This window comes from Macaca mulatta, chromosome 20 (genome assembly GCF_049350105.2).
Source record: "Macaca mulatta isolate MMU2019108-1 chromosome 20, T2T-MMU8v2.0, whole genome shotgun sequence".
In the NCBI taxonomy this organism is placed as follows: domain Eukaryota; kingdom Metazoa; phylum Chordata; class Mammalia; order Primates; family Cercopithecidae; genus Macaca; species Macaca mulatta.
The window spans coordinates 36,222,469-36,294,557 of NC_133425.1; positions in this window are offsets into that span (position 1 = coordinate 36,222,469).

The following is a 72,089-nucleotide window of genomic DNA, read 5'->3' on the forward strand; positions in this document are numbered from 1 at the left end:
CTTTTTCACCATAGCCCTCTATGGGCTTACAAATATCACTTTGCCAAATCCACAAGAAGTGTATTAGCGAAAGGCTTCTTGAGGGGAAAGCTGTAACTCTGTGAGATGATTTCACAGAACACAAAGAAGTTTCTCAGAAAGCTTCTTTCTCTTTCTTATCTAAGGAAATTTCCTTTGGCCATATTGTCTCCACAGGGATCCGAAATATCTGTTCTCAGATTCCACAGAAATAAGGCTAGCAAAGAGATCCACGAAATACAGATGTAACTCTGTGAGATGAATTAACAGAACACTAAGCAGTTTCTCAGAAATCTTCTTTCCAGATTTCATCTGAGGATATTTCCTTTTTCACCATAGCCCTCTATGGGCTTCCATGTATCACTTTGCCAATCCCACAAGAACTGTCTTAGCGAAAGGCTTCTTGAGGGGAAAGCTGTAACTCTGTGAGATGATTTCACAGAACACAAAGAAGTTTCTCAGAAAGCTTCTTTCTCTTTGTTATCGGAAGATATTTCCTTTGGCCCTATAGGCTCCAAAGGGAACCGAAATATCTGTTCTCAGATTCCACAGAAATAAGGCTAGCAAAGAGATCCACGAAATACAGATGTAACTCTGTGAGATGAATTAAGAGAACACTAAGCAGTTTCTCAGAAAGCTTCTTTCCAGATTTCATCTGAGGATATTTCCTTTTTCACCATAGCCCTCTATGGGCTTCCAAATATCACTTTGCCAATTCCACAAGAACTGTCTTAGCGAAAGGCTTCTTGAGGGGAAAGCTGTAACTCTGTGAGATGATTTCACAGAACACAAAGAAGTTTCTCAGAAAGCTTCTTTCTCTTTGTTATCGGAGGATATTTCCTTTGGCCATATAGTCTCCACAGGGATCCGAAATATCTGTTCTCAGATTCCACAGAAATAAGGCTAGCAAAGAGATCCACGAAACACAGATGTAACTCTGTGAGATGAATTAACAGAACACTGAGCAGTTTCTCAGAAAGCATCTTTCCAGATTTCATCTGAGGATATTTCCTTTTTCAGCATAGCCCTCTATGGGCTTCCAAATATCACTTTGCCAATTCCACAAGAACTGTCTTAGCGAAAGGCTTCTTGAGGGGAAAGCTGTAACTCTGTGAGATGATTTCACAGAACACAAAGAAGTTTCTCAGAAATCTTCTTTCTCTTTGTTATCGGAGGATATTTCCTTTGGCCCTATAGTCTCCAAAGGGATCCGAAATATCTGTTCTCAGATTCCACAGAAATAAGGCTAGCAAAGAGATCCACGAAATACAGATGTAACTCTGTGAGATGAATTAACAGAACACTAAGCAGTTTCTCAGAAAGCTTCTTTCCAGATTTCATGTGAGGATATTTCCTTTTTCACCATAGCCTTCTATGGGCTTCCAAATATCACTTTGCCAAATCTACAAGAACTGTCTTAGTGAAAGGCTTCTTGAGGGGAAAGCTGTAACTCTGTGAGATGATTTCACAGAACACAAAGAAGTTTCTCAGAAAGCTTCTTTCTCTTTGTTATCGGAGTATATTTCCTTTGGCCATATAGTCAACACAGGGTTCCGAAATATCTGTTCCCAGATTCCACAGAAATAAGGCTAGCAAAGAGATCCACGAAATACAGATGTAACTCTGTGAGATGAATTAACAGAACACTAAGCAGTTTCTCAGAAAGCTTCTTTCCAGATTTCATCTGAGGATATTTCCTTTTTCAGCATAGCCCTCTATGGGCTTCCAAATATCACTTTGCCAATCCCACAAGAACTGTCTTAGCGAAAGGCTTCTTGAGGGGAAGCTGTAACTCTGTGAGATGATTTCACAGAACACAAAGAAGTTTCTCAGAAAGCTTCTTTCTCTTTGTTATCGGAAGATATTTCCTTTGGCCCTATAGTCTCCAAAGGGATCCGAAATATCTGTTCTCAGATTCCACAGAAATAAGGCTAGCAAAGAGATCCACGAAATACAGATGTAACTCTGTGAGATGAATTAACAGAACACTAAGCAGTTTCTCAGAAAGCTTCTTTCCAGATTTCATCTGAGGATATTTCCTTTTTCACCATAGCCCTCTATGGGTTTCCAAATATCACTTTGCCAAAACCACAAGAACTGTCTTAGCGAAAGGCTTCTTGAGGGGAAAGCTGTAACTCTGCGAGATGATTTCACAGAACACAAAGAAGTTTCTCAGAAAGCTTCTTTCTCTTTGTTATCGAAGGATATTTCCTTTGGCCATATAGTCTCCACAGGGATCCGAAATATCTGTTCTCAGATTCCACAGAAATAAGGCTAGCAAAGAGATCCACGAAATACAGATGTAACTCTGTGAGATGAATTAACAGAACACTAAGCAGTTTCTCAGAAAGCTTCTTTCCAGATTTCATCGGAGGATATTCCCTTTTTCACCTTAGCCCTCTATGGGCTTCCAAATATCACTTTGCCAATTCCACAAGAACTGTCTTAGCAAAAGGCTTCTTGAGGGGAAAGCTGTAACTCTGTGAGATGATTTCACAGAACACAAAGAAGTTTCTCAGAAAGCTTCTTTCTCTTTGTTATCGGAGTATATTTCCTTTGGCCATATAGTCTCCACAGGGATCCGAAATATCTGTTCTCAGATTCCACAGAAATAAGGCTAGCAAAGAGATCCACGAAATACAGATGTAACTCTGTGAGATGAATTAACAGAACACTTAGCAGTTTCTCGGAAAGCTTCTTTCCAGATTTCATCTGAGGATATTTCCTTTTTCACCATAGCCCTCTATGGGCTTCCAAATATCACTTTGCCAATTCCACAAGAACTGTCTTAGCGAAAGGCTTCTTGAGGGGAAAGCTGTAACTCTGTGAGATGATTTCACAGAACACAAAGAAGTTTCTCAGAAAGCTTCTTTCTCTTTGTTATCGTAGGATATTTCCTTTGGCCCTATAGTCTCCAAAGGGATCCGAAATATCTGTTCTCAGATTCCACAGAAATAAGGCTAGCAAAGAGATCCACGAAATACAGATGTAACTCTGTGAGATGAATTAACAGAACACTAAGCAGTTTCTCAGAAAGCTTCTTTCCAGATTTCATCTGAGGATATTTCCTTTTTCACCATAGCCCTCTATGGGCTTACAAATATCACTTTGCCAAATCCACAAGAAGTGTATTAGCGAAAGGCTTCTTGAGGGGAAAGCTGTAACTCTGTGAGATGATTTCACAGAACACAAAGAAGTTTCTCAGAAAGCTTCTTTCTCTTTCTTATCTAAGGAAATTTCCTTTGGCCATATTGTCTCCACAGGGATCCGAAATATCTGTTCTCAGATTCCACAGAAATAAGGCTAGCAAAGAGATCCACGAAATACAGATGTAACTCTGTGAGATGAATTAACAGAACACTAAGCAGTTTCTCAGAAATCTTCTTTCCAGATTTCATCTGAGGATATTTCCTTTTTCACCATAGCCCTCTATGGGCTTCCATGTATCACTTTGCCAATCCCACAAGAACTGTCTTAGCGAAAGGCTTCTTGAGGGGAAAGCTGTAACTCTGTGAGATGATTTCACAGAACACAAAGAAGTTTCTCAGAAAGCTTCTTTCTCTTTGTTATCGGAAGATATTTCCTTTGGCCCTATAGGCTCCAAAGGGAACCGAAATATCTGTTCTCAGATTCCACAGAAATAAGGCTAGCAAAGAGATCCACGAAATACAGATGTAACTCTGTGAGATGAATTAAGAGAACACTAAGCAGTTTCTCAGAAAGCTTCTTTCCAGATTTCATCTGAGGATATTTCCTTTTTCACCATAGCCCTCTATGGGCTTCCAAATATCACTTTGCCAATTCCACAAGAACTGTCTTAGCGAAAGGCTTCTTGAGGGGAAAGCTGTAACTCTGTGAGATGATTTCACAGAACACAAAGAAGTTTCTCAGAAAGCTTCTTTCTCTTTGTTATCGGAGGATATTTCCTTTGGCCATATAGTCTCCACAGGGATCCGAAATATCTGTTCTCAGATTCCACAGAAATAAGGCTAGCAAAGAGATCCACGAAACACAGATGTAACTCTGTGAGATGAATTAACAGAACACTGAGCAGTTTCTCAGAAAGCATCTTTCCAGATTTCATCTGAGGATATTTCCTTTTTCACCATAGCCCTCTATGGGCTTCCAAATATCACTTTGCCAATTCCACAAGAACTGTCTTAGCGAAAGGCTTCTTGAGGGGAAAGCTGTAACTCTGTGAGATGATATCACAGAACACAAAGAAGTTTCTCAGAAAGCTTCTTTCTCTTTGTTATCGGAGGATATTTCCTTTGGCCCTGTAGTCTCCAAAGGGAACAGAAATATCTGTTCTCAGATTCCACAGAAATAAGGCTAGCAAAGAGATCCACGAAATACAGATGTAACTCTGTGAGATGAATTAACAGAACACTAAGCAGTTTCTCAGAAAGCTTCTTTCCAGATTTCATCTGAGGATATTTCCTTTTTCACCTTAGCCCTCTATGGGCTTCCAAATATCACTTTGCCAAATCTACAAGAACTGTCTTAGTGAAAGGCTTCTTGAGGGGAAAGCTGTAACTCTGTGAGATGATTTCACAGAACACAAAGAAGTTTCTCAGAAAGCTTCTTTCTCTTTGTTTTCGGAGGATATTTCCTTTGGCCATATAGTCTCCACAGGGATCCGAAATATCTGTTCCCAGATTCCACAGAAATAAGGCTAGCAAAGAGATCCACGAAATACAGATGTAACTCTGTGAGATGAATTAACACAACACGTAGCAGTTTCTCACAAAGCTTCTTTCCAGATTTCATCTGAGGATATTTCCTTTTTCACCTTAGCACTCTATGGGCTTCCAAATATCACTTTGCCAATTCCACAAGAACTGTCTTAGCGAAAGGCTTCTTGAAGGGAAAGCTGTAACTCTGTGAGATGATTTCACAGAACACAAAGAAGTTTCTCAGAAAGCTTCTTTCTCTTTGTTATCGTAGGATATTTCCTTTGGCCCTATAGTCTCCAAAGGGATCCGAAATATCTGTTCTCAGATTCCACAGAAATAAGGCTAGGAAAGAGATCCACGAAATACAGATGTATCTCTGTGAGATGAATTAACAGAACACTAAGCAGTTTCTCAGAAAGCTTCTTTCCAGATTTCATCTGAGGATATTTCCTTTTTCACCATAGCCCTCTATGGGCTTACAAATATCACTTTGCCAAATCCACAAGAACTGTCTTAGCGAAAGGCTTCTTGAGGGGAAAGCTGTAACCCTGTGAGATGATTTCACAGAACACAAAGAAGTTTCTCAGAAAGCTTCTTTCTCTTTGTTATCGAAGGAAATTTCCTTTGGCCATATTGTCTCCACAGGGATCCGAAATATCTGTTCTCAGATTCCACAGAAATAAGGCTAGCAAAGAGATCCACGAAATACAGATGTAACTCTGTGAGATGAATTAACAGAACACTAAGCAGTTTCTCAGAAATCTTCTTTCCAGATTTCATCTGAGGATATTTCCTTTTTCACCATAGCCCTCTATGGGCTTCCATATATCACTTTGCCAATCCCACAAGAACTGTCTTAGCGAAAGGCTTCTTGAGGGGAAAGCTGTAACTCTGTGAGATGATTTCACAGAACACAAAGAAGTTTCTCAGAAAGCTTCTTTCTCTTTGTTATCGGAGGATATTTCCTTTGGCCCTATAGGCTCCAAAGGGAACCGAAATATCTGATCTCAGATTCCACAGAAATAAGGCTAGCAAAGAGATCCACGAAATACAGATGTAACTCTGTGAGATGAATTAACAGAACACTAAGCAGTTTCTCAGAAAGCTTCTTTCCAGATTTCATCTGAGGATATTTCCTTTTTCACCATAGCCCTCTATGGGCTTCCAAATATCACTTTGCCAATTCCACAAGAACTGTCTTAGCGAAAGGCTTCTTGAGGGGAAAGCTGTAACTCTGTGAGGTGATTTCACATAACACAAAGAAGTTTCTCAGAAAGCTTCTTTCTCTTTGTTATCGGAGGATATTTCCTTTGGCCATATAGTCTCCACAGGGATCCGAAATATCTGTTCTCAGATTCCACAGAAATAAGGCTAGCAAGAGATCCACGAAACACAGATGTAACTCTGTGAGATGAATTAACAGAACACTGAGCAGTTTCTCAGAAAGCTTCTTTCCAGATTTCATCTGAGGATATTTCCTTTTTCACCATAGCCCTCTATGGGCTTCCAAATATCACTTTGCCAATTCCACAAGAACTGTCTTAGCGAAAGTCTTCTTGAGGGGAAAGCTGTAACTCTGTGAGTTGATTTCACAGAACACAAAGAAGTTTCTCAGAAAGCTTCTTTCTCTTTGTTATCGGAGTATATTTCCTTTGGCCCTGTAGTCTCCAAAGGGAACAGAAATATCTGTTCTCAGATTCCACAGAAATAAGGCTAGCAAAGAGATCCACGAAATACAGATGTAACTCTGTGAGATGAATTAACAGAACAATAAGCAGTTTCTCAGAAAGCTTCTTTCCAGATTTCATCTGAGGATATTTCCTTTTTCACCATAGCCCTCTATGGGCTTCCAAATATCACTTTGCCAAAACTACAAGAACTGTCTTAGGGAAAGGCTTCTTGAGGGGAAAGCTGTAACTCCGTGAGATGATTTCACAGAACACAAAGAAGTTTCTCAGAAAGCTTCTTTCTCTTTGTTATCGGAGGATATTTCCCTTGGCCATATAGTCTCCACAGGGATCCGAAATATCTGTTCTCAGATTCCACAGAAATAAGGCTAGCAAAGAGATCCACGAAATACAGATGTAACTCCGTGAGATGAATTAACAGAACACTAAGCAGTTTCTCAGAAAGCTTCTTTCCAGATTTCATCTCAGGATATTTCCTTTTTCTCCATAGCCCTCTATGGGCTTCCAAATATCACTTTGCCAATTCCAAAAGAACTGTCTTAGCGAAAGGCTTCTTGAGGGGAAAGCTGTAACTCTGTGAGATGATTTCACAGAACACAAAGAAGTTTCTCAGAAAGCTTCTTTCTCTTTGTTATCGGAGGATATTTCCTTTGGCCCTGTAGTCTCCAAAGGGATCCGAAATATCTGTTCTCAGATTCCACAGAAATAAGGGTAGCAAAGAGATCCACGAAATACAGATGTAACTCTGTGAGATGAATTAACAGAACACTAAGCAGTTTCTCAGAAAGCTTCTTTCCAGATTTCATCTGAGGATATTTCCTTTTTCAACATAGCCCTCTATGGGCTTCCAAATATCACTTTGCCAATTCCACAAGAACTGTCTTAGCGAAAGGCTTCTTGAGGGGAAAGCTGTAACTCTGTGAGATGATTTCACAGAACACAAAGAAGTTTCTCAGAAAGCTTCTTTCTCTTTGTTATCGGAGGATATTTCCTTTGGCCCTATAGTCTCCAAAGGGAACCGAAATATCTGTTCTCAGATTCCACAGAAATAAGGCTAGCAAAGAGATCCACGAAATACAGATGTAAGTCTGTGAGATGAATTAACAGAACACTAAGCAGTTTCTCAGAAAGCTTCTTTCCAGATTTCATCTGAGGATATTTCCTTTTTCACCATAGCCCTCTATGGGCTTCCAAATATCACTTTGCCAAATCTACAAGAACTGTCTTAGCGAAAGGCTTCTTGAGGGGAAAGCTGTAACTCTGTGAGATGATTTCACAGAACACAAAGAAGTTTCTCAGAAAGCTTCTTTCTCTTTGTTATCGGAGCATATTTCCTTTGGCCCTATAGGCTCCAAAGGGAACCGAAATATCTGTTCTCAGATTCCACAGAAATAAGGCTAGCAAAGAGATCCACGAAATACAGATGTAACTCTGTGAGATGAATTAACAGAACACTAAGCAGTTTCTCAGAAAGCTTCTTTCCAGATTTCATCTGAGGATATTTCCTTTTTCACCATAGCCCTCTATGGGCTTCCAAATATCACTTTGCCAAATCTACAAGAACTGTCTTAGCGAAAGGCTTCTTGAGGGGAAAGCTGTAACTCTGTGAGATGATTTCACAGAACACAAAGAAGTTTCTCAGAAAGCTTCTTTCTCTTTGTTATCGAAGGATATTTCCTTTGGCCCTATAGGCTCCAAAGGGAACCGAAATATCTGTTCTCAGATTCCACAGAAATAAGGCTAGCAAAGAGATCCACGAAATACAGATGTAACTCTGTGAGATGAATTAACAGAACACTTAGCAGTTTCTCAGAAAGCTTCTTTCCAGATTTCATCTGAGGATATTTCCTTTTTCACCATAGCCCTCTATGGGCTTCCAAATATCACTTTGCCAAATCCACAAGAACTGTCTTAGCGAAAGGCTTCTTGAGGGGAAAGCTGTAACTCTGTGAGATGATTTCACAGAACACAAAGAAGTTTCTCAGAAAGCTTCTTTCTCTTTGTTATCGTAGGATATTTCCTTTGGCCCTATAGTCTCCAAAGGGATCCGAAATATCTGTTCTCAGATTCCACAGAAATAAGGCTAGCAAAGAGATCCACGAAATACAGATGTAACTCTGTGAGATGAATTAACAGAACACTAAGCAGTTTCTCAGAAAGCTTCTTTCCAGATTTCATCTGAGGATATTTCCTTTTTCACCATAGCCCTCTATGGTCTTCCAAATATCACTTTGCCAAATCCACAAGAACTGTCTTAGCGAAAGGCTTCTTGAGGGGAAAGCTGTAACTCTGTGAGATGATTTCACAGAACACAAAGAAGTTTCTCAGAAACCTTCTTTCTCTTTGTTATCGAAGGATATTTCCTTTGGCCATATTGTCTCCACAGGGATCCGAAATATCTGTTCTCAGATTCCACAGAAATAAGGCTAGCAAAGAGATCCACGACATACAGATGTAACTCTGTGAGATGAATTAACAGAACACTAAGCAGTTTCTCAGAAAGCTTCTTTCCAGATTTCATCTGAGGATATTTCCTTTTTCACCATAGCCCTCTATGGGCTTCCAAATATCACTTTGCCAATTCCACAAGAACTGTCTTAGCGAAAGGCTTCTTGAGGGGAAAGCTGTAACTCTGTGAGATGATTTCACAGAACACAAAGAAGTTTCTCAGAAAGCTTCTTTCTCTTTGTTATCGGAGGATATTTCCTTTGGCCCTGTAGTCTCCAAAGGGAACAGAAATATCTGTTCTCAGATTCCACAGAAATCAGGCTAGCAAAGAGATCCACGAAATACAGATGTAACTCTGTGAGATGAATTAACAGAACACTAAGCAGTTTCTCAGAAAGCTTCTTTCCAGATTTCATCTGAGGATATTTCCTTTTTCACCATAGCCCTCTATGGGCTTCCATATATCACTTTGCCAATCCCACAAGAACTGTCTTAGCGAAAGGCTTCTTGAGGGGAAAGCTGTAACTCTGTGAGATGATTTCACAGAACACAAAGAAGTTTCTCAGAAAGCTTCTTTCTCTTCGTTATCGGAGGATATTTCCTTTGGCCCTATAGGCTCCAAAGGGAACCGAAATATCTGTTCTCAGATTCCACAGAAATAAGGCTAGCAAAGAGATCCACGAAATACAGATGTAACTCTGTGAGATGAATTAACAGAACACTAAGCAGTTTCTCAGAAAGCTTCTTTCCAGATTTCATCTGAGGATATTTCCTTTTTCACCATAGCCCTCTATGGGCTTCCAAATATCACTTTGCCAATTCCACCAGAACTGTCTTAGCGAAAGGCTTCTTGAGGGGAAAGCTGTAACTCTGTGAGATGATTTCACAGAACACAAAGAAGTTTCTCAGAAAGCTTCTTTCTCTTTGTTATCGGAGGATATTTCCTTTGGCCATATAGTCTCCACAGGGATCCGAAATATCTGTTCTCAGATTCCACAGAAATAAGGCTAGCAAAGAGATCCACGAAACACAGATGTAACTCTGTGAGATGAATTAACAGAACACTAAGCAGTTTCTCAGAAAGCTTCTTTCCAGATTTCATCTGAGGATATTTCCTTTTTCACCATAGCCCTCTATGGGCTTCCAAATATCACTTTGCCAATTCCACAAGAACTGTCTTAGCGAAAGGCTTCTTGAGGGGAAAGCTGTAACTCTGTGAGATGATTTCACAGAACACAAAGAAGTTTCTCAGAAAGCTTCTTTCTCTTTGTTATCGGAGGATATTTCCTTTGGCCCTGTAGTCTCCAAAGGGAACAGAAATATCTGTTCTCAGATTCCACAGAAATCAGGCTAGCAAAGAGATCCACGAAATACAGATGTAACTCTGTGAGATGAATTAACAGAACACTAAGCAGTTTCTCAGAAAGCTTCTTTCCAGATTTCATCTGAGGATATTTCCGTTTTCTCCATAGCCCTCTATGGGCTTCCAAATATCACTTTGCCAATTCCACAAGAACTGTCTTAGCGAAAGGCTTCTTGAGGGGAAAGCTGTAACTCTGTGAGATGATTTCACAGACCACAAAGAAGTTTCTCAGAAAGCTTCTTTCTCTTTGTTATCGGAGGATATTTCCTTTGGCCCTGTAGTCTCCAAAGGGAACAGAAATATCTGTTCTCAGATTCCACAAAAATAAGGGTAGCAAAGAAATCCACGAAATACAGATGTAACTCTGTGAGATGAATTAACAGAACACTAAGCAGTTTCTCAGAAAGCTTCTTTCCAGATTTCATCTGAGGATATTTTCTTTTTCACCATAGCCCTCTATGGGCTTCCAAATATCACTTTGCCAAATCCACAAGAACTGTCTTAGCGAAAGGCTTCTTGAGGGGAAAGCTGTAACTCTGTGAGATGATTTCACAGAACACAAAGAAGTTTCTCAGAAAGCTTCTTTCTCTTTGTTATCGGAGGATATTTCCTTTGGCCCTATAGTCTCCAAAGGGAACCGAAATATCTGTTCTCAGATTTCACAGAAATAAGGCTAGCAAAGAGATCCACGAAATACAGATGTAACTCTGTGAGATGAATTAACAGAACACTAAGCAGTTTCCCAGAAAGCTTCTTTCCAGATTTCATCTGAGGATATTTCCTTTTTCACCATAGCCCTCTATGGGCTTCCAAATATCACTTTGCCAAATCTACAAGAACTGTCTTAGCGAAAGGCTTCTTGAGGGGAAAGCTGTAACTCTGTGAGATGATCTCACAGAACACAAAGAAGTTTCTCAGAAAGCTTCTTTCTCTTTGTTATCGGAGGATATTTCCTTTGGCCCTATAGTCTCCAAAGGGATCCGAAATATCTGTTCTCAGATTCCACAGAAATAAGGCTAGCAAAGAGATCCACGAAATACAGATGTAACTCTGTGAGCTGAATTAACAGAACACTAAGCAGTTTCTCAGAAAGCTTCTTTCCAGATTTCATCTGAGGATATTTAATTTTTCACCATAGCCCTCTATGGGCTTCCAAATATCACTTTGCCAAATCTACAAGAACTGTCTTAGCGAAAGGCTTCTTGAGGGGAAAGCTGTAACTCTGTGAGATGATTTCACAGAACACAAAGAAGTTTCTCAGAAAGCTTCTTTCTCTTTGTTATCGGAGTATATTTCCTTTGGCCATATAGTCTCCACAGGGATCCGAAATATCTGTTCCCAGATTCCACAGAAATAAGGCTAGCAAAGAGATCCACGAAATACAGATGTAACTCTGTGAGATGAATTAACAGAACACTTAGCAGTTTCTCAGAAAGCTTCTTTCCAGATTTCATCTGAGGATATTTCCTTTTTCACCATAGCCCTCTATGGGCTTCCAAATATCACTTTGCCAATTCCACAAGAACTGTCTTAGCGAAAGGCTTCTTGAGGGGAAAGCTGTAACTCTGTGAGATGATTTCACAGAACACAAAGAAGTTTCTCAGAAAGCTTCTTTCTCTTTGTTATCGTAGGATATTTCCTTTGGCCCTATAGTCTCCAAAGGGATCCGAAATATCTGTTCTCAGATTCCACAGAAATAAGGCTAGCAAAGAGATCCACGAAATACAGATGTAACTCTGTGAGATGAATTAACAGAACACTAAGCAGTTTCTCAGAAAGCTTCTTTCCAGATTTCATCTGAGGATATTTCCTTTTTCACCATAGCCCTCTATGGGCTTACAAATATCACTTTGCCAAATCCACAAGAAGTGTCTTAGCGAAAGGCTTCTTGAGGGGAAAGCTGTAACTCTGTGAGATGATTTCACAGAACACAAAGAAGTTTCTCAGAAAGCTTCTTTCTCTTTCTTATCGAAGGAAATTTCCTTTGGCCATATTGTCTCCACAGGGATCCGAAATATCTGTTCTCAGATTCCACAGAAATAAGGCTAGCAAAGAGATCCACGAAATACAGATGTAACTCTGTGAGATGAATTAACAGAACACTAAGCAGTTTCTCAGAAATCTTCTTTCCAGATTTCATCTGAGGATATTTCCTTTTTCACCATAGCCCTCTATGGGCTTCCATATATCACTTTGCCAATCCCACAAGAACTGTCTTAGCGAAAGGCTTCTTGAGGGGAAAGCTGTAACTCTGTGAGATGATTTCACAGAACACAAAGAAGTTTCTCAGAAAGCTTCTTTCTCTTTGTTATCGGAGGATATTTCCTTTGGCCCTATAGGCTCCAAAGGGAACCGAAATATCTGTTCTCAGATTCCACAGAAATAAGGCTAGCAAAGAGATCCACGAAATACAGATGTAACTCTGTGAGATGAATTAACAGAACACTAAGCAGTTTCTCAGAAAGCTTCTTTCCAGATTTCATCTGAGGATATTTCCTATTTCACCATAGCCCTCTATGGGCTTCCAAATATCACTTTGCCAATTCCACAAGAACTGTCTTAGCGAAAGGCTTCTTGAGGGGAAAGCTGTAACTCTGTGAGATGATTTCACAGAACACAAAGAAGTTTCTCAGAAAGCTTCTTTCTCTTTGTTATCGGAGGATATTTCCTTTGGCCATATAGTCTCCACAGGGATCCGAAATATCTGTTCTCAGATTCCACAGAAATAAGGCTAGCAAAGAGATCCACGAAATACAGATGTAACACTGTGAGATGAATTAACAGAACACTGAGCAGTTTCTCAGAAAGCTTCTTTCCAGATTTCATCTGAGGATATTTCCTTTTTCACCATAGCCCTCTATGGGCTTCCAAATATCACTTTGCCAAATCTACAAGAACTGTCTTAGCGAAAGGCTTCTTGAGGGGAAAGCCTTAACTCTGTGAGATGATTTCACAGAACACAAAGAAGTTTCTCAGAAAGCTTCTTTCTCTTTGTTATCGGAGGATATTTCCTTTGGCCCTGTAGTCTCCAAAGGGAACAGAAATATCTGTTCTCAGATTCCACAGAAATAAGGCTAGCAAAGAGATCCACGAAATACAGATGTAACTCTGTGAGATGAATTAACAGAAAACTAAGCAGTTTCTCAGAAAGCTTCTTTCCAGATTTCATCTGAGGATATTTCCTTTTTCACCATAGCCCTCTATGGGCTTCCAAATATCACTTTGCCAAATCTACAAGAACTGTCTTAGTGAAAGGCTTCTTGAGGGGAAAGCTGTAACTCTGTGAGATGATTTCACAGAACACAAAGAAGTTTCTCAGAAAGCTTCTTTCTCTTTGTTATCGGAGGATATTTCCTTTGGCCCTATAGTCTCCACTGGTATCCGAAATATCTGTTCTCAGATTCCACAGAAATAAGGCTAGCAAAGAGATCCACGAAATACAGATGTAACTCTGTGAGATGAATTAACAGAACACTAAGCAGTTTCTCAGAAAGCTTCTTTCCAGATTTCATCTGAGGATATTTCCTTTTTCACCTTAGCCCTCTATGGGCTTCCAAATATCACTTTGCCAAATCTACAAGAACTGTCTTAGTGAAAGGCTTCTTGAGGGGAAAGCTGTAACTCTGTGAGATGATTTCACAGAACACAAAGAAGTTTCTCAGAAAGCTTCTTTCTCTTTGTTATCGGAGGATATTTCCTTTGGCCATATAGTCTCCACAGGGATCCGAAATATCTGTTCCCAGATTCCACAGAAATAAGGCTAGCAAAGAGATCCACGAAATACAGATGTAACTCTGTGAGATGAATTAACAGAACACTTAGCAGTTTCTCAGAAAGCTTCTTTCCAGATTTCATCTGAGGATATTTCCTTTTTCACCATAGCCCTCTATGGGCTTCCAAATATCACTTTGCCAATTCCACAAGAACTGTCTTAGCGAAAGGCTTCTTGAGGGGAAAGCTGTAACTCTGTGAGGTGATTTCACATAACACAAAGAAGTTTCTCAGAAAGCTTCTTTCTCTTTGTTATCGGAGGATATTTCCTTTGGCCATATAGTCTCCACAGGGATCCGAAATATCTGTTCTCAGATTCCACAGAAATAAGGCTAGCAAAGAGATCCACGAAACACAGATGTAACTCTGTGAGATGAATTAACAGAACACTGAGCAGTTTCTCAGAAAGCTTCTTTCCAGATTTCATCTGAGGATATTTCCTTTTTCACCATAGCCCTCTATGGGCTTCCAAATATCACTTTGCCAATTCCACAAGAACTGTCTTAGCGAAAGGCTTCTTGAGGGGAAAGCTGTAACTCTGTGAGATGATTTCACAGAACACAAAGAAGTTTCTCAGAAAGCTTCTTTCTCTTTGTTATCGGAGGATATTTACTTTGGCCCTATAGTCTCCAAAGGGATCCGAAATATCTGTTCTCAGATTCCACAGAAATAAGGCTAGCAAAGAGATCCACGAAATACAGATGTAACTCTGTGAGCTGAATTAACAGAACACTAAGCAGTTTCTCAGAAAGCTTCTTTCCAGATTTCATCTGAGGATATTTCCTTTTTCACCATAGCCCTCTATGGGCTTACAAATATCACTTTGCCAAATCTACAAGAACTGTCTTAGCGAAAGGCTTCTTGAGGGGAAAGCTGTAACTCTGTGAGATGATTTCACAGAACACAAAGAATTTTCTCAGAAAGCTTCTTTCTCTTTGTTTTCGGAGGATATTCCCTTTGGCCGTATAGTCTCCAAAGGGATCCGAAATATTTGTTCTCAGATTCCACAGAAATAAGGCTAGCAAAGAGATCCAGGAAATACAGATGTAACTCTGTGAGATGAATTAACAGAACACTAAGCAGTTTCTCAGAAAGCTTCTTTCCAGATTTCATCTGAGGATATTTCCTTTTTCACCATAGCCCTCTATGGGCTTCCAAATATCACTTTGCCAATTCCACAAGAACTGTCTTAGCGAAAGGCTTCTTGAGGGGAAAGCTGTAACTCTGTCAGATGATTTCACAGAACAGAAAGAAGTTTCTCAGAAAGCTTCTTTCTCTTTGTTATCGGAGGATATTTCCTTTGGCCCTATAGTCTCCAAAGGGATCCGAAATATCTGTTCTCAGATTCCACAGAAATAAGGCTAGCAAAGAGATCCACGAAATACAGATGTAACTCTGTGAGATGAATTAACAGAACACTAAGCAGTTTCTCAGAAAGCTTCTTTCCAGATTTCATCTGAGGATATTTCCTTTTTCACCATAGCCCTCTATGGGCTTCCAAATATCACTTTGCCAAATCTACAAGAACTGTCTTAGCGAAAGGCTTCTTGAGGGGAAAGCTGTAACTCTGTGAGATGATCTCACAGAACACAAAGAAGTTTCTCAGAAAGCTTCTTTCTCTTTGTTATCGGAGGATATTTCCTTTGGCCCTATAGTCTCCAAAGGGATCCGAAATATCTGTTCTCAGATTCCACAGAAATAAGGCTAGCAAAGAGATCCACGAAATACAGATGTAACTCTGTGAGATGAATTAACAGAACACTAAGCAGTTTCTCAGAAAGCTTCTTTCCAGATTTCATCTGAGGATATTTCCTTTTTCACCATAGCCCTCTATGGGCTTCCAAATATCACTTTGCCAAATCTCCAAGAACTGTCTTAGCGAAAGGCTTCTTGAGGGGAAAGCTGTAACTCTGTGAGATGATTTCACAGAACACAAAGAAGTTTCTCAGAAAGCTTCTTTCTCTTTGTTATCGGAGGATATTCCCTTTGTCCGTATAGTCTCCAAAGGGATCCGAAATATTTGTTCTCAGATTCCACAGAAATAAGGCTAGCAAAGAGATCCACGAAATACAGATGTAACTCTGTGAGATGAATTAACAGAACACTAAGCAGTTTCTCAGAAAGCTTCTTTCCAGATTTCATCTGAGGATATTTCCTTTTTCACCATAGCCCTCTATGGGCTTACAAATATCACATTGCCAATTCCACAAGAACTGTCTTAGCGAAAGGCTTCTTGAGGGGAAAGCTGTAACTCTGTGAGATGATTTCACAGAACAGAAAGAAGTTTCTCAGAAAGCTTCTTTCTCTTTGTTATCGGAGGATATTTCCTTTGGCACTATAGTCTCCAAAGGGATCCGAAATATCTGTTCTCAGATTCCACAGAAATAAGGCTAGCAAAGAGATCCACGAAATACAGATGTAACTCTGTGAGATGAATTAACAGAACACTAAGCAGTTTCTCAGAAAACTTCTTTCCAGATTTCATCTGAGGATATTTCCTTTTTCACCATAGCCCACTATGGGCTTCCAAATATCACTTTGCCAAATCTACAAGAACTGTCTTAGTGAAAGGCTTCTTGAGGGGAAAGCTGTAACTCTGTGAGATGATTTCACAGAACACAAAGAAGTTTCTCAGAAAGCTTCTTTCTCTTTGTTATCGGAGTATATTTCCTTTGACCATATAGTCTCCACAGGGATCCGAAATATCTGTTCCCAGATTCCACAGAAATAAGGCTAGCAAAGAGATCCACGAAATACAGATGTAACTCTTTGAGATGAATTAACAGAACACTAAGCAGTTTCTCAGAAAGCTTCTTTCCATATTTCATCTGAGGATATTTCCTTTTTCACCATAGCCCTCTAAGGGCTTCCAAATATCACTTTGCCAATTCCACCACAACTGTCTTAGCGAAAGGCTTCTTGAGGGGAACGCTGAAAATCTGTGAGATGATTTCACAGAACACAAAGAAGTTTCTCAGAAAGCTTCTTTCTCTTTGTTATCGGAGGATATTTCCTTTGGCCATATAGTCTCCACAGGGATGAGAAATATCTGTTCTCAGATTCCACAGAAATAAGGCTAGCAAAGAGATCCACGAAACACAGATGTAACTCTGTGAGATGAATTAACAGAACACTAAGCAGTTTCTCAGAAAGCTTCTTTCCAGATTTCATCTGAGGATATTTCCTTTTTCACCATAGCCCTCTATGGGCTTACAAATATCACATTGCCAATTCCACAAGAACTGTCTTAGCGAAAGGCTTCTTGAGGGGAAAGCTGTAACTCTGTGAGATGATTTCACAGAACAGAAAGAAGTTTCTCAGAAAGCTTCTTTCTCTTTGTTATCGGAGGATATTTCCTTTGGCCATATAGTCTCCACAGGGATGAGAAATATCTGTTCTCAGATTCCACAGAAATAAGGCTAGCAAAGAGATCCACGAAACACAGATGTAACTCTGTGAGATGAATTAACAGAACACTAAGCAGTTTCTCAGAAAGCTTCTTTCCAGATTTCATCTGAGGATATTTCCTTTTTCACCATAGCCCTCTATGGGCTTCCAAATATCACTTTGCCAATTCCACAAGAACTGTCTTAGCGAAATGCTTCTTGAGGGGAAAGCTGTAACTCTGTGAGATGATTTCACAGAACACAAAGAAGTTTCTCAGAAAGCTTCTTTCTCTTTGTTATCAGAGGATATTTCCTTTGGCCCTGTAGTCTCCAAAGGGAACAGAAATATCTGTTCTCAGATTCCACAAAAATAAGGGTAGCAAAGAAATCCACGAAATACAGATGTAACTCTGTGAGATGAATTAACAGAACACTAAGCAGTTTCTCAGAAAGCTTCTTTCCAGATTTCATCTGAGGATATTTCCTTTTTCACCATAGCCCTCTATGGGCTTCCAAATATCACTTTGCCAAGTCCACAAGAACTGTCTTAACGAAAGGCTTCTTGAGGGGAAAGCTGTAACTCTGTGAGATGATTTCACAGAACACAAAGAAGTTTCTCAGAAAGCTTCTTTCTCTTTGTTATCGGAGGATATTTCCTTTGGCCCTATAGTCTCCATAGGGAACCGAAATATCTGTTCTCAGATTCCACAGAAATAAGGCTAGCAAAGAGATCCACGAAATACAGATGTAACTCTGTGAGATGAATTAACAGAACACTAAGCAGTTTCTCAGAAAGCTTCTTTCCAGATTTCATCTGAGGATATTTCCTTTTTCACCATAGCCCTCTATGGGCTTCCAAATATCACTTTGCCAAATCTACAAGAACTGTCTTAGCGAAAGGCTTCTTGAGGGGAAAGCTGTAACTCTGTGAGATGATCTCACAGAACACAAAGAAGTTTCTCAGAAAGCTTCTTTCTCTTTGTTATCGGAGGATATTTCCTTTGGCCCTATAGTCTCCAAAGGGATCCGAAATATCTGTTCTCAGATTCCACAGAAATAAGGCTAGCAAAGAGATCCACGAAATACAGATGTAACTCTGTGAGCTGAATTAACAGAACATTAAGCAGTTTCTCAGAAAGCTTCTTTCCAGATTTCATCTGAGGATATTTCCTTTTTCACCATAGCCCTCTATGGGCTTCCAAATATCACTTTGCCAAATCTACAAGAACTGTCTTAGCGAAAGGCTTCTTGAGGGGAAAGCTGTAACTCTGTGAGATGATTTCACAGAACACAAAGAATTTTCTCAGAAAGCTTCTTTCTCTTTGTTATCGGAGGATATTCCCTTTGGCCGTATAGTCTCCAAAGGGATCCGAAATATTTGTTCTCAGATTCCACAGAAATAAGGCTAGCAAAGAGATCCACGAAATACAGATGTAACTCTGTGAGATGAATTAACAGAACACTAAGCAGTTTCTCAGAAAGCTTCTTTCCAGATTTCATCTGAGGATATTTCCTTTTTCACCATAGCCCTCTATGGGCTTACAAATATCACATTGCCAATTCCACAAGAACTGTCTTAGCGAAAGGCTTCTTGAGGGGAAAGCTGTAACTCTGTGAGATGATTTCACAGAACACAAAGAAGTTTCTCAGAAAGCTTCTTTCTCTTTGTTATCGGAGGATATTTCCTTTGGCACTATAGTCTCCAAAGGGATCCGAAATATCTGTTCTCAGATTCCACAGAAATAAGGCTAGCAAAGAGATCCACGAAATACAGATGTAACTCTGTGAGATGAATTAACAGAACACTAAGCAGTTTCTCAGAAAACTTCTTTCCAGATTTCATCTGAGGATATTTCCTTTTTCACCATAGCCCACTATGGGCTTCCAAATATCACTTTGCCAAATCTACAAGAACTGTCTTAGTGAAAGGCTTCTTGAGGGGAAAGCTGTAACTCTGTGAGATGATTTCACAGAACACAAAGAAGTTTCTCAGAAAGCTTCTTTCTCTTTGTTATCGGAGTATATTTCCTTTGACCATATAGTCTCCACAGGGATCCGAAATATCTGTTCCCAGATTCCACAGAAATAAGGCTAGCAAAGAAATCCACGAAATACAGATGTAACTCTTTGAGATGAATTAACAGAACACTAAGCAGTTTCTCAGAAAGCTTCTTTCCATATTTCATCTGAGGATATTTCCTTTTTCACCATAGCCCTCTAAGGGCTTCCAAATATCACTTTGCCAATTCCACCACAACTGTCTTAGCGAAAGGCTTCTTGAGGGGAACGCTGAAAATCTGTGAGATGATTTCACAGAACACAAAGAAGTTTCTCAGAAAGCTTCTTTCTCTTTGTTATCGGAGGATATTTCCTTTGGCCATATAGTCTCCACAGGGATGAGAAATATCTGTTCTCAGATTCCACAGAAATAAGGCTAGCAAAGAGATCCACGAAACACAGATGTAACTCTGTGAGATGAATTAACAGAACACTAAGCAGTTTCTCAGAAAGCTTCTTTCCAGATTTCATCTGAGGATATTTCCTTTTTCACCATAGCCCTCTATGGGCTTACAAATATCACATTGCCAATTCCACAAGAACTGTCTTAGCGAAAGGCTTCTTGAGGGGAAAGCTGTAACTCTGTGAGATGATTTCACAGAACAGAAAGAAGTTTCTCAGAAAGCTTCTTTCTCTTTGTTATCGGAGGATATTTCCTTTGGCACTATAGTCTCCAAAGGGATCCGAAATATCTGTTCTCAGATTCCACAGAAATAAGGCTAGCAAAGAGATCCACGAAATACAGATGTAACTCTGTGAGATGAATTAACAGAACACTAAGCAGTTTCTCAGAAAACTTCTTTCCAGATTTCATCTGAGGATATTTCCTTTTTCACCATAGCCCACTATGGGCTTCCAAATATCACTTTGCCAAATCTACAAGAACTGTCTTAGTGAAAGGCTTCTTGAGGGGAAAGCTGTAACTCTGTGAGATGATTTCACAGAACACAAAGAAGTTTCTCAGAAAGCTTCTTTCTCTTTGTTATCGGAGTATATTTCCTTTGACCATATAGTCTCCACAGGGATCCGAAATATCTGTTCCCAGATTCCACAGAAATAAGGCTAGCAAAGAAATCCACGAAATACAGATGTAACTCTTTGAGATGAATTAACAGAACACTAAGCAGTTTCTCAGAAAGCTTCTTTCCATATTTCATCTGAGGATATTTCCTTTTTCACCATAGCCCTCTAAGGGCTTCCAAATATCACTTTGCCAATTCCACCAGAACTGTCTTAGCGAAAGGCTTCTTGAGGGGAACGCTGAAAATCTGTGAGATGATTTCACAGAACACAAAGAAGTTTCTCAGAAAGCTTCTTTCTCTTTGTTATCGGAGGATATTTCCTTTGGCCATATAGTCTCCACAGGGATGAGAAATATCTGTTCTCAGATTCCACAGAAATAAGGCTAGCAAAGAGATCCACGAAACACAGATGTAACTCTGTGAGATGAATTAACAGAACACTAAGAAGTTTCTCAGAAAGCTTCTTTCTCTTTGTTATAGGAGGATATTTCCTTTGGCACTATAGTCTCCAAAGGGATCCGAAATATCTGTTCTCAGATTCCACAGAAATAAGGCTAGCAAAGAGATCCAGGAAATACAGATGTAACTCTGTGAGATGAATTAACAGAACACTAAGCAGTTTCTCAGAAAACTTCTTTCCAGATTTCATCTGAGGATATTTCCTTTTTCACCATAGCCCACTATGGGCTTCCAAATATCACTTTGCCAAATCTACAAGAACTGTCTTAGTGAAAGGCTTCTTGAGGGGAAAGCTGTAACTCTGTGAGATGATTTCACAGAACACAAAGAAGTTTCTCAGAAAGCTTCTTTCTCTTTGTTATCGGAGTATATTTCCTTTGACCATATAGTCTCCACAGGGATCCGAAATATCTGTTCCCAGATTCCACAGAAATAAGGCTAGCAAAGAGATCCACGAAATACAGATGTAACTCTTTGAGATGAATTAACAGAACACTAAGCAGTTTCTCAGAAAGCTTCTTTCCATATTTCATCTGAGGATATTTCCTTTTTCACCATAGCCCTCTAAGGGCTTCCAAATATCACTTTGCCAATTCCACCACAACTGTCTTAGCGAAAGGCTTCTTGAGGGGAACGCTGAAAATCTGTGAGATGATTTCACAGAACACAAAGAAGTTTCTCAGAAAGCTTCTTTCTCTTTGTTATCGGAGGATATTTCCTTTGGCCATATAGTCTCCACAGGGATGAGAAATATCTGTTCTCAGATTCCACAGAAATAAGGCTAGCAAAGAGATCCACGAAACACAGATTTAACTCTGTGAGATGAATTAACAGAACACTAAGCAGTTTCTCAGAAAGCTTCTTTCCAGATTTCATCTGAGGATATTTCCTTTTTCACCATAGCCCTCTATGGGCTTACAAATATCACATTGCCAATTCCACAAGAACTGTCTTAGCGAAAGGCTTCTTGAGGGGAAAGCTGTAACTCTGTGAGATGATTTCACAGAACAGAAAGAAGTTTCTCAGAAAGCTTCTTTCTCTTTGTTATCGGAGGATATTTCCTTTGGCCATATAGTCTCCACAGGGATGAGAAATATCTGTTCTCAGATTCCACAGAAATAAGGCTAGCAAAGAGATCCACGAAACACAGATGTAACTCTGTGAGATGAATTAACAGAACACTAAGCAGTTTCTCAGAAAGCTTCTTTCCAGATTTCATCTGAGGATATTTCCTTTTTCTCCATAGCCCTCTATGGGCTTCCAAATATCACTTTGCCAATTCCACAAGAACTGTCTTAGCGAAAGGCTTCTTGAGGGGAAAGCTGTAACTCTGTGAGATGATTTCACAGAACACAAAGAAGTTTCTCAGAAAGCTTCTTTCTCTTTGTTATCGGAGGATATTTCCTTTGGCCCTGTAGTCTCCAAAGGGAACAGAAATATCTGTTCTCAGATTCCACAAAAATAAGGGTAGCAAAGAAATCCACGAAATACAGATGTAACTCTGTGAGATGAATTAACAGAACACTAAGCAGTTTCTCAGAAAGCTTCTTTCCAGATTTCATCTGAGGATATTTCCTTTTTCACCATAGCCCTCTATGGGCTTCCAAATATCACTTTGCCAAGTCCACAAGAACTGTCTTAACGAAAGGCTTCTTGAGGGGAAAGCTGTAACTCTGTGAGATGATTTCACAGAACACAAAGAAGTTTCTCAGAAAGCTTCTTTCTCTTTGTTATCGGAGGATATTTCCTTTGGCCCTATAGTCTCCATAGGGAACCGAAATATCTGTTCTCAGATTCCACAGAAATAAGGCTAGCAAAGAGATCCACGAAATACAGATGTAACTCTGTGAGATGAATTAACAGAACACTAAGCAGTTTCTCAGAAAGCTTCTTTCCAGATTTCATCTGAGGATATTTCCTTTTTCACCATAGCCCTCTATGGGCTTCCAAATATCACTTTGCCAAATCTACAAGAACTGTCTTAGCGAAAGGCTTCTTGAGGGGAAAGCTGTAACTCTGTGAGATGATCTCACAGAACACAAAGAAGTTTCTCAGAAAGCTTCTTTCTCTTTGTTATCGGAGGATATTTCCTTTGGCCCTATAGTCTCCAAAGGGATCCGAAATATCTGTTCTCAGATTCCACAGAAATAAGGCTAGCAAAGAGATCCACGAAATACAGATGTAACTCTGTGAGCTGAATTAACAGAACATTAAGCAGTTTCTCAGAAAGCTTCTTTCCAGATTTCATCTGAGGATATTTCCTTTTTCACCATAGCCCTCTATGGGCTTCCAAATATCACTTTGCCAAATCTACAAGAACTGTCTTAGCGAAAGGCTTCTTGAGGGGAAAGCTGTAAATCTGTGAGATGATTTCACAGAACACAAAGAATTTTCTCAGAAAGCTTCTTTCTCTTTGTTATCGGAGGATATTCCCTTTGGCCGTATAGTCTCCAAAGGGATCCGAAATATTTGTTCTCAGATTCCACAGAAATAAGGCTAGCAAAGAGATCCACGAAATACAGATGTAACTCTGTGAGATGAATTAACAGAACACTAAGCAGTTTCTCAGAAAGCTTCTTTCCAGATTTCATCTGAGGATATTTCCTTTTTCACCATAGCCCTCTATGGGCTTACAAATATCACATTGCCAATTCCACAAGAACTGTCTTAGCGAAAGGCTTCCTGAGGGGAAAGCTGTAACTCTGTGAGATGATTTCACAGAACACAAAGAAGTTTCTCAGAAAGCTTCTTTCTCTTTGTTATCGGAGGATATTTCCTTTGGCACTATAGTCTCCAAAGGGATCCGAAATATCTGTTCTCAGATTCCACAGAAATAAGGCTAGCAAAGAGATCCACGAAATACAGATGTAACTCTGTGAGATGAATTAACAGAACACTAAGCAGTTTCTCAGAAAACTTCTTTCCAGATTTCATCTGAGGATATTTCCTTTTTCACCATAGCCCACTATGGGCTTCCAAATATCACTTTGCCAAATCTACAAGAACTGTCTTAGTGAAAGGCTTCTTGAGGGGAAAGCTGTAACTCTGTGAGATGATTTCACAGAACACAAAGAAGTTTCTCAGAAAGCTTCTTTCTCTTTGTTATCGGAGTATATTTCCTTTGACCATATAGTCTCCACAGGGATCCGAAATATCTGTTCCCAGATTCCACAGAAATAAGGCTAGCAAAGAAATCCACGAAATACAGATGTAACTCTTTGAGATGAATTAACAGAACACTAAGCAGTTTCTCAGAAAGCTTCTTTCCATATTTCATCTGAGGATATTTCCTTTTTCACCATAGCCCTCTAAGGGCTTCCAAATATCACTTTGCCAATTCCACCACAACTGTCTTAGCGAAAGGCTTCTTGAGGGGAACGCTGAAAATCTGTGAGATGATTTCACAGAACACAAAGAAGTTTCTCAGAAAGCTTCTTTCTCTTTGTTATCGGAGGATATTTCCTTTGGCCATATAGTCTCCACAGGGATGAGAAATATCTGTTCTCAGATTCCACAGAAATAAGGCTAGCAAAGAGATCCACGAAACACAGATGTAACTCTGTGAGATGAATTAACAGAACACTAAGCAGTTTCTCAGAAAGCTTCTTTCCAGATTTCATCTGAGGATATTTCCTTTTTCACCATAGCCCTCTATGGGCTTACAAATATCACATTGCCAATTCCACAAGAACTGTCTTAGCGAAAGGCTTCTTGAGGGGAAAGCTGTAACTCTGTGAGATGATTTCACAGAACAGAAAGAAGTTTCTCAGAAAGCTTCTTTCTCTTTGTTATCGGAGGATATTTCCTTTGGCACTATCGTCTCCAAAGGGATCCGAAATATCTGTTCTCAGATTCCACAGAAAGAAGGCTAGCAAAGAGATCCACGAAATACAGATGTAACTCTGTGAGATGAATTAACAGAACACTAAGCAGTTTCTCAGAAAACTTCTTTCCAGATTTCATCTGAGGATATTTCCTTTTTCACCATAGCCCACTATGGGCTTCCAAATATCACTTTGCCAAATCTACAAGAACTGTCTTAGTGAAAGGCTTCTTGAGGGGAAAGCTGTAACTCTGTGAGATGATTTCACAGAACACAAAGAAGTTTCTCAGAAAGCTTCTTTCTCTTTGTTATCGGAGTATATTTCCTTTGACCATATAGTCTCCACAGGGATCCGAAATATCTGTTCCCAGATTCCACAGAAATAAGGCTAGCAAAGAAATCCACGAAATACAGATGTAACTCTTTGAGATGAATTAACAGAACACTAAGCAGTTTCTCAGAAAGCTTCTTTCCATATTTCATCTGAGGATATTTCCTTTTTCACCATAGCCCTCTAAGGGCTTCCAAATATCACTTTGCCAATTCCACCAGAACTGTCTTAGCGAAAGGCTTCTTGAGGGGAACGCTGAAAATCTGTGAGATGATTTCACAGAACACAAAGAAGTTTCTCAGAAAGCTTCTTTCTCTTTGTTATCGGAGGATATTTCCTTTGGCCATATAGTCTCCGCAGGGATGAGAAATATCTGTTCTCAGATTCCACAGAAATAAGGCTAGCAAAGAGATCCACGAAACACAGATGTAACTCTGTGAGATGAATTAACAGAACACTAAGAAGTTTCTCAGAAAGCTTCTTTCCAGATTTCATCTGAGGATATTTCCTTTTTCACCATAGCCGTCTATGGGCTTCCAAATATCACTTTGCCAATTCCACAAGAACTGTCTTAGCGAAAGGCTTCTTGAGGGGAAAGCTGTAACTCTGTGAGATGATTTCACAGAACACAAAGAAGTTTCTCAGAAAGCTTCTTTCTCTTTGTTATCGGAGGATATTTCCTTTGGCCCTGTAGTCTCCAAAGGGAACAGAAATATCTGTTCTCAGATTCCACAGAAATCAGGCTAGCAAAGAGATCCACGAAATACAAATGTAACTCTGTGAGATGAATTAACAGAACACTAAGCAGTTTCTCAGAAAGCTTCTTTCCAGATTTCATCTGAGGATATTTCCTTTTTCTCCATAGCCCTCTATGGGCTTCCAAATATCACTTTGCCAATTCCACAAGAACAGTCTTAGCGAAAGGCTTCTTGAGGGGAAAGCTGTAACTCTGTGAGATGATTTCACAGAACACAAAGAAGTTTCTCAGAAAGCTTCTTTCTCTTTGTTATCGGAGGATATTTCCTTTGGCCCTGTAGTCTCCAAAGGGAACAGAAATATCTGTTCTCAGATTCCACAAAAATAAGGGTAGCAAAGAAATCCACGAAATACAGATGTAACTCTGTGTGATGAATTAACAGAACACTAAGCAGTTTCTCAGAAAGCTTCTTTCCAGATTTCATCTGAGGATATTTCCTTTTTCACCATAGCCCTCTGTGGGCTTCCAAATATCACTTTGCCAAGTCCACAAGAACTGTCTTAGCGAAAGGCTTCTTGAGGGGAAAGCTGTAACTCTGTGAGATGATTTCACAGAACACAAAGAAGTTTCTCAGAAAGCTTCTTTCTCTTTGTTATCGGAGGATATTTCCTTTGGCCCTATAGTCTCCATAGGGAACCGAAATATCTGTTCTCAGATTCCACAGAAATAAGGCTAGCAAAGAGATCCACGAAATACAGATGTAACTCTGTGAGATGAATTAACAGAACACTAAGCAGTTTCTCAGAAAGCTTCTTTCCAGATTTCATCTGAGGATATTTCCTTTTTCACCATAGCCCTCTATGGGCTTCCAAATATCACTTTGCCAAATCTACAAGAACTGTCTTAGCGAAAGGCTTCTTGAGGGGAAAGCTGTAACTCTGTGAGATGATCTCACAGAACACAAAGAAGTTTCTCAGAAAGCTTCTTTCTCTTTGTTATCGGAGGATATTTCCTTTGGCCCTATAGTCTCCAAAGGGATCCGAAATATCTGTTCTCAGATTCCACAGAAATAAGGCTAGCAAAGACATCCACGAAATACAGATGTAACTCTGTGAGATGAATTAACAGAACATTAAGCAGTTTCTCAGAAAGCTTCTTTCCAGATTTCATCTGAGGATATTTCCTTTTTCACCATAGCCCTCTATGGGCTTCCAAATATCACTTTGCCAAATCTACAAGAACTGTCTTAGCGAAAGGCTTCTTGAGGGGAAAGCTGTAACTCTGTGAGATGATTTCACAGAACACAAAGAATTTTCTCAGAAAGCTTCTTTCTCTTTGTTATCGGAGGATATTCCCTTTGGCCGTATAGTCTCCAAAGGGATCCGAAATATTTGTTCTCAGATTCCACAGAAATAAGGCTAGCAAAGAGATCCACGAAATACAGATGTAACTCTGTGAGATGAATTAACAGAAAACTAAGCAGTTTCTCAGAAAGCTTCTTTCCAGATTTCATCTGAGGATATTTCCTTTTTCACCATAGTCCTCTATGGGCTTACAAATATCACTTTGCCAATTCCACAAGAACTGTCTTAGCGAAAGGCTTCTTGAGGGGAAAGCTGTAACTCTGTGAGATGATTTCACAGAACAGAAAGAAGTTTCTCAGAAAGCTTCTTTCTCTTTGTTATCGGAGGATATTTCCTTTGGCCCTATAGTCTCCAAAGGGATCCGAAATATCTGTTCTCAGATTCCACAGAAATAAGGCTAGCAAAGAGATCCACGAAATACAGATGTAACTCTGTGAGATGAATTAACAGAACACTAAGCAGTTTCTCAGAAAGCTTCTTTCCAGATTTCATCTGAGGATATTTCCTTTTTCACCATAGCCCTCTATGGGCTTCCAAATATCACTTTGCCAAATCTCCAAGAACTGTCTTAGCGAAAGGCTTCTTGAGGGGAAAGCTGTAACTCTGTGAGATGATTTCACAGCACACAAAGAAGTTTCTCAGAAAGCTTCTTTCTCTTTGTTATCGGAGGATATTCCCTTTGGCCGTATAGTCTCCAAAGGGAACAGAAATATTTGTTCTCAGATTCCACAGAAATAAGGCTAGCAAAGAGATCCACGAAATACAGATGTAACTCTGTGAGATGAATTAACAGAACACTAAGCAGTTTCTCAGAAAGCTTCTTTCCAGATTTCATCTGAGGATATTTCCTTTTTCACCATAGCCCTCTATGGGCTTACAAATATCACATTGCCAATTCCACAAGAACTGTCTTAGCGAAAGGCTTCTTGAGGGGAAAGCTGTAACTCTGTGAGATGATTTCACAGAACACAAAGAAGTTTCTCAGAAAGCTTCTTTCTCTTTGTTATCGGAGGATATTTCCTTTGGCACTATAGTCTCCAAAGGGATCCGAAATATCTGTTCTCAGATTCCACAGAAATAAGGCTAGCAAAGAGATCCACGAAATACAGATGTAACTCTGTGAGATGAATTAACAGAACACTAAGCAGTTTCTCAGAAAACTTCTTTCCAGATTTCATCTGAGGATATTTCCTTTTTCACCAAAGCCCACTATGGGCTTCCAAATATCACTTTGCCAAATCTACAAGAACTGTCTTAGCGAAAGGCTTCTTGAGGGGAAAGCTGTATCTCTGTGAGATGATTTCACAGAACACAAAGAAGTTTCTCAGAAAGCTTCTTTCTCTTTGTTATCGGAGTATATTTCCTTTGACCATATAGTCTCCACAGGGATCCGAAATATCTGTTCCCAGATTCCACAGAAATAAGGCTAGCAAAGAGATCCACGAAATACAGATGTAACTCTTTGAGATGAATTAACAGAACACTAAGCAGTTTCTCAGAAAGCTTCTTTCCATATTTCATCTGAGGATATTTCCTTTTTCACCATAGCCCTCTATGGGCTTCCAAATATCACTTTGCCAATTCCACCAGAACTGTCTTAGCGAAAGGCTTCTTGAGGGGAACGCTGAAAATCTGTGAGATGATTTCACAGAACACAAAGAAGTTTCTCAGAAAGCTTCTTTCTCTTTGTTATCGGAGGATATTTCCTTTGGCCCTGTAGTCTCCAAAGGGAACAGAAATATCTGTTCTCAGATTCCACAGAAATCAGGCTAGCAAAGAGATCCACGAAATACAGATGTAACTCTGTGAGATGAATTAACAGAACACTAAGCAGTTTCTCAGAAAGCTTCTTTCCAGATTTCATCTGAGGATATTTCCTTTTTCTCCATAGCCCTCTATGGGCTTCCAAATATCACTTTGCCAATTCCACAAGAACTGTCTTAGCGAAAGGCTTCTTGAGGGTAAAGCTGTAACTCTGTGAGATGATTTCACAGAACACAAAGAAGTTTCTCAGAAAGCTTCTTTCTCTTTGTTATCGGAGGATATTTCCTTTGGCCCTGTAGTCTCCAAAGGGAACAGAAATATCTGTTCTCAGATTCCACAAAAATAAGGGTAGCAAAGAAATCCACGAAATACAGATGTAACTCTGTGAGATGAATTAACAGAACACTAAGCAGTTTCTCAGAAAGCTTCTTTCCAGATTTCATCTGAGGATATTTCCTTTTTCACCATAGCCCTCTATGGGCTTCCAAATATCACTTTGCCAAGTCCACAAGAACTGTCTTAGCGAAAGGCTTCTTGAGGGGAAAGCTGTAACTCTGTGAGATGATTTCACAGAACACAAAGAAGTTTCTCAGAAAGCTTCTTTCTCTTTGTTATCGGAGGATATTTCCTTTGGCCCTATAGTCTCCATAGGGAACCGAAATATCTGTTCTCAGATTCCACAGAAATAAGGCTAGCAAAGAGATCCACGAAATACAGATGTAACTCTGTGAGATGAATTAACAGAACACTAAGCAGTTTCTCAGAAAGCTTCTTTCCAGATTTCATCTGAGGATATTTCCTTTTTCACCATAGCCCTCCATGGGCTTCCAAATATCACTTTGCCAAATCTACAAGAACTGTCTTAGCGAAAGGCTTCTTGAGGGGAAAGCTGTAACTCTGTGAGATGATCTCACAGAACACAAAGAAGTTTCTCAGAAAGCTTCTTTCTCTTTGTTATCGGAGGATATTTCCTTTGGCCCTATAGTCTCCAAAGGGATCCGAAATATCTGTTCTCAGATTCCACAGAAATAAGGCTAGCAAAGAGATCCACGAAATACAGATGTAACTCTGTGAGATGAATTAACAGAACACTAAGCAGTTTCTCAGAAAGCTTCTTTCCAGATTTCATCTGAGGATATTTCCTTTTTCACCATAGCCCTCTATGGGCTTCCAAATATCACTTTGCCAAATCTCCAAGAACTGTCTTAGCGAAAGGCTTCTTGAGGGGAAAGCTGTAACTCTGTGAGATGATTTCACAGAACACAAAGAAGTTTCTCAGAAAGCTTCTTTCTCTTTGTTATCGGAGGATATTCCCTTTGGCCGTATAGTCTCCAAAGGGATCCGAAATATTTGTTCTCAGATTCCACAGAAATAAGGCTAGCAAAGAGATCCACGAAATACAGATGTAACTCTGTGAGATGAATTAACAGAACACTAAGCAGTTTCTCAGAAAGCTTCTTTCCAGATTTCATCTGAGGATATTTCCTTTTTCACCATAGCCCTCTATGGGCTTACAAATATCACTTTGCCAATTCCACAAGAACTGTCTTAGCGAAAGGCTTCTTGAGGGGAAAGCTGTAACTCTGTGAGATGATTTCACAGAACAGAAAGAAGTTTCTCAGAAAGCTTCTTTCTCTTTGTTATCGGAGGATATTTCCTTTGGCACTATAGTCTCCAAAGGGATCCGAAATATCTGTTCTCAGATTCCACAGAAATAAGGCTAGCAAAGAGATCCACGAAATACAGATGTAACTCTGTGAGATGAATTAACAGAACACTAAGCAGTTTCTCAGAAAACTTCTTTCCAGATTTCATCTGAGGATATTTCCTTTTTCACCATAGCCCACTATGGGCTTCCAAATATCACTTTGCCAAATCTACAAGAACTGTCTTAGTGAAAGGCTTCTTGAGGGGAAAGCTGTAACTCTGTGAGATGATTTCACAGAACACAAAAAAGTTTCTCAGAAAGCTTCTTTCTCTTTGTTATCGGAGTATATTTCCTTTGACCATATAGTCTCCACAGGGATCCGAAATATCTGTTCCCAGATTCCACAGAAATAAGGCTAGCAAAGAGATCCACGAAATACAGATGTAACTCTTTGAGATGAATTAACAGAACACTTATCAGTTTCTCAGAAAGCTTCTTTCCAGATTTCATCTGAGGATATTTCCTTTTTCACCATAGCCCTCTATGGGCTTCCAAATATCACTTTGCCAATTCCACCAGAACTGTCTTAGCGAAAGGCTTCTTGAGGGGAACGCTGAAAATCTGTGAGATGATTTCACAGAACACAAAGAAGTTTCTCAGAAAGCTTCTTTCTCTTTGTTATCGGAGGATATTTCCTTGGGCCATATAGTCTCCACAGGGATGAGAAATATCTGTTCTCAGATTCCACAGAAATAAGGCTAGCAAAGAGATCCACGAAATACAGATGTAACTCTGTGAGATGAATTAACAGAACACTAAGCAGTTTCTCAGAAAGCTTCTTTCCAGATTTCATCTGAGGATATTTCCTTTTTCACCATAGCCCTCTATGGGCTTCCAAATATCACTTTGCCAAATCTACAAGAACTGTCTTAGTGAAAGGCTTCTTGAGGGGAAAGCTGTAACTCTGTGAGATGATTTCACAGAACACAAAGAAGTTTCTCAGAAAGCTTCTTTCTCTTTGTTATCGGAGGATATTTCCTTTGGCCCTATAGTCTCCAAAGGGATCCGAAATATCTGTTCTCAGATTCCACAGAAATAAGGCTAGCAAAGAGATCCACGAAATACAGATGTAACTCTGTGAGATGAATTAACAGAACACTAAGCAGTTTCTCAGAAAGCTTCTTTCCAGATTTCATCTGAGGATATTTCCTTTTTCACGATAGCCCTCTATGGGCTTCCAAATATCACTTTGCCAAATCTACAAGAACTGTCTTAGTGAAAGGCTTCTTGAGGGGAAAGCTGTAACTCTGTGTGATGATTTCACAGAACACAAAGAAGTTTCTCAGAAAGCTTCTTTCTCTTTGTTATCGGAGTATATTTCCTTTGGCCATATAGTCTCCACAGGGATCCGAAATATCTGTTCCCAGATTCCACAGAAATAAAGCTAGCAAAGAGATCCACGAAATACAGATGTAACTCTTTGAGATGAATTAACAGAACACTAAGCAGTTTCTCAGAAAGTTTCTTTCCAGATTTCATCTGAGGATATTTCCTTTTTCACCATAGCCCTCTATGGGCTTCCAAATATCACTTTGCCAATTCCACAAGAACTGTCTTAGCGAAAGACTTCTTGAGGGGAACGCTGAAATTCTGTGAGATGATTTCACAGAACCAAAGAAGTTTCTCAGAAAGCTTCTTTCTCTTTGTTATCGGAGGATATTTCCTTTGGCCCTATAGTCTCCAAAGGGATCCGAAATATCTGTTCTCAGATTCCACAGAAATAAGGCTAGCAAAGAGATCCACGAAATACAGATGTAACTCTGTGAGATGAATTAACAGAACACTAAGCAGTTTCTCAGAAAGCTTCTTTCCAGATTTCATCTGAGGATATTTCCTTTTTCACCATAGCCCTCTATGGGCTTCCAAATATCACTTTGCCAAATCCACAAGAACTGTCTTAGCGAAAGGCTTCTTGAGGCGAAAGCTGTAACTCTGTGAGATGATTTCACAGAACACAAAGAAGTTTCTCAGAAAGCTTCTTTCTCTTTTTTGTCGAAGGATATTTCCTTTGGCCCTATAGGCTCCAAAGGGAACCGAAATATCTGTTCTCAGATTCCACAGAAATAAGGCTAGCAAAGAGATCCACGAAATACAGATGTAACTCTGTGAGATGAATTAACAGAACACTTAGCAGTTTCTCAGAAAGCTTCTTTCCAGATTTCATCTGAGGATATTTCCATTTTCACCATAGCCCTCTATGGGCTTCCAAATATCACTTTGCCAATTCCACAAGAACTGTCTTAGCGAAAGGCTTCTTGAGGGGAAAGCTGTAACTCTGTGAGATGATTTCACAGAACACAAAGAAGTTTCTCAGAAAGCTTCTTTCTCTTTGTTATCGGAGGATATTTCCTTTGGCCCTATAGCCTCCAAAGGGATCCGAAATATCTGTTCTCAGATTCCACAGAAATAAGGCTAGCAAAGAGATCCACGAAATACAGATGTAACTCTGTGAGATGAATTAACAGAACACTAAGCAGTTTCTCAGAAAGCTTCTTTCCAGATTTCATCTGAGGATATTTCCTTTTTCACCATAGCCCTCTATGGGCTTCCAAATATCACTTTGCCAAATCCACAAGAACTGTCTTAGCGAAAGGCTTCTTGAGGGGAAAGCTGTAACTCTGTGAGATGATTTCACAGAACACAAAGAAGTTTCTCAGAAAGCTTCTTTCTCATTGTTATCGGAGGATATTTCCTTTGGCCATATTGTCTCCACAGGGATCCGAAATATCTGTTCTCAGATTCCACAGAAATAAGGCTAGCAAAGAGATCCACGAAATACAGATGTAACTCTGTGAGATGAATTAACAGAACACTAAGCAGTTTCTCAGAAAGCTTCTTTCCAGATTTCATCTGAGGATATTTCCTTTTTCACCATAGCCCTCTATGGGCTTCCATATATCACTTTGCCAATCCCACAAGAACTGTATTAGCGAAAGGCTTCTTGAGGGGAAAGCTGTAACTCTGTGAGATGATTTCACAGAACACAAAGAAGTTTCTCAGAAAGCTTCTTTCTCTTTGTTATCGGAGGATATTTCCTTTGGCCCTATAGGCTCCAAAGGGAACATTAATATCTGTTCTCAGATTCCACAGAAATAAGGCTAGCAAAGAGATCCCCGAAATACAGATATAACTCTGTGAGATGAATTAACAGAACACTAAGCAGTTTCTCAGAAAGCTTCTTTCCAGATTTCATCTGAGGATATTTCCTTTTTCACCATAGCCCTCTATGGGCTTCCAAATATCACTTTGCCAAATCTACAAGAACTGTCTTAGCGAAAGGCTTCTTGAGGGGAAAGCTGTAACTCTGTGAGATGATTTCACAGAACACAAAGAATTTTCTCAGAAAGCTTCTTTCTCTTTGTTATCGGAGGATATTCCCTTTGGCCGTATAGTCTCCAAAGGGATCCGAAATATTTGTTCTCAGATTCCACAGAAAAAAGGCTAGCAAAGAGATCCACGATATACAGATGTAACTCTGTGAGATGAATTAACAGAACACTAAGCAGTTTCTCAGAAAGCTTCTTTCCAGATTTCATCTGAGGATATTTCCTTTTTCACCATAGCCCTCTATGGGCTTACAAATATCACTTTGCCAATTCCACAAGAACTGTCTTAGCGAAAGGCTTCTTGAGGGGAAAGCTGTAACTCTGTGAGATGATTTCACAGAACAGAAAGAAGTTTCTCAGAAAGCTTCTTTCTCTTTGTTATCGGAGGATATTTCCTTTGGCCCTATAGTCTCCAAAGGGATCCGAAATATCTGTTCTCAGATTCCACAGAAATAAGGCTAGCAAAGAGACCCACGAAATACAGATGTAACTCTGTGAGATGAATTAACAGAACACTAAGCAGTTTCTCAGAAAGCTTCTTTCCAGATTTCATCTGAGGATATTTCCTTTTTCACCATAGCCCTCTATGGGCTTCCAAATATCACTTTGCCAAATCTACAAGAACTGTCTTAGCGAAAGGCTTCTTGAGGGGAAAGCTGTAACTCTGTGAGATGATTTCAAAGAACACAAAGAAGTTTCTCAGAAAGCTTCTTTCTCTTTGTTATCGGAAGATATTTCCTTTGGCCCTATAGTCTCCAAAGGGATCCGAAATATCTGTTCTCAGATTCCACAGAAATAAGGCTAGCAAAGAGATCCACGAAATACTGATGTAACTCTGTGAGATGAATTAACAGAACACTAAGCAGTTTCTCAGAAAGCTTCTTTCCAGATTTCATCTGAGGATATTTCCTTTTTCACCATAGCCCTCTATGGGCTTCCAAATATCACTTTGCCAAATCTCCAAGAACTGTCTTAGCGAAGGGCTTCTTGAGGGGAAAGCTGTAACTCTGTGAGATGATTTCACAGAACACAAAGAAGTTTCTCAGAAAGCTTCTTTCTCTTTGTTATCGGAAGATATTCCCTTTGGCCGTATAGTCTCCAAAGGGATCCGAAATATTTGTTCTCAGATTCCACAGAAATAAGGCTAGCAAAGAGATCCACGAAATACAGATGTAACTCTGTGAGATGAATTAACAGAACACTAAGCAGTTTCTCAGAAAGCTTCTTTCCAGATTTCATCTGAGGATATTTCCTTTTTCACCATAGCCCTCTATGGGCTTACAAATATCACTTTGCCAATTCCACAAGAACTGTCTTAGCGAAAGGCTTCTTGAGGGGAAAGCTGTAACTCTGTGAGATGATTTCACAGAACAGAAAGAAGTTTCTCAGAAAGCTTCTTTCTCTTTGTTATCGGAGGATATTTCCTTTGGCACTATAGTCTCCAAAGGGATCCGAAATATCTGTTCTCAGATTCCACAGAAATAAGGCTAGCAAAGAGATCCACGAAATACAGATGTAACTCTGTGAGATGAATTAACAGAACACTAAGCAGTTTCTCAGAAAGCTTCTTTCCAGATTTCATCTGAGGATATTTCCTTTTTCACCATAGCCCTCTATGGGCTTACAAATATCACATTGCCAATTCCACAAGAACTGTCTTAGCGAAAGGCTTCTTGAGGGGAAAGCTGTAACTCTGTGAGATGATTTCACAGAACACAAAGAAGTTTCTCAGAAAGCTTCTTTCTCTTTGTTATCGGAGGATATTTCCTTTGGCACTATAGTCTCCAAAGGGATCCGAAATATCTGTTCTCAGATTCCACAGAAATAAGGCTAGCAAAGAGATCCACGAAATACAGATGTAACTCTGTGAGATGAATTAACAGAACACTAAGCAGTTTCTCAGAAAACTTCTTTCCAGATTTCATCTGAGGATATTTCCTTTTTCACCATAGCCCACTATGGGCTTCCAAATATCACTTTGCCAAATCTACAAGAACTGTCTTAGTGAAAGGCTTCTTGAGGCGAAAGCTGTAACTCTGTGAGATGATTTCACAGAACACAAAGAAGTTTCTCAGAAAGCTTCTTTCTCTTTGTTATCGGAGTATATTTCCTTTGACCATATAGTCTCCACAGGGATCCGAAATATCTGTTCCTAGATTCCACAGAAATAAGGCTAGCAAAGAGATCCACGAAATATAGATGTAACTCTTTGAGATGAATTAACAGAACACTAAGCAGTTTCTCAGAAAGCTTCTTTCCATATTTCATCTGAGGATATTTCCTTTTTCACCATAGCCCTCTATGGGCTTCCAAATATCACTTTGCCAATTCCACAAGAACTGTCTTAGCGAAAGGCTTCTTGAGGGGAACGCTGAAAATCTGTGAGATGATTTCACAGAACACAAAGAAGTTTCTCAGAAAGCTTCTTTCTCTTTGTTATCGGAGGATATTTCCTTTGGCCATATAGTCTCCACAGGGATGAGAAATATCTGTTCTCAGATTCCACAGAAATAAGGCTAGCAAAGAGATCCACGAAACACAGATGTAACTCTGTGAGATGAATTAACAGAACACTAAGCAGTTTCACAGAAAGCTTCTTTCCAGATTTCATCTGAGGATATTTCCTTTTTCACCATAGCCCTCTATGGGCTTCCAAATATCACTTTGCCAATTCCACAAGAACTGTCTTAGCGAAAGGCTTCTTGAGGGGAAAGCTGTAACTCTGTGAGATGATTTCACAGAACACAAAGAAGTTTCCAGAAAGCTTCTTTCTCTTTGTTATCGGAGGATATTTCCTTTGGCCCTGTAGTCTCCATAGGGAACAGAAATATCTGTTCTCAGATTCCACAGAAATCAGGCTAGCAAAGAGATCCACGAAATACAGATGTAACTCTGTGAGATGAATTAACAGAACACTAAGCAGTTTCTCAGAAAGCTTCTTTCCAGATTTCATCTGAGGATATTTCCTTTTTCTCCATAGCCCTCTATGGGCTTCCAAATATCACTTTGCCAATTCCACAAGAACTGTCTTAGCGAAAGGCTTCTTGAGGGGAAAGCTGTAACTCTGTGAGATGATTTCACAGAACACAAAGAAGTTTCTCAGAAAGCTTCTTTCTCTTTGTTATCGGAGGATATTTCCTTTGGCCCTGTAGTCTCCAAAGGGAACAGAAATATCTGTTCTCAGATTCCACAAAAATAAGGGTAGCAAAGAAATCCACGAAATACAGATGTAACTCTGTGAGATGAATTAACAGAACACTAAGCAGTTTCTCAGAAAGCTTCTTTCCAGATTTCATCTGAGGATATTTCCTTTTTCACCATAGCCCTCTATGGGCTTCCAAATATCACTTTGCCAAGTCCACAAGAACTGTCTTAGCGAAAGGCTTCTTGAGGGGAAAGCTGTAACTCTGTGAGATGATTTCACAGAACACAAAGAAGTTTCTCAGAAAGCTTCTTTCTCTTTGTTATCGGAGGATATTTCCTTTGGCCCTATAGTCTCCATAGGGAACCGAAATATCTGTTCTCAGATTCCACAGAAATAAGGCTAGCAAAGAGATCCACGAAATACAGATGTAACTCTGTGAGATGAATTAACAGAACACTAAGCAGTTTCTCAGAAAGCTTCTTTCCAGATTTCATCTGAGGATATTTCCTTTTTCACCATAGCCCTCTATGGGCTTCCAAATATCACTTTGCCAAATCTACAAGAACTGTCTTAGTGAAAGGCTTCTTGAGGGGAAAGCTGTAACTCTGTGAGATGATTTCACAGAACACAAAGAAGTTTCTCAGAAAGCTTCTTTCTCTTTGTTATCGGAGGATATTTCCTTTGGCCCTATAGTCTCCAAAGGGATCCGAAATATCTGTTCTCAGATTCCACAGAAATAAGGCTAGCAAAGAGATCCACGAAATACAGATGTAACTCTGTGAGATGAATTAACAGAACACTAAGCAGTTTCTCAGAAAGCTTCTTTCCAGATTTCATCTGAGGATATTTCCTTTTTCACCATAGCCCTCTATGGGCTTCCAAATATCACTTTGCCAAATCTACAAGAACTGTCTTAGTGAAAGGCTTCTTGAGGGGAAAGCTGTAACTCTGTGTGATGATTTCACAGAACACAAAGAAGTTTCTCAGAAAGCTTCTTTCTCTTTGTTATCGGAGTATATTTCCTTTGGCCATATAGTCTCCACAGGGATCCGAAATATCTGTTCCCAGATTCCACAGAAATAAAGCTAGCAAAGAGATCCACGAAATACAGATGTAACTCTTTGAGATGAATTAACAGAACACTAAGCAGTTTCTCAGAAAGCTTCTTTCCAGATTTCATCTGAGGATATTTCCTTTTTCACCATAGCCCTCTATGGGCTTCCAAATATCACTTTGCCAATTCCACAAGAACTGTCTTAGCGAAAGACTTCTTGAGGGGAACGCTGAAATTCTGTGAGATGATTTCACAGAACCAAAGAAGTTTCTCAGAAAGCTTCTTTCTCTTTGTTATCGGAGGATATTTCCTTTGGCCCTATAGTCTCCAAAGGGATCCGAAATATCTGTTCTCAGATTCCACAGAAATAAGGCTAGCAAAGAGATCCACGAAATACAGATGTAACTCTGTGAGATGAATTAACAGAACACTAAGCAGTTTCTCAGAAAGCTTCTTTCCAGATTTCATCTGAGGATATTTCCTTTTTCACCATAGCCCTCTATGGGCTTCCAAATATCACTTTGCCAAATCCACAAGAACTGTCTTAGCGAAAGGCTTCTTGAGGCGAAAGCTGTAACTCTGTGAGATGATTTCACAGAACACAAAGAAGTTTCTCAGAAAGCTTCTTTCTCTTTTTTATCGAAGGATATTTCCTTTGGCCCTATAGGCTCCAAAGGGAACCGAAATATCTGTTCTCAGATTCCACAGAAATAAGGCTAGCAAAGAGATCCACGAAATACAGATGTAACTCTGTGAGATGAATTAACAGAACACTTAGCAGTTTCTCAGAAAGCTTCTTTCCAGATTTCATCTGAGGATATTTCCTTTTTCACCATAGCCCTCTATGGGCTTCCAAATATCACTTTGCCAATTCCACAAGAACTGTCTTAGCGAAAGGCTTCTTGAGGGGAAAGCTGTAACTCTGTGAGATGATTTCACAGAACACAAAGAAGTTTCTCAGAAAGCTTCTTTCTCTTTGTTATCGGAGGATATTTCCTTTGGCCCTATAGCCTCCAAAGGGATCCGAAATATCTGTTCTCAGATTCCACAGAAATAAGGCTAGCAAAGAGATCCACGAAATACAGATGTAACTCTGTGAGATGAATTAACAGAACACTAAGCAGTTTCTCAGAAAGCTTCTTTCCAGATTTCATCTGAGGATATTTCCTTTTTCACCATAGCCCTCTATGGGCTTCCAAATATCACTTTGCCAAATCCACAAGAACTGTCTTAGCGAAAGGCTTCTTGAGGGGAAAGCTGTAACTCTGTGAGATGATTTCACAGAACACAAAGAAGTTTCTCAGAAAGCTTCTTTCTCTTTGTTATCGGAGGATATTTCCTTTGGCCATATTGTCTCCACAGGGATCCGAAATATCTGTTCTCAGATTCCACAGAAATAAGGCTAGCAAAGAGATCCACGAAATACAGATGTAACTCTGTGAGATGAATTAACAGAACACTAAGCAGTTTCTCAGAAAGCTTCTTTCCAGATTTCATCTGAGGATATTTCCTTTTTCACCATAGCCCTCTATGGGCTTCCATATATCACTTTGCCAATCCCACAAGAACTGTATTAGCGAAAGGCTTCTTGAGGGGAAAGCTGTAACTCTGTGAGATGATTTCACAGAACACAAAGAAGTTTCTCAGAAAGCTTCTTTCTCTTTGTTATCGGAGGATATTTCCTTTGGCCCTATAGGCTCCAAAGGGAACATTAATATCTGTTCTCAGATTCCACAGAAATAAGGCTAGCAAAGAGATCCCCGAAATACAGATATAACTCTGTGAGATGAATTAACAGAACACTAAGCAGTTTCTCAGAAAGCTTCTTTCCAGATTTCATCTGAGGATATTTCCTTTTTCACCATAGCCCTCTATGGGCTTCCAAATATCACTTTGCCAAATCTACAAGAACTGTATTAGCGAAAGGCTTCTTGAGGGGAAAGCTGTAACTCTGTGAGATGATTTCACAGAACACAAAGAATTTTCTCAGAAAGCTTCTTTCTCTTTGTTATCGGAGGATATTCCCTTTGGCCGTATAGTCTCCAAAGGGATCCGAAATATTTGTTCTCAGATTCCACAGAAATAAGGCTAGCAAAGAGATCCACGATATACAGATGTAACTCTGTGAGATGAATTAACAGAACACTAAGCAGTTTCTCAGAAGGCTTCTTTCCAGATTTCATCTGAGGATATTTCCTTTTTCACCATAGCCCTCTATGGGCTTACAAATATCACTTTGCCAATTCCACAAGAACTGTCTTAGCGAAAGGCTTCTTGAGGGGAAAGCTGTAACTCTGTGAGATGATTTCACAGAACAGAAAGAAGTTTCTCAGAAAGCTTCTTTCTCTTTGTTATCGGAGGATATTTCCTTTGGCCCTATAGTCTCCAAAGGGATCCGAAATATCTGTTCTCAGATTCCACAGAAATAAGGCTAGCAAAGAGATCCACGAAATACAGATGTAACTCTGTGAGATGAATTAACAGAACACTAAGCAGTTTCTCAGAAAGCTTCTTTCCAGATTTCATCTGAGGATATTTCCTTTTTCACCATAGCCCTCTATGGGCTTCCAAATATCACTTTGCCAAATCTACAAGAACTGTCTTAGCGAAAGGCTTCTTGAGGGGAAAGCTGTAACTCTGTGAGATGATTTCAAAGAACACAAAGAAGTTTCTCAGAAAGCTTCTTTCTCTTTGTTATCGGAGGATATTTCCTTTGGCCCTATAGTCTCCAAAGGGATCCGAAATATCTGTTCTCAGATTCCACAGAAATAAGGCTAGCAAAGAGATCCACGAAATACTGATGTAACTCTGTGAGATGAATTAACAGAACACTAAGCAGTTTCTCAGAAAGCTTCTTTCCAGATTTCATCTGAGGATATTTCCTTTTTCACCATAGCCCTCTATGGGCTTCCAAATATCACTTTGCCAAATCTCCAAGAACTGTCTTAGCGAAGGGCTTCTTGAGGGGAAAGCTGTAACTCTGTGAGATGATTTCACAGAACACAAAGAAGTTTCTCAGAAAGCTTCTTTCTCTTTGTTATCGGAAGATATTCCCTTTGGCCGTATAGTCTCCAAAGGGATCCGAAATATTTGTTCTCAGATTCCACAGAAATAAGGCTAGCAAAGAGATCCACGAAATACAGATGTAACTCTGTGAGATGAATTAACAGAACACTAAGCAGTTTCTCAGAAAGCTTCTTTCCAGATTTCATCTGAGGATATTTCCTTTTTCACCATAGCCCTCTATGGGCTTACAAATATCACTTTGCCAATTCCACAAGAACTGTCTTAGCGAAAGGCTTCTTGAGGGGAAAGCTGTAACTCTGTGAGATGATTTCACAGAACAGAAAGAAGTTTCTCAGAAAGCTTCTTTCTCTTTGTTATCGGAGGATATTTCCTTTGGCACTATAGTCTCCAAAGGGATCCGAAATATCTGTTCTCAGATTCCACAGAAATAAGGCTAGCAAAGAGATCCACGAAATACAGATGTAACTCTGTGAGATGAATTAACAGAACACTAAGCAGTTTCTCAGAAAGCTTCTTTCCAGATTTCATCTGAGGATATTTCCTTTTTCACCATAGCCCTCTATGGGCTTACAAATATCACATTGCCAATTCCACAAGAACTGTCTTAGCGAAAGGCTTCTTGAGGGGAAAGCTGTAACTCTGTGAGATGATTTCACAGAACACAAAGAAGTTTCTCAGAAAGCTTCTTTCTCTTTGTTATCGGAGGATATTTCCTTTGGCACTATAGTCTCCAAAGGGATTCGAAATATCTGTTCTCAGATTCCACAGAAATAAGGCTAGCAAAGAGATCCACGAAATACAGATGTAACTCTGTGAGATGAATTAACAGAACACTAAGCAGTTTCTCAGAAAACTTCTTTCCAGATTTCATCTGAGGATATTTCCTTTTTCACCATAGCCCACTATGGGCTTCCAAATATCACTTTGCCAAATCTACAAGAACTGTCTTAGTGAAAGGCTTCTTGAGGCGAAAGCTGTAACTCTGTGAGATGATTTCACAGAACACAAAGAAGTTTCTCAGAAAGCTTCTTTCTCTTTGTTATCGGAGTATATTTCCTTTGACCATATAGTCTCCACAGGGATGAGAAATATCTGTTCTCAGATTCCACAGAAATCAGGCTAGCAAAGAGATCCACGAAACACAGATGTAACTCTGTGAGATGAATTAACAGAACACTAAGCAGTTTCTCAGAAAGCTTCTTTCCAGATTTCATCTGAGGATATTTCCTTTTTCTCCATAGCCCTCTATGGGCTTCCAAATATCACTTTGCCAATTCCACAAGAACTGTCTTAGCGAAAGGCTTCTTGAGGGGAAAGCTGTAACTCTGTGAGATGATTTCACAGAACACAAAGAAGTTTCTCAGAAAGCTTCTTTCTCTTTGTTATCGGAGGATATTTCCTTTGGCCCTGTAGTCTCCAAAGGGAACAGAAATATCTGTTCTCAGATTCCACAAAAATAAGGGTAGCAAAGAAATCCACGAAATACAGATGTAACTCTGTGAGATGAATTAACAGAACACTAAGCAGTTTCTGAGAAAGCTTCTTTCCAGATTTCATCTGAGGATATTTCCTTTTTCACCATAGCCCTCTATGGGCTTCCAAATATCACTTTGCCAAGTCCACAAGAACTGTCTTAGCGAAAGGCTTCTTGAGGGGAAAGCTGTAACTCTGTGAGATGATTTCACAGAACACAAAGAAGTTTCTCAGAAAGCTTCTTTCTCTTTGTTATCGGAGGATATTTCCTTTGGCCCTATAGTCTCCATAGGGAACCGAAATATCTGTTCTCAGATTCCACAGAAATAAGGCTAGCAAAGAGATCCACGAAATACAGATGTAACTCTGTGAGATGAATTAACAGAACACTAAGCAGTTTCTCAGAAAGCTTCTTTCCAGATTTCATCTGAGGATATTTCCTTTTTCACCATAGCCCTCTATGGGCTTCCAAATATCACTTTGCCAAATCTACAAGAACTGTCTTAGCGAAAGGCTTCTTGAGGGGAAAGCTGTAACTCTGTGAGATGATCTCACAGAACACAAAGAAGTTTCTCAGAAAGCTTCTTTCTCTTTGTTATCGGAGGATATTTCCTTTGGCCCTATAGTCTCCAAAGGGATCCGAAATATCTGTTCTCAGATTCCACAGAAATAAGGCTAGCAAAGAGATCCACGAAATACAGATGTAACTCTGTGAGCTGAATTAACAGAACATTAAGCAGTTTCTCAGAAAGCTTCTTTCCAGATTTCATCTGAGGATATTTCCTTTTTCACCATAGCCATCTATGGGCTTCCAAATATCACTTTGCCAAATCTACAAGAACTGTCTTAGCGAAAGGCTTCTTGAGGGGAAAGCTGTAACTCTGTGAGATGATTTCACAGAACACAAAGAATTTTCTCAGAAAGCTTCTTTCTCTTTGTTATCGGAGGATATTCCCTTTGGCCGTATAGTCTCCAAAGGGATCCGAAATATTTGTTCTCAGATTCCACAGAAATAAGGCTAGCAAAGAGATCCACGAAATACAGATGTAACTCTGTGAGATGAATTAACAGAACACTAAGCAGTTTCTCAGAAAGCTTCTTTCCAGATTTCATCTGAGGATATTTCCTTTTTCACCATAGCCCTCTATGGGCTTCCAAATATCACTTTGCCAAATCTACAAGAACTGTCTTAGCGAAAGGCTTCTTGAGGGGAAAGCTGTAACTCTGTGAGATGATCTCACAGAAAACAAAGAAGTTTCTCAGAAAGCTTCTTTCTCTTTGTTATCGGAGGATATTTCCTTTGGCCCTATAGTCTCCAAAGGGATCCGAAATATCTGTTCTCAGATTCCACAGAAATAAGGCTAGCAAAGAGATCCACGAAATACAGATGTAACTCTGTGAGATGAATTAACAGAACACTAAGCAGTTTCTCAGAAAGCTTCTTTCCAGATTTCATCTGAGGATATTTCCTTTTTCACCATAGCCCTCTATGGGCTTCCAAATATCACTTTGCCAAATCTCCAAGAACTGTCTTAGCGAAAGGCTTCTTGAGGGGAAAGCTGTAACTCTGTGAGATGATTTCACAGAACACAAAGAAGTTTCTCAGAAAGCTTCTTTCTCTTTGTTATCGGAGGATATTCCCTTTGGCCGTATAGTCTCCAAAGGGATCCGAAATATTTGTTCTCAGATTCCACAGAAATAAGGCTAGCAAAGAGATCCACGAAATACAGATGTAACTCTGTGAGATGAATTAACAGAACACTAAGCAGTTTCTCAGAAAGCTTCTTTCCAGATTTCATCTGAGGATATTTCCTTTTTCACCATAGCCCTCTATGGGCTTCCAAATATCACTTTGCCAATTCCACAAGAACTGTCTTAGCGAAAGGCTTCTTGAGGGGAAAGCTGTAACTCTGTGAGATGATTTCAGAGAACACAAAGAAGTTTCTCAGAAAGCTTCTTTCTCTTTGTTATCGGAGGATATTTCCTATGGCCCTATAGTCTCCAAAGGGAACCGAAATATCTGTTCTCAGATTCCACAGAAATAAGGCTAGCAAAGAGATCCACGAAATACAGATGTAACTCTGTGAGATGAATTAACAGAACACTAAGCAGTTTCTCAGAAAGCTTCTTTCCAGATTTCATCTGAGGATATTTCCTTTTTCACCATAGCCCTCTATGGGCTTCCAAATATCACTTTGCCAAATCCACAAGAACTGTCTTAGCGAAAGGCTTCTTGAGGGGAAAGCTGTAACTCTGTGAGATGATTTCACAGAACACAAAGAAGTTTCTCAGAAAGCTTCTTTCTCTTTGTTATCGAAGGATATTTCCTTTGGCCATATTGTCTCCACAGGGATCCGAAATATCTGTTCTCAGATTCCACAGAAATAAGGGTAGCAAAGAGATCCACGAAATACAGATGTAACTCTGTGAGATGAATTAACAGAACACTAAGCAGTTTCTCAGAAAGCTTCTTTCCAGATTTCATCTGAGGATAATTCCTTTTTCACCATAGCCCTCTATGGGCTTCCATATATCACTTTGCCAATCCCACAAGAACTGTCTTAGCGAAAGGCTTCTTGAGAGGAAAGCTGTAACTCTGTGAGATGATTTCACAGAACACAAAGAAGTTTCTCAGAAAGCTTCTTTCTCTTTGTTATCGGAGGATATTTCCTTTGGCCCTATAGGCTCTAAAGGGAACATTAATATCTGTTCTCAGATTCCACAGAAATAAGGCTAGCAAAGAGATCCCCGAAATACAGATATAACTCTGTGAGATGAATTAACAGAACACTAAGCAGTTTCTCAGAAAGCTTCTTTCCAGATTTCATCTGAGGATATTTCCTTTTTCACCATAGCCCTCTATGGGCTTCCAAATATCACTTTGCCAAATCTACAAGAACTGTCTTAGCGAAAGGCTTCTTGAGGGGAAAGCTGTAACTCTGTGAGATGATCTCACAGAACACAAAGAAGTTTCTCAGAAAGCTTCTTTCTCTTTGTTATCGGAGGATATTTCCTTTGGCCCTATAGTCTCCAAAGGGATCCGAAATATCTGTTCTCAGATTCCACAGAAATAAGGCTAGCAAAGAGATCCACGAAATACAGATGTAACTCTGTGAGCTGAATTAACAGAACATTAAGCAGTTTCTCAGAAAGCTTCTTTCCAGATTTCATCTGAGGATATTTCCTTTTTCACCATAGCCCTCTATGGGCTTCCAAATATCACCTTGCCAAATCTACAAGAACTGTCTTAGCGAAAGGCTTCTTGAGGGGAAAGCTGTAACTCTGTGAGATGATTTCACAGAACACAAAGAATTTTCTCAGAAAGCTTCTTTCTCTTTGTTATCGGAGGATATTCCCTTTGGCCGTATAGTCTCCAAAGGGATCCGAGATATTTGTTCTCAGATTCCACAGAAATAAGGCTAGCAAAGAGATCCACGATATACAGATGTAACTCTGTGAGATGAATTAACAGAACACTAAGCAGTTTCTCAGAAAGCTTCTTTCCAGATTTCATCTGAGGATATTTCCTTTTTCACCATAGCCCTCTATGGGCTTACAAATATCACTTTGCCAATTCCACAAGAACTGTCTTAGCGAAAGGCTTCTTGAGGGGAAAGCTGTAACTCTGTGAGATGATTTCACAGAAGAGAAAGAAGTTTCTCAGAAAGCTTCTTTCTCTTTGTTATCGGAGGATATTTCCTTTGGCCCTATAGTCTCCAAAGGGATCCGAAATATCTGTTCTCAGATTCCACAGAAATAAGGCTAGCAAAGAGATCCACGAAATACAGATGTAACTCTGTGAGATGAATTAACAGAACACTAAGCAGTTTCTCAGAAAGCTTCTTTCCAGATTTCATCTGAGGATATTTCCTTTTTCACCATAGCCCTCTATGGGCTTCCAAATATCACTTTGCCAAATCTACAAGAACTGTCTTAGCGAAAGGCTTCTTGAGGGGAAAGCTGTAACTCTGTGAGATGATCTCACAGAACACAAAGAAGTTTCTCAGAAAGCTTCTTTCTCTTTGTTATCGGAGGATATTCCCTTTGGCCCTATAGTCTCCAAAGGGATCCGAAATATCTGTTCTCAGATTCCACAGAAATAAGGCTAGCAAAGAGATCCACGAAATACAGATGTAACTCTGTGAGATGAATTAACAGAACACTAAGCAGTTTCTCAGAAAGCTTCTTTCCAGATTTCATCTGAGGATATTTCCTTTTTCACCATAGCCCTCTATGGGCTTCCAAATATCACTTTGCCAAATCTCCAAGAACTGTCTTAGCGAAAGGCTTCTTGAGGGGAAAGCTGTAACTCTGTGAGATGATTTCACAGAACACAAAGAAGTTTCTCAGAAAGCTTCTTTCTCTTTGTTATCGGAAGATATTCCCTTTGGCCGTATAGTCTCCAAAGGGATCCGAAATATTTGTTCTCAGATTCCACAGAAATAAGGCTAGCAAAGAGATCCACGAAATACAGATGTAACTCTGTGAGATGAATTAACAGAACACTAAGCAGTTTCTCAGAAAGCTTCTTTCCAGATTTCATCTGAGGATATTTCCTTTTTCACCATAGCCCTCTATGGGCTTACAAATATCACTTTGCCAATTCCACAAGAACTGTCTTAGCGAAAGGCTTCTTGAGGGGAAAGCTGTAACTCTGTGAGATGATTTCACAGAACACAAAGAAGTTTCTCAGAAAGGTTCTTTCTCTTTGTTATCGGAGTATATTTCCTTTGACCATATAGTCTCCACAGGGATCCGAAATATCTGTTCCCAGATTCCACAGAAATAAGGCTAGCAAAGAGATCCACGAAATACAGATGTAACTCTGTGAGATGAATTAACAGAACACTAAGCAGTTTCTCAGAAAGCTTCTTTCCAGATTTCATCTGAGGATATTTCCTTTTTCACCATAGCCCTCTATGGGCTTCCAAATATCACTTTGCCAATTCCACCAGAACTGTCTTAGCGAAAGGCTTCTTGAGGGGAACGCTGAAAATCTGTGAGATGATTTCACAGAACACAAAGAAGTTTCTCAGAAAGCTTCTTTCTCTTTGTTATCGGAGGATATTTCCTTTGGCCATATAGTCTCCACAGGGATGAGAAACATCTGTTCTCAGATTCCACAGAAATAAGGCTAGCAAAGAGATCCACGAAATACAGATGTAACTCTGTGAGATGAATTAACAGAACACTAAGCAGTTTCTCAGAAAGCTTCTTTCCAGATTTCATCTGAGGATATTTCCTTTTTCACCATAGCCCTCTATGGGCTTCCAAATATCACTTTGCCAAATCTACAAGAACTGTCTTAGTGAAAGGCTTCTTGAGGGGAAAGCTGTAACTCTGTGAGATGATTTCACCGCGCACAAAGAAGTTTCTCAGAAAGCTTCTTTCTCTTTGTTATCGGAGGATATTTCCTTTGGCCCTATAGTCTCCAAAGGGATCCGAAATATCTGTTCTCAGATTCCACAGAAATAAGGCTAGCAAAGAGATCCACGAAATACAGATGTAACTCTGTGAGATGAATTAACAGAACACTAAGCAGTTTCTCAGAAAGCTTCTTTCCAGATTTCATCTGAGGATATTTCCTTTTTCACCATAGCCCTCTATGGGCTTCCAAATATCACTTTGCCAAATCTACAAGAACTGTCTTAGTGAAAGGCTTCTTGAGGGGAAAGCTGTAACTCTGTGTGATGATTTCACAGAACACAAAAAAGTTTCTCAGAAAGCTTCTTTCTCTTTGTTATCGGAGTATATTTCCTTTGGCCATATAGTCTCCACAGGGATCCGAAATATCTGTTTCCAGATTCCACAGAAATAAAGCTAGCAAAGAGATCCACGAAATACAGATGTAACTCTTTGAGATGAATTAACAGAACACTAAGCAGTTTCTCAGAAAGCTTCTTTCCAGATTTCATCTGAGGATATTTCCTTTTTCACCATAGCCCTCTATGGGCTTCCAAATATCACTTTGCCAATTCCACCAGAACTGTCTTAGCGAAAGGCTTCTAGAGGGGAACGCTGAAATTCTGTGAGATGATTTCACAGAACACAAAGAAGTTTCTCAGAAAGCTTCTTTCTCTTTGTTATCGGAGGATATTTCCTTTGGCCCTGTAGTCTCCAAAGGGATCCGAAATATCTGTTCTCAGATTCCACAGAAATAAGGCTAGCAAAGAGATCCACGAAATACAGATGTAACTCTGTGAGATGAATTAACAGAACACTAAGCAGTTTCTCAGAAAGCTTCTTTCCAGATTTCATCTGAGGATATTTCCTTTTTCACCATAGCCCTCTATGGGCTTCCAAATATCACTTTGCCAAATCCACAAGAACTGTCTTAGCGAAAGGCTTCTTGAGGCGAAAGCTGTAACTCTGTGAGATGATTTCACAGAACACAAAGAAGTTTCTCAGAAAGCTTCTTTCTCTTTTTTATCGAAGGATATTTCCTTTGGAACTATAGGCTCCAAAGGGAACCGAAATATCTGTTCTCAGATTCCACAGAAATAAGGCTAGCAAAGAGATCCACGAAATACAGATGTAACTCTGTGAGATGAATTAACAGAACACTAAGCAGTTTCTCAGAAAGCTTCTTTCCAGATTTCATCTGAGGATATTTCCTTTTTCACCATAGCCCTCTATGGGCTTCCAAATATCACTTTGCCAAATTTACAAGAACTCTCTTAGCGTAAGGCTTCTTGAGGGGAAAGCTGTAACTCTGTGAGATGATTTCACAGAACACAAAGAAGTTTCTCAGAAAGCTTCTTTCTCTTTGTTATCGGAGGATATTTCCTTTGGCCATATAGTCTCCACAGTGATCCGAAATATCTGTTCTCAGATTCCACAGAAATAAGGCTAGCAAAGAGATCCACGAAATACAGATGTAACTCTGTGAGATGAATTAACAGAACACTAAGCAGTTTCTCAGAGAGCTTCTTTCCAGATTTCATCTGAGGATATTTCCTTTTTCACCATAGCCCTCTATGGGCTTCCAAATATCACTTTGCCAATTCCACAAGAACTGTCTTAGCGAAAGGCTTCTTGAGGGGAAAGCTGTAACTCTGTGAGATGATTTCACAGAACACAAAGAAGTTTCTCAGAAAGCTTCTTTCTCTTTGTTATCGGAGGATATTTCCTTTGGCCCTATAGGCTCCAAAGGGAACCGAAATATCTGTTCTCAGATTCCACAGAAATAAGGCTAGCAAAGAGATCCACGAAATACAGATGTAACTCTGTGAGATAAATTAACGGAACACTAAGCAGTTTCTCAGAAAGCTTCTTTCCAGATTTCATCTGAGGATATTTCCTTTTTCACCATAGCCCTCTATGGGCTTCCAAATATCACTTTGCCAATTCCACAAGAACTGTCTTAGCGAAAGGCTTCTTGAGGGGAAAGCTGTAACTCTGTGAGATGATTTCACAGAACACAAAGAAGTTTCTCAGAAAGCTTCTTTCTCTTTTTTATCGAAGGATATTTCCTTTGGCCATATAGTCTCCACAGGGATCCGAAATATCTGTTCTCAGATTCTACAGAAATAAGGCAGGCAAAGAGATCCACGAAATACAGATGAAACTCTGTGAGATGAATTAACAGAACACTAAGCAGTTTCTCAGAAAGCTTCTTTCCAGATTTCATCTGAGGATATTTCCTTTTTCAACATAGCCCTCTATGGGCTTCCAAATATCACTTTGCCAATTCCACCAGAACTGTCTTAGCGAAAGGCTTCTTGAAGGGAACGCTGTAAATCTGTGAGATGATTTCACAGAACACAAAGAAGTTTCTCAGAAAGCTTCTTTCTCTTTGTTATCGGAGGATATTTCCTTTGGCCCTGTAGTCTCCAAAGGGAACAGAAATATCTGTTCTCAGATTCCACAGAAATAAGGCTAGCAAAGAGATCCACGAAATACAGATGTAACTCTGTGAGATGAATTAACAGAACACTAAGCAGTTTCTCAGAAAGCTTCTTTCCAGATTTCATCTGAGGATATTTCCTTTTTCACCATAGCCCTCTATGGGCTTCCAAATATCACTTTTCCAAATCCACAAGAACTGTCTTAGCTAAAGGCTACTTGAGGGGAAAGCTGTAACTCTGCGATGATTTCACAGAACACAAAGAAGTTTCTCAGAAAGCTTCTTTCTCTTTGTTATCGGAGGATATTTCCTTTGGCCCTATAGGCTCCAAAGGGAACCGAAATATCTGTTCTCAGATTCCACAGAAATAAGGCTAGCAAAGAGATCCACGAAATACAGATGTAACTCTGTGAGATGAATTAACAGAACACTTAGCAGTTTCTCAGAAAGCTTCTTTCCAGATTTCATCTGAGGATATTTCCTTTTTCACCATAGCCCTCTATGGGCTTCCAAATATCACTTTGCCAATTCCACAAGAACTGTCTTAGCGAAAGACTTCTTGAGGGGAAAGCTGTAACTCTGTGAGATGATTTCACAGAACACAAAGAAGTTTCTCAGAAAGCTTCTTTCTCTTTGTTATCGGAGGATATTTCCTTTGGCCCTATAGTCTCCAAAGGGATCCGAAATATCTTTTCTCAGATTCCACAGAAATAAGGCTAGCAAAGAGATCCACGAAATACAGATGTAACTCTGTGAGATGAATTAACAGAACACTAAGCAGTTTCTCAGAAAGCTTCTTTCCAGATTTCATCTGAGGATATTTCCTTTTTCACCATAGCCCTCTATGGGCTTCCAAATATCACTTTGCCAATTCCACAAGAACTGTCTTAGCGAAAGGCTTCTTGAGGGGAAAGCTGTAACTCTGTGAGATGATTTCACAGAACACAAAGAAGTTTCTCAGAAAGCTTCTTTCTCTTTTTTATCGAAGGATATTTCCTTTGGCCATATAGACTCCACAGGGATCCGAAATATCTGTTCTCAGATTCCACAGAAATAAGGCTGGCAAAGAGATCCACGAAATACAGATGAAACTCTGTGAGATGAATTAACAGAACACTAAGCAGTTTCTCAGAAAGCTTCTTTCCAGATTTCATCTGAGGATATTTCGTTTTTCAACATAGCCCTCTAAGGGCTTCCAAATATCACTTTGCCAATTCCACCAGAACTGTCTTAGCGAAAGGCTTCTTGAAGGGAACGCTGTAAATCTGTGAGATGATTTCACAGAACACAAAGAAGTTTCTCAGAAAGCTTCTTTCTCTTTGTTATCGGAGGATATTTCCTTTGGCCCTGTAGTCTCCAAAGGGAACAGAAATATCTGTTCTCAGATTCCACAGAAATAAGGCTGGCAAAGAGGTCCACGAAATACAGATGTAACTCTGTGAGATGAATTAAGAGAACACTAAGCAGTTTCTCAGAAAGCTTCTTTCCAGATTTCATCTGAGGATATTTCCTTTTTCACCATAGCCCTCTATGGGCTTCCAAATATCACTTTTCCAAATCCACAAGAACTGTCTTAGCTAAAGGCTACTTGAGGGGAAATCTGTAACTCTGAGATGATTTCACAGAACACAAAGAAGTTTCTCAGAAAGCTTCTTTCTCTTTGTTATCGGAGGATATTTCCTTTGGCCCTATAGGCTCCACAGGGAACCGAAATATCTGTTCTCAGATTCCACAGAAATAAGGCTAGCAAAGAGATCCACGAAATACAGATGTAACTCTGTGAGATGAATTAACAGAACACTTAGCAGTTTCTCAGAAAGCTTCTTTCCAGATTTCATCTGAGGATATTTCTTTTTTCACCTTTGCCCTCTATGGGCTTCCAAATATCACTTTGCCAAATCTACAAGAACTGTCTTAGCGAAAGGCTTCTTGAGGGGAAAGCTGTAACTCTGTGAGATGATTTCACAGAACACAAAGAAGTTTCTCAGAAAGCTTCTTTCTCTTTGTTATCGGAGGATATTTCCTTTGGTCCAATAGTCTGCAAAGGGATCCGAAATATCTGTTCTCAGATTCCACAGAAATAAGGGTAGCAAAGAGATCCACGAAACACAGATGTAACTCTGTGAGATGAATTAACAGAACACTAAGCAGTTTCTCAGAAAGCTTCTTTCCAGATTTCATCTGAGGATATTTCCTTTTTCACCATAGCCCTCTATGGGCTTCCAAATATCACTTTGCCAAATTTACAAGAACTCTCTTAGCGTAAGGCTTCTTGAGGGGAAAGCTGTAACTCTGTGAGATGATTTCACAGAACACAAAGAAGTTTCTCAGAAAGCTTCTTTCTCTTTGTTATGGGAGGATATTTCCTTTGGCCCTGTAGTCTCCAAAGGGAACAGAAATATCTGTTCTCAGATTCCACAGAAATAAGGCTAGCAAAGAGATCCACGAAATACAGATGTAACTCTGTGAGATGAATTAAGAGAACACTAAGCAGTTTCTCAGAAAGCTTCTTTCCAGATTTCATCTGAGGATATTTCCTTTTTCACCATAGCCCTCTATGGGCTTCCATATATCACATTGCCAATTCCACAAGAACTGTCTTAGCGAAAGGCTTCTTGAGGGGAAAGCTGTAACTCTGTGAGGTGAATTCACAGAACACAAAGAAGTTTCTCAGAAAGCTTCTTTCTCTTTGTTAACGGAGGATATTTCCTTTGGCCCTGTAGTCTCCAAAGGGAACAGAAATATCTGTTCTCAGATTCCACAGAAATAAGGCTAGCCAAGAGATCCACGAAATACAGATGTAACTCTGTGAGATGAATTAACAGAACACTAAGCAGTTTCTCAGAAAGCTTCTTTCCAGATTTCATCTGAGGATATTTCCTTTTTCTCCTTAGCCCTCTATGGGCTTCCAAATATCACTTTGCCAATTCCACAAGAACTGTCTTAGCGAAAGGCTTCTTGAGGGGAAAGCTGTAACTCTGTGAGATGATTTCACAGAACACAAAGAAGTTTCTCAGAAAGCTTCTTTCTCTTTGTTATCGGAGGATATTTCCTTTGGCCCTATAGGCTCCAAAGGGAACCGAAATATCTGTTCTCAGATTCCACAGAAATAAGGCTAGCAAAGAGATCCACGAAATACAGATGTAACTCTGTGAGATAAATTAACGGAACACTAAGCAGTTTCTCAGAAAGCTTCTTTCCAGATTTCATCTGAGGATATTTCCTTTTTCACCATAGCCCTCTATGGGCTTCCAAATATCACTTTGCAAATTCCACAAGAACTGTCTTAGCGAAAGGCTTCTTGAGGGGAAAGCTGTAACTCTGTGAGTTGATTTCACAGAACACAAGGAAGTTTCTCAGAAAGCTTCTTTCTCTTTTTTATCGAAGGATATTTCCTTTGGCCATATAGACTCCACAGGGATCCGAAATATCTGTTCTCAGATTCCACAGAAATAAGGCTGGCAAAGAGATCCACGAAATACAGATGAAACTCTGTGAGATGAATTAACAGAACACTAAGCAGTTTTTCAGAAAGCTTCTTTCCAGATTTCATCTGAGGATATTTCCTTTTTCACCATAGCCCTCTATGGGCTTCCAAATATCACTTTGCCAATTCCACCAGAACTGTTTTAGCGAAAGGCTTCTTGAAGGGAACGCTGTAAATCTGTGAGATGATTTCACAGAACACAAAGAAGTTTCTCAGAAAGCTTCTTTCTCTTTGTTATCGGAGGATATTTCCTTTGGCCTTGTAGTCTCCAAAGGGAACCGAAATATCTGTTCTCAGATTCCACAAAAATAAGGGTAGCAAAGAGATCCACGAAATACAGATGTAACTCTGTGACATGAATTAACAGAACACTAAGCAGTTTCTCAGAAAGCTTCTTTCCAGATTTCATCTGAGGATATTTCCTTTTTCACCATAGCCCTCTATGGGCTTCCAAATATCACTTTGCCAATTCCACAAGAACTGTCTTAGCGAAAGACTTCTTGAGGGGAAAGCTGTAACTCTGTGAGATGATTTCACAGAACACAAAGAAGTTTCTCATAAAGCTTCTTTCTCTTTGTTATCGGAGGATATTTCCTTTGGTCCTATAGTCTGCAAAGGGATCCGAAATATCTGTTCTCAGATTCCACAGAAATAAGGCTAGCAAAGAGATCCACGAAATACAGATGTAACTCTGTGAGATGAATTAACAGAACACTAAGCAGTTTCTCAGAAAGCTTCTTTCCAGATTTCATCTGAGGATATTTCCTTTTTCACCATAGCCCTCTATGGGCTTCCAAATATCACTTTGCCAAATTTACAAGAACTCTCTTAGCGTAAGGCTTCTTGAGGGGAAAGCTGTAACTCTGTGAGATGATTTCACAGAACACAAAGAAGTTTCTCAGAAAGCTTCTTTCTCTTTGTTATCGGAGGATATTTCCTTTGGCCATATAGTCTCCACAGGGATCCGAAATATCTGTTCTCAGATTCCACAGAAATAAGGCTAGCAAAGAGATCCACGAAATACAGATGTAACTCTGTGAGATGAATTAACAGAACACTAAGCAGTTTCTCAGAGAGCTTCTTTCCAGATTTCATCTGAGGATATTTCCTTTTTCACCATAGCCCTCTATGGGCTTCCAAATATCACTTTGCCAATTCCACAAGAACTGTCTTAGCGAAAGGCTTCTTGAGGGGAAAGCTGTAACTCTGTGAGATGATTTCACAGAACACAAAGAAGTTTCTCAGAAAGCTTCTTTCTCTTTGTTATCGGAGGATATTTCCTTTGGCCCTATAGGCTCCAAAGGGAACCGAAATATCTGTTCTCAGATTCCACAGAAATAAGGCTAGCAAAGAGATCCACGAAATACAGATGTAACTCTGTGAGATAAATTAACGGAACACTAAGCAGTTTCTCAGAAAGCTTCTTTCCAGATTTCATCTGAGGATATTTCCTTTTTCACCATAGCCCTCTATGGGCTTCCAAATATCACTTTGCCAATTCCACAAGAACTGTCTTAGCGAAAGGCTTCTTGAGGGGAAAGCTGTAACTCTGTGAGATGATTTCACAGAACACAAAGAAGTTTCTCAGAAAGCTTCTTTCTCTTTTTTATCGAAGGATATTTCCTTTGGCCATATAGTCTCCACAGGGATCCGAAATATCTGTTCTCAGATTCTACAGAAATAAGGAAGGCAAAGAGATCCACGAAATACAGATGAAACTCTGTGAGATGAATTAACAGAACACTAAGCAGTTTCTCAGAAAGCTTCTTTCCAGATTTCATCTGAGGATATTTCCTTTTTCAACATAGCCCTCTATGGGCTTCCAAATATCACTTTGCCAATTCCACCAGAACTGTCTTAGCGAAAGGCTTCTTGAAGGGAACGCTGTAAATCTGTGAGATGATTTCACAGAACACAAAGAAGTTTCTCAGAAAGCTTCTTTCTCTTTGTTATCGGAGGATATTTCCTTTGGCCCTGTAGTCTCCAAAGGGAACAGAAATATCTGTTCTCAGATTCCACAGAAATAAGGCTAGCAAAGAGATCCACGAAATACAGATGTAACTCTGTGAGATGAATTAACAGAACACTAAGCAGTTTCTCAGAAAGCTTCTTTCCAGATTTCATCTGAGGATATTTCCTTTTTCACCATAGCCCTCTATGGGCTTCCAAATATCACTTTTCCAAATCCACAAGAACTGTCTTAGCTAAAGGCTACTTGAGGGGAAAGCTGTAACTCTGCGATGATTTCACAGAACACAAAGAAGTTTCTCAGAAAGCTTCTTTCTCTTTGTTATCGGAGGATATTTCCTTTGGCCCTATAGGCTCCAAAGGGAACCGAAATATCTGTTCTCAGATTCCACAGAAATAAGGCTAGCAAAGAGATCCACGAAATACAGATGTAACTCTGTGAGATGAATTAACAGAACACTTAGCAGTTTCTCAGAAAGCTTCTTTCCAGATTTCATCTGAGGATATTTCCTTTTTCACCATAGCCCTCTATGGGCTTCGAAATATCACTTTGCCAATTCCACAAGAACTGTCTTAGCGAAAGACTTCTTGAGGGGAAAGCTGTAACTCTGTGAGATGATTTCACAGAACACAAAGAAGTTTCTCAGAAAGCTTCTTTCTCTTTGTTATCGGAGGATATTTCCTTTGGCCCTATAGTCTCCAAAGGGATCCGAAATATCTTTTCTCAGATTCCACAGAAATAAGGCTAGCAAAGAGATCCACGAAATACAGATGTAACTCTGTGAGATGAATTAACCGAACACTAAGCAGTTTCTCAGAAAGCTTCTTTCCAGATTTCATCTGAGGATATTTCCTTTTTCACCATAGCCCTCTATGGGCTTCCATATATCACTTTGCCAATTCCACAAGAACTGTCTTAGCGAAAGGCTTCTTGAGGGGAAAGCTGTAACTCTGTGAGATGATTTCACAGAACACAAAGAAGTTTCTCAGAAAGCTTCTTTCTCTTTGTTAACGGAGGATATTTCCTTTGGCCCTGTAGTCTCCAAAGGGAACAGAAATATCTGTTCTCAGATTCCACAGAAATAAGGGTAGCCAAGAGATCCACGAAATACAGATGTAACTCTGTGAGATGAATTAACAGAACACTAAGCAGTTTCTCAGAAAGCTTCTTTCCAGATTTCATCTGAGGATATTTCCTTTTTCTCCATAGCCCTCTATGGGCTTCCAAATATCACTTTGCCAATTCCACAAGAACTCTCTTAGCGAAAGGCTTCTTGAGGGGAAAGCTGTAACTCTGTGAGATGATTTCACAGAACACAAAGAAGTTTCTCAGAAAGCTTCTTTCTCTTTGTTATCGGAGGATATTTCCTTTGGCCCTATAGGCTCCAAAGGGAACCGAAATATCTGTTCTCAGATTCCACAGAAATAAGGCTAGCAAAGAGATCCACGAAATACAGATGTAACTCTGTGAGATAAATTAACGGAACACTAAGCAGTTTCTCAGAAAGCTTCTTTCCAGATTTCATCTGAGGATATTTCCTTTTTCACCATAGCCCTCTATGGGCTTCCAAATATCACTTTGCAAATTCCACAAGAACTGTCTTAGCGAAAGGCTTCTTGAGGGGAAAGCTGTAACTCTGTGAGATGATTTCACAGAACACAAAGAAGTTTCTCAGAAAGCTTCTTTCTCTTTTTTATCGAAGGATATTTCCTTTGGCCATATAGACTCCACAGGGATCCGAAATATCTGTTCTCAGATTCCACAGAAATAAGGCTGGCAAAGAGATCCACGAAATACAGATGAAACTCTGTGAGATGAATTAACAGAACACTAAGCAGTTTTTCAGAAAGCTTCTTTCCAGATTTCATCTGAGGATATTTCCTTTTTCACCATAGCCCTCTATGGGCTTCCAAATATCACTTTGCCAATTCCACCAGAACTGTTTTAGCGAAAGGCTTCTTGAAGGGAACGCTGTAAATCTGTGAGATGATTTCACAGAACACAAAGAAGTTTCTCAGAAAGCTTCTTTCTCTTTGTTATCCGAGGATATTTCCTTTGGCCTTGTAGTCTCCAAAGGGAACAGAAATATCTTTTCTCAGATTCCACAGAAATAAGGCTAGCAAAGAGATCCACGAAATACAGATGTAACTCTGTGAGATGAATTAAGAGAACACTAAGCAGTTTCTCAGAAAGCTTCTTTCCAGATTTCATCTGAGGATATTTCCTTTTTCACCATAGCCCTCTATGGGCTTCCAAATATCACTTTTCCAAATCCACAAGAACTGTCTTAGCTAAAGGCTACTTGAGGGGAAAGCTGTAACTCTGAGATGATTTCACAGAACACAAAGAAGTTTCTCAGAAAGCTTCTTTCTCTTTGTTATCGGAGGATATTTCCTTTGGCCCTTTAGGCTCCACAGGGAACCGAAATATCTGTTCACAGATTCCACAGAAATAAGGCTAGCAAAGAGATCCACGAAATACAGATGTAATTCTGTGAGATGAATTAACAGAACACTTAGCAGTTTCTCAGAAAGCTTCTTTCCAGATTTCATCTGATGATATTTCCTTTTTCACCATAGCCCTCTATGGGCTTCCAAATATCACTTTGCCAATTCCACAAGAACTGTCTTAGCGAAAGGCTTCTTGAGGGGAAAGCTGTAACTCTGTGAGATGATTTCACAGAACACAAAGAAGTTTCTCAGAAAGCTTCTTTCTCTTTGTTATCGGAGGATATTTCCTTTGGCCCTGTAGTCTCCAAAGGGAACCGAAATATCTGTTCTCAGATTCCACAAAAATAAGGGTAGCAAAGAGATCCACGAAATACAGATGTAACTCTGTGAGATGAATTAACAGAACACTAAGCAGTTTCTCAGAAAGCTTCTTTCCAGATTTCATCTGAGGATATTTCCTTTTTCACCATAGCCCTCTATGGGCTTCCAAATATCACTTTGCCAATTCCACAAGAACTGTCTTAGCGAAAGACTTCTTGAGGGGAAAGCTGTAACTCTGTGAGATGATTTCACAGAACACAAAGAAGTTTCTCATAAAGCTTCTTTCTCTTTGTTATCGGAGGATATTTCCTTTGGTCCTATAGTCTGCAAAGGGATCCGAAATATCTGTTCTCAGATTCCACAGAAATAAGGCTAGCAAAGAGATCCACGAAATACAGATGTAACTCTGTGAGATGAGTTAACAGAACACTAAGCAGTTTCTCAGAAAGCTTCTTTCCAGATTTCATCTGAGGATATTTCCTTTTTCACCATAGCCCTCTATGGGCTTCCAAATATCACTTTGCCAAATTTACAAGAACTCTCTTAGCGTAAGGCTTCTTGAGGGGAAAGCTGTAACTCTGTGAGATGATTTCACAGAACACAAAGAAGTTTCTCAAAAAGCTTCTTTCTCTTTGTTATCGGAGGATATTTCCTTTGGCCATATAGTCTCCACAGGGATCCGAAATATCTGTTCTCAGATTCCACAGAAATAAGGCTAGCAAAGAGATCCACGAAATACAGATGTAACTCTGTGAGATGAATTAACAGAACACTAAGCAGTTTCTCAGAGAGCTTCTTTCCAGATTTCATCTGAGGATATTTCCTTTTTCACCATAGCCCTCTATGGGCTTCCAAATATCACTTTGCCAATTCCACAAGAACAGTGTTAGCGAAAGGCTTCTTGAGGGGAATGCTGTAACTCTGTGAGATGATTTCACAGAACACAAAGAAGTTTCTCAGAAAGCTTCTTTCTCTTTGTTATCGGAGGATATTTCCTTTGGCCCTATAGGCTCCAAAGGGAACCGAAATATCTGTTCTCAGATTCCACAGAAATAAGGCTAGCAAAGAGATCCACGAAATACTGATGTAACTCTGTGAGATAAATTAACGGAACACTAAGCAGTTTCTAAGAAAGCTTCTTTCCAGATTTCATCTGAGGATATTTCCTTTTTCACCATAGCCCTCTATGGGCTTCCAAATATCACTTTGCAAATTCCACAAGAACTGTCTTAGCAAAAGGCTTCTTGAGGGGAAAGCTGTAACTCTGTGAGATGATTTCACAGAACACAAAGAAGTTTCTCAGAAAGCTTCTTTCTCTTTTTTATCGAAGGATATTTCCTTTGGCCATATATTCTCCACAGGGATCCGAAATATCTGTTCTCAGATTCTACAGAAATAAGGCAGGCAAAGAGATCCACGAAATACAGATGAAACTCTGTGAGATGAATTAACAGAACACTAAGCAGTTTCTCAGAAAGCTTCTTTCCAGATTTCATCTGAGGATATTTTCTTTTTCAACATAGCCCTCTATGGGCTTCCAAATATCACTTTGCCAATTCCACCAGAACTGTCTTAGCGAAAGGCTTCTTGAAGGGAACGCTGTAAATCAGTGAGATGATTTCACAGAACACAAAGAAGTTTCTCAGAAAGCTTCTTTCTCTTTGTTATCGGAGGATATTTCCTTTGGCCCTGTAGTCTCCAAAGGGAACAGAAATATCTGTTCTCAGATTCCACAGAAATAAGGCTAGCAAAGAGATCCACGAAATACAGATGTAACTCTGTGAGATGAATTAAGAGAACACTAAGCAGTTTCTCAGAAAGCTTCTTTCCAGATTTCATCTGAGGATATTTCCTTTTTCACCATAGCCCTCTATGGGCTTCCAAATATCACTTTTCCAAATCCACAAGAACTGTCTTAGCTAAAGGCTACTTGAGGGGAAAGCTGTAACTCTGCGATGATTTCACAGAACACAAAGAAGTTTCTCAGAAAGCTTCTTTCTCTTTGTTATCGGAGGATATTTCCTTTGGCCCTATAGGCTCCAAAGGGAACCGAAATATCTGTTCTCAGATTCCACAGAAATAAGGCTAGCAAAGAGATCCACGAAATACAGATGTAACTCTGTGAGATGAATTAACAGAACACTTAGCAGTTTCTCAGAAAGCTTCTTTCCAGATTTCATCTGAGGATATTTCCTTTTTCACCATAGCCCTCTATGGGCTTCGAAATATCACTTTGCCAATTCCACAAGAACTGTCTTAGCGAAAGACTTCTTGAGGGGAAAGCTGTAACTCTGTGAGATGATTTCACAGAACACAAAGAAGTTTCTCAGAAAGCTTCTTTCTCTTTGTTATCGGAGGATATTTCCTTTGGCCCTATAGTCTCCAAAGGGATCCGAAATATCTTTTCTCAGATTCCACAGAAATAAGGCTAGCAAAGAGATCCACGAAATACAGATGTAACTCTGTGAGATGAATTAACAGAACACTAAGCAGTTTCTCAGAAAGCTTCTTTCCAGATTTCATCTGAGGATATTTCCTTTTTCACCATAGCCCTCTATGGGCTTCCATATATCACTTTGCCAATTCCACAAGAACTGTCTTAGCGAAAGGCTTCTTGAGGGGAAAGCTGTAACTCTGTGAGATGATTTCACAGAACACAAAGAAGTTTCTCAGAAAGCTTCTTTCTCTTTGTTAACGGAGGATATTTCCTTTGGCCCTGTAGTCTCCAAAGGGAACAGAAATATCTGTTCTCAGATTCCACAGAAATAAGGGTAGCCAAGAGATCCACGAAATACAGATGTAACTCTGTGAGATGAATTAACAGAACACTAAGCAGTTTCTCAGAAAGCTTCTTTCCAGATTTCATCTGAGGATATTTCCTTTTTCTCCATAGCCCTCTATGGGCTTCCAAATATCACTTTGCCAATTCCACAAGAACTCTCTTAGCGAAAGGCTTCTTGAGGGGAAAGCTGTAACTCTGTGAGATGATTTCACAGAACACAAAGAAGTTTCTCAGAAAGCTTCTTTCTCTTTGTTGTCGGAGGATATTTCCTTTGGCCCTATAGTCTCCAAAGGGATCCGAAATATCTGTTCTCAGATTCCACAGAAATAAGGCTAGCAAAGAGATCCACGAAATACAGATGTAACTCTGTGAGATGAATTAACAGAACACTAAGCAGTTTCTCAGAAAGCTTCTTTCCAGATTTCATCTGAGGATATTTCCTTTTTCACCATAGCCCTCTATGGGCTTCCATATATCACTTTGCCAATTCCACAAGAACTGTCTTAGCGAAAGGCTTCTTGAGGGGAAAGCTGTAACTCTGTGAGATGATTTCACAGAACACAAAGAAGTTTCTCAGAAAGCTTCTTTCTCTTTGTTAACGGAGGATATTTCCTTTGGCCCTGTAGTCTCCAAAGGGAACAGAAATATCTGTTCTCAGATTCCACAGAAATAAGGCTAGCCAAGAGATCCACGAAACACAGATGTAACTCTGTGAGATGAATTAACAGAACACTAAGCAGTTTCTCAGAAAGCTTCTTTCCAGATTTCATCTGAGGATATTTCCTTTTTCTCCATAGCCCTCTATGGGCTTCCAAATATCACTTTGCCAATTCCACAAGAACTGTCTTAGCGAAAGGCTTCTTGAGGGGAAAGCTGTAACTCTGTGAGATGATTTCAAAGAACACAAAGAAGTTTCTCAGAAAGCTTCTTTCTCTTTGTTATCGGAGGATATTTCCTTTGGCCCTGTAGTCTCCAAAGGGAACAGAAATATCTGTTCTCAGATTCCACAAAAATAAGGGTAGCAAAGAGATCCCCGAAATACAGATGTAACTCTGTGAGATGAATTAACAGAACACTAAGCAGTTTCTCAGAAAGCTTCTTTCCAGATTTCATCTGAGGATATTTCCTTTTTCACCATAGCCCTCTATGGGCTTCCAAATATCACTTTTCCAAATCCACAAGAACTGTCTTAGCTAAAGGCTACTTGAGGGGAAAGCTGTAACTCTGAGATGATTTCACAGAACACAAAGAAGTTTCTCAGAAAGCTTCTTTCTCTTTGTTATCGGAGGATATTTCCTTTGGCCCTATAGTCTCCAAAGGGATCCGAAATATCTGTTCTCAGATTCCACAGAAATAAGGCTAGCAAAGAGATCCACGAAATACAGATGTAACTCTGTGAGATGAATTAACAGAACACTAAGCAGTTTCTCAGAAAGCTTCTTTCCAGATTTCATCTGAGGATATTTCCTTTTTCACCATAGCCCTCTATGGGCTTCCATATATCACTTTGCCAATTCCACAAGAACTGTCTTAGCGAAAGGCTTCTTGAGGGGAAAGCTGTAACTCTGTGAGATGATTTCACAGAACACAAAGAAGTTTCTCAGAAAGCTTCTTTCTCTTTGTTAACGGAGGATATTTCCTTTGGCCCTGTAGTCTCCAAAGGGAACAGAAATATCTGTTCTCAGATTCCACAGAAATAAGGCTAGCCAAGAGATCCACGAAACACAGATGTAACTCTGTGAGATGAATTAACAGAACACTAAGCAGTTTCTCAGAAAGCTTCTTTCCAGATTTCATCTGAGGATATTTCCTTTTTCTCCATAGCCCTCTATGGGCTTCCAAATATCACTTTGCCAATTCCACAAGAACTGTCTTAGCGAAAGGCTTCTTGAGGGGAAAGCTGTAACTCTGTGAGATGATTTCAAAGAACACAAAGAAGTTTCTCAGAAAGCTTCTTTCTCTTTGTTATCGGAGGATATTTCCTTTGGCCCTGTAGTCTCCAAAGGGAACAGAAATATCTGTTCTCAGATTCCACAAAAATAAGGGTAGCAAAGAGATCCCCGAAATACAGATGTAACTCTGTGAGATGAATTAACAGAACACTAAGCAGTTTCTCAGAAAGCTTCTTTCCAGATTTCATCTGAGGATATTTCCTTTTTCACCATAGCCCTCTATGGGCTTCCAAATATCACTTTGCCAATTCCACAAGAACTGTCTTAGCGAAAGGCTTCTTGAGGGGAAAGCTGTAACTCTGTGAGATGATTTCACAGAACACAAAGAAGTTTCTCAGAAAGCTTCTTTCTCTTTGTTATCGGAGGATATTTCCTTTGGCCCTATAGTCTCCAAAGGGAACCGAAATATCTGTTCTCAGATTCCACAGAAATAAGGCTAGCAAAGAGATCCACGAAATACAGATGTAACTCTGTGAGATGAATTAACAGAACACTTATCAGTTTCTCAGAAAGCTTCTTTCCAGATTTCATCTGAGGATATTTCCTTTTTCACCATAGCCCTGTATGGGCTTCCAAATATCACTTTGCCAAGTCCACAAGAACTGTCTTAGCGAAAGGCTTCTTGAGGGGAAAGCTGTAACTCTGTGAGATGATTTCACAGAACACAAAGAAGTTTCTCAGAAAGCTTCTTTCTCTTTGTTATCGCAGGATATTTCCTTTGGCCCTATAGTCTCCAAAGGGATCCGAAATATCTGTTCTCAGATTCCACAGAAATAAGGCTAGCAAAGAGATCCACGAAATACAGATGTAACTCTGTGAGATGAATTAAGAGAACACTAAGCAGTTTTTCAGAAAGCTTCTCTCCAGATTTCATCTGAGGATATTTCCTTTTTCACCATAGCCCTCTATGGGCTTCCAAATATCACTTTGCCAATTCCACAAGAACTGTCTTAGCGAAAGGCTTCTTGAGGGGAAAGCTGTAACTCTGTGAGATGATTTCACAGAACACAAAGAAGTTTCTCAGAAAGCTTCTTTCTCTTTGTTATCGGAGGATATTTCCTTTGGCCCTATAGTCTCCAAAGGGAACCGAAATATCTGTTCTCAGATTCCACAGAAATAAGGCTAGCAAAGAGATCCACGAAATACAGATGTAACTCTGTGAGATGAGTTAACAGAACACTAAGCAGTTTCTCAGAAAGCTTCTTTCCAGATTTCATCTGAGGATATTTCCTTTTTCACCATAGCCCTCTATGGGCTTCCAAATATCACTTTGCCAATTCCACAAGAACTGTCTTAGCGAAAGGCTTCTTGAGGGGAAAGCTGTAACTCTGTGAGATGATTTCACAGAACACAAAGAAGTTTGTCAGAAAGCTTCTTTCTCTTTGTTATCGGAGGATATTTCCTTTGGCCTGTAGTCTCCAAAGGGAACAGAAATATCTGTTCTCAGATTCCACAGAAATAAGGCTAGCAAAGAGATCCACGAAATACAGATGTAACTCTGTGAGATGAATTAACAGAACACTAAGCAGTTTCTCAGAAAGCTTCTTTCCAGATTTCATCTGAGGATATTTCCTTTTTCACCATAGCCCTCTATGGGCTTCCAAATATCACTTTGCCAAATCTACAAGAACTGTCTTAGCGAAAGGCTTCTTGAGGGGAAAGCTGTAACTCTGTGAGATGATTTCACAGAACACAAAGAAGTTTCTCAGAAAGCTTCTTTCTCTTTGTTATCGGAGGATATTTCCTTTGGCCATATAGTCTCCACAGGGATCCGAAATATCTGTTCTCAGATTCCACAGAAATAAGGCTAGCAAAGAGATCCACGAAATACAGATGTAACTCTGTGAGATGAATTAGCAGAACACTAAGCAGTTTCTCAGAAAGCTTCTTTCCAGATTTCATCTGAGGATATTTCCTTTTTCTCCATAGCCCTCTATGGGCTTCCAAATATCACTTTGCCAATTCCACAAGAACTGTCTTAGCGAAAGGCTTCTTGAGGGGAAAGCTGTAACTCTGTGAGATGATTTCACAGAACACAAAGAAGTTTCTCAGAAAGCTTCTTTCTCTTTGTTATCGGAGGATATTTCCTTTGGCCCTGTAGTCTCCAAAGGGAACAGAAATATCTGTTCTCAGATTCCACAAAAATACGGGTAGCAAAGAGATCCACGAAATACAGATGTAACGCTGTGAGATGAATTAACAGAACACTAAGCAGTTTCTCAGAAAGCTTCTTTCCAGATTTCATCTGAGGATATTTCTTTTTTCACCTTTGCCCTCTATGGGCTTCCAAATATCACTTTGCCAAATCTACAAGAACTGTCTTAGCGAAAGGCTTCTTGAGGGGAAAGCTGTAACTCTGTGAGATGATTTCACAGAACACAAAGAAGTTTCTCAGAAAGCTTCTTTCTCTTTGTTATCGGAGGATATTTCCTTTGGAACTATAGTCTGCAAAGGGATCCGAAATATCTGTTCTCATATTCCACAGAAATAAGGCTAGCAAAGAGATCCACGAAACACAGATGTAACTCTGTGAGATGAATTAACAGAACACTAAGCAGTTTCTCAGAAAGCTTCTTTCCAGATTTCATCTGAGGATATTTCCTTTTTCACCATAGCCCTCTATGGGCTTCCAAATATCACTTTGCCAAATTTACAAGAACTCTCTTGGCGTAAGGCTTCTTGAGGGGAAAGCTGTAACTCTGTGAGATGATTTCACAGAACACAAAGAAGTTTCTCAGAAAGCTTCTTTCTCTTTGTTATGGGAGGATATTTCCTTTGGCCCTATAGTCTCCACAGGGATCCGAAATATCTGTTCTCAGATTCCACAGAAATAAGGCTAGCAAAGAGATCCACGAAATACAGATGTAACTCTGTGAGATGAATTAACAGAACACTAAGCAGTTTCTCAGAGATCTTCTTTCCAGATTTCATCTGAGGATATTTCCTTTTTCACCATAGCCCTCTATGGGCTTCCAAATATCACTTTGCCAATTCCACAAGAACTGTCTTAGCGAAAGGCTTCTTGAGGGGAAAGCTGTAACTCTGTGAGATGATTTCACAGAACACAAAGAAGTTTCTCAGAAAGCTTCTTTCTCTTTGTTATCGGAGGATATTTCCTTTGGCCCTATAGGCTCCAAAGGGAACCGAAATATCTGTTCTCAGATTCCACAGAAATAAGGCTAGCAAAGAGATCCACGAAATACAGATGTAACTCTGTGAGATAAATTAACGGAACACTAAGCAGTTTCTCAGAAATCTTCTTTCCAGATTTCATCTGAGGATATTTCCTTTTTCACCATAGCCCTCTATGGGCTTCCAAATATCACTTTGCAAATTCCACAAGAACTGTCTTAGCGAAAGGCTTCTTGAGGGGAAAGCTGTAACTCTGTGAGATGATTTCACAGAACACAAAGAAGTTTCTCATTAAGCTTCTTTCTCTTTTTTATCGAAGGATATTTCCTTTGGCCATATAGACTCCACAGGGATCCGAAATATCTGTTCTCAGATTCCACAGAAATAAGGCTGGCAAAGAGATCCACGAAATACAGATGAAACTCTGTGAGATGAATTAACAGAACACTAAGCAGTTTCTCAGAAAGCTTCTTTCCAGATTTCATCTGAGGATATTTCCTTTTTCAACATAGCCCTCTAAGGGCTTCCAAATATCACTTTGCCAATTCCACCAGAACTGTCTTAGCGAAAGGCTTCTTGAAGGGAACGCTGTAAATCTGTGAGATGATTTCACAGAACACAAAGAAGTTTCTCAGAAAGCTTCTTTCTCTTTGTTATCGGAGGATATTTCCTTTGGCTCTGTAGTCTCCAAAGGGAACAGAAATATCTGTTCTCAGATTCCACAGAAATAAGGCTAGCAAAGAGATCCACGAAATACAGATGTAACTCTGTGAGATGAATTAAGAGAACACTAAGCAGTTTCTCAGAAAGCTTCTTTCCAGATTTCATCTGAGGATATTTCCTTTTTCACCATAGCCCTCTATGGGCTTCCATATATCACTTTGCCAATTGCACAAGAACTGTCTTAGCGAAAGGCTTCTTGAGGGGAAAGCTGTAACTCTGTGAGATGAATTCACAGAACACAAAGAAGTTTCTCAGAAAGCTTCTTTCTCTTTGTTAACGGAGGATATTTCCTTTGGCCCTGTAGTCTCCAAAGGGAACAGAAATATCTGTTCTCAGATTCCACAGAAATAAGGCTAGCCAAGAGATCCACGAAATACAGATGTAACTCTGTGAGATGAATTAACAGAACACTAAGCAGTTTCTCAGAAAGCTTCTTTCCAGATTTCATCTGAGGATATTTCCTTTTTCTCCGTAGCCCTCTATGGGCTTCCAAATATCACTTTGCCAATTCCACAAGAACTGTCTTAGCGAAAGGGTTCTTGAGGGGAAAGCTGTAACTCTGTGAGATGATTTCACAGAACACAAAGAAGTTTCTCAGAAAGCTTCTTTCTCTTTGTTATCGGAGGATATTTCCTTTGGCCCTATAGGCTCCAAAGGGAACCGAAATATCTGTTCTCAGATTCCACAGAAATAAGGCTAGCAAAGAGATCCACGAAATACAGATGTAACTCTGTGAGATAAATTAACGGAACACACAGCAGTTTCTCAGAAAGCTTCTTTCCAGATTTCATCTGAGGATATTTCCTTTTTCACCATAGCCCTCTATGGGCTTCCAAATATCACTTTGCAAATTCCACAAGAACTGTCTTAGCGAAAGGCTTCTTGAGGGGAAAGCTGTAACTCTGTGAGATGATTTCACAGAACACAAAGAAGTTTCTCAGAAAGCTTCTTTCTCTTTTTTATCGAAGGATATTTCCTTTGGCCATATAGACTCCACAGGGATCCGAAATATCTGTTCTCAGATTCCACAGAAATAAGGCTGGCAAAGAGATCCACGAAATACAGATGAAACTCTGTGAGATGAATTAACAGAACACTAAGCAGTTTCTCAGAAAGCTTCTTTCCAGATTTCATCTGAGGATATCTCCTTTTTCAACATAGCCCTCTATGGGCTTCCAAATATCACTTTGCCAATTCCACCAGAACTGTCTTAGCGAAAGGCTTCTTGAAGGGAACGCTGTAAATCTGTGAGATGATTTCACAGAACACAAAGAAGTTTCTCAGAAAGCTTCTTTCTCTTTGTTATCGGAGGATATTTCCTTTGGCCCTGTAGTCTCCAAAGGGAACAGAAATATCTTTTCTCAGATTCCACAGAAATAAGGCTAGCAAAGAGATCCACGAAATACAGATGTAACTCTGTGAGATGAATTAAGAGAACACTAAGCAGTTTCTCAGAAAGCTTCTTTCCAGATTTCATCTGAGGATATTTCCTTTTTCACCATAGCCCTCTATGGGCTTCCAAATATCACTTTTCCAAATCCACAAGAACTGTCTTAGCTAAAGGCTACTTGAGGGGAAAGCTGTAACTCTGAGATGATTTCACAGAACACAAAGAAGTTTCTCAGAAAGCTTCTTTCTCTTTGTTATCGGAGGATATTTCCTTTGGCCCTTTAGGCTCCACAGGGAACCGAAATATCTGTTCACAGATTCCACAGAAATAAGGCTAGCAAAGAGATCCACGAAATACAGATGTAACTCTGTGAGATGAATTAACAGAACACTTAGCAGTTTCTCAGAAATCTTCTTTCCAGATTTCATCTGAGGATATTTCCGTTTTCACCATAGCCCTCTATGGGCTTCCAAATATCACTTTGCCAATTCCACAAGAACTGTCTTAGCGAAAGGCTTCTTGAGGGGAAAGCTGTAACTCTGTGAGATGATTTCACAGAACACAAAGAAGTTTCTCAGAAAGCTTCTTTCTCTTTGTTAACGGAGGATATTTCCTTTGGCCCTGTAGTCTCCAAAGGGAACAGAAATATCTGTTCTCAGATTCCACAGAAATAAGGCTAGCCAAGAGATCCACGAAATACAGATGTAACTCTGTGAGATGAATTAACAGAACACTAAGCAGTTTCTCAGAAAGCTTCTTTCCAGATTTCATCTGAGGATATTTCCTTTTTCTCCATAGCCCTCTATGGGCTTCCAAATATCACTTTGCCAAATCTACAAGAACTGTCTTAGCGAAAGGCTTCTTGAGGGGATAGCTGTAACTCTGTGAGATGATTTCACAGAACACAAAGAAGTTTCTCAGAAAGCTTCTTTCTCTTTGTTATCGGAGGATATTTCCTTTGGCCCTATAGTCTCCAAAGGGAACCGAAATATCTGTTCTCAGATTCCACAAAAATAAGGGTAGCAAAGAGATCCACGAAATACAGATGTAACTCTGTGAGATGAATTAACAGAACACTAAGCAGTTTCTCAGAAAGCTTCTCTCCAGATTTCATCTGAGGATATTTCCTTTTTCACCATAGCCCTCTATGGGCTTCCAAATATCACTTTGCCAATTCCACAAGAACTGTCTTAGCGAAAGGCTTCTTGAGGGGAAAGCTGTAACTCTGTGAGATGATTTCACAGAACACAAAGAAGTTTCTCAGAAAGCTTCTTTCTCTTTGTTATCGGAGGATATTTCCTTTGGCCCTATAGTCTCCAAAGGGAACAGAAATATCTGTTCTCAGATTCCACAGCAATAAGGCTAGCAAAGAAATCCACGAAATACAGATGTAACTCTGTGAGATGAATTAACAGAACACTTATCAGTTTCTCAGAAAGCTTCTTTCCAGATTTCATCTGAGGATATTTCCTTTTTCACCATAGCCCTGTATGGGCTTCCAAATATCACTTTGCCAATTCCACAAGAACTGTCTTAGCGAAAGGCTTCTTGAGGGGAAAGCTGTAACTCTGTGAGATGATTTCACAGAACACAAAGAAGTTTCTCAGAAAGCTTCTTTCTCTTTGTTATCGCAGGATATTTCCTTTGGCTCTATAGTCTCCAAAGGGATCCGAAATACCTGTTCTCAGATTCCACAGAAATAAGGCTAGCAAAGAGATCCACGAAATACAGATGTAACTCTGTGAGATGAATTAAGAGAACACTAAGCAGTTTTTCAGAAAGCTTCTCTCCAGATTTCATCTGAGGATATTTCCTTTTTACCATAGCCCTCTATGGGCTTCAAAATATCACTTTGCCAATTCCACAAGAACTGTCTTAGCGAAAGGCTTCTTGAGGGGACAGCTGTAACTCTGTGAGATAATTTCACAGAACACAAAGAAGTTTCTCAGAAAGCTTCTTTCTCTTTGTTATCGGAGGATATTTCCTTTGGCCCTATAGTCTCCAAAGGGAACCGAAATATCTGTTCTCAGATTCCACAGAAATAAGGCTAGCAAAGAGATCCACGAAATACAGATGTAACTCTGTGAGATGAGTTAACAGAACACTAAGCAGTTTCTCAGAAAGCTTCTTTCCAGATTTCATCTGAGGATATTTCCTTTTTCACCATAGCCCTCTATGGGCTTCCAAATATCACTTTGCCAATTCCACAAGAACTGTCTTAGCGAAAGGCTTCTTGAGGGGAAAGCTGTAACTCTGTGAGATGATTTCACAGAACACAAAGAAGTTTCTCAGAAAGCTTCTTTCTCTTTGTTATCGGAGGATATTTCCTTTGGCCTGTAGTCTCCAAAGGGAACAGAAATATCTGTTCTCAGATTCCACAGAAATAAGGCTAGCAAAGAGATCCACGAAATACAGATGTAACTCTGTGAGATGAATTAACAGAACACTGAGCAGTTTTTCAGAAAGCTTCTTTCCAGATTTCATCTGAGGATATTTCCTTTTTCACCATAGCCCTCTATGGGCTTCCAAATATCACTTTGCCAAATCTACAAGAACTGTCTCAGCGAAAGGCTTCTTGAGGGGAAAGCTGTAACTCTGTGAGATGATTTCACAGAACACAAAGAAGTTTCTCAGAAAGCTTCTTTCTCTTTGTTAACGGAGGATATTTCCTTTGGCCCTGTAGTCTCCAAAGGGAACAGAAATATCTGTTCTCAGATTCCACAGAAATAAGGGTAGCCAAGAGATCCACGAAATACAGATGTAACTCTGTGAGATGAATTAACAGAACACTAAGCAGTTTCTCAGAAAGCTTCTTTCCAGATTTCATCTGAGGATATTTCCTTTTTCTCCATAGCCCTCTATGGGCTTCCAAATATCACTTTGCCAATTCCACAAGAACTCTCTTAGCGAAAGGCTTCTTGAGGGGAAAGCTGTAACTCTGTGAGATGATTTCACAGAACACAAAGAAGTTCCTCAGAAAGCTTCTTTCTCTTTGTTATCGGAGGATATTTCCTTTGGCCCTATAGGCTCCAAAGGGAACCGAAATATCTATTCTCAGATTCCACAGAAATAAGGCTAGCAAAGAGATCCACGAAATACAGATGTAACTCTGTGAGATAAATTAAGGGAACACTAAGCAGTTTCTCAGAAAGCTTCTTTCCAGATTTCATCTGAGGATATTTCCTTTTTCACCATAGCCCTCTATGGGCTTCCAAATATCACTTTGCAAATTCCACAAGAACTGTCTTAGCGGAAGGCTTCTTGAGGGGAAAGCTGTAACTCTGTGAGATGATTTCACAGAACACAAAGAAGTTTCTCAGAAAGCTTCTTTCTCTTTTTTATCGAAGGATATTTCCTTTGGCCATATAGACTCCACAGGGATCCGAAATATCTGTTCTCAGATTCCACAGAAATAAGGCTAGCAAAGAGATCCACG